This window comes from Salmo salar, chromosome ssa17, assembly GCF_905237065.1.
Source record: "Salmo salar chromosome ssa17, Ssal_v3.1, whole genome shotgun sequence".
NCBI classification, from domain to species: Eukaryota; Metazoa; Chordata; class Actinopteri; order Salmoniformes; family Salmonidae; genus Salmo; species Salmo salar.
The window spans coordinates 73,455,785-73,527,873 of record NC_059458.1 but is presented as its reverse complement, the minus strand read 5'-3'; the positions used below and the strand labels follow the sequence as shown (position 1 = coordinate 73,527,873).

At 43.3% G+C, this 72,089-nt stretch overlaps 1 protein-coding gene across 1 annotated transcript; it reads left to right on the top strand.

Moving 5' to 3' along the window:
• Positions 1 to 17,642: 17,642 nt before the first annotated feature.
• LOC106609680 (transcription factor E2F7) lies at positions 17,643 to 64,087 on the top strand. The gene is made up of 13 exons (XM_045700104.1): positions 17,643 to 17,891; positions 18,505 to 18,594; positions 32,785 to 33,075; positions 33,505 to 33,664; positions 34,598 to 34,846; positions 36,378 to 36,536; positions 36,903 to 37,040; positions 37,511 to 37,678; positions 38,724 to 38,811; positions 39,973 to 40,342; positions 59,967 to 60,168; positions 60,626 to 60,987; positions 61,977 to 64,087. The coding sequence occupies exons 2-13, from the start codon at positions 18,505 to 18,507 to the stop codon at positions 62,130 to 62,132; spliced, it is 2,433 nt and encodes an 810-aa protein (XP_045556060.1). The 5' UTR covers positions 17,643 to 17,891; the 3' UTR covers positions 62,133 to 64,087.
• Positions 64,088 to 72,089: the final 8,002 nt, after the last annotated feature.

Sequence of the window (72,089 nt, the reverse complement as noted above, 5' to 3'; positions counted from 1 at the left end):
TTAGTTTCCATCGCCGAGCAGCCATTCAGAAGCCTAAGATTACCATGCGCATTGCCAAGCGTCAGCTGGAGTGGTGTAAAGCTTGCCGCCATTGGACTCTGGAGCAGTGGAAACACGTTCTCTGGAGTGATGAATCCCGCTTCACCATCTGGCAGTCCGATGGATTCATCTGGGTTTGGCGGATGCCAGGAGAACGCTACCTGCCCAAATGCATAGTGCCAACTGTAAAGTTTGGTGGTTAACGAATAATGGTCTGGGCCTGTTTTTTGTGGTTCGTGGGTAGGCCCCCCTAGGTCATGTAGTGTATGTAAAGGTGTTGTGGATCATGGCTAGACTGCAATTAGCCCTGTATGCACACTGAAACAGTGTTTCAGGATGTGGTCTCAAGATTGTGGGTCATGATAAACAGCCTGTTGTGTGTTTGGTGTCTCAGGGGTTGGTTACTGTGACAAAAGATTCATACAATACAAACAAACACTGTTTATCCATGCAAAGTTGACCGCAGTCTCTTGTCTTTTTGCCAACCTAGTGTTTGTAGATTCATATCTGTCAACTTAATAGTGATGAAAAACAAAAGTGGTGTAGAGAGTTTTCCTCATTTAGTTTCCTTCTTCCACCTATAGGCAGAAAGTATCTTCGAGTTTAGAGTGTTGGGCCAATAACCGAAATGTTGCTGGTTTGAATACGAGTGTAAAAAGACGATTGATAGCAGCATTCGCACAAAACTGAAAGCACATACCACCGCATTTAATCATGGCAAGGCAACTGGGAATATGGCCGAATACAAACAGTGTAGTTATTCCCTCCATAAGGCAATCAAACAAGCAGAGTGTCAGTATAGAGACAAAGTGGAGTCGCAATTCAACGGCTCAAACACGAGACATATGTGGCAGGGTCTACAGATTGTTAACTTCCGGCGTCGACAAAGATGGCCGCCTCGCTTCGCGTTCCTAGGAAACTATGCAGTATTTAGCTTTTTATGTGTTATTTCTTACATTGTTACCCCAGGTAATCTTAGGTTTTACTACATACAGTCGGGAGGAACTATTGGATATAAGAGCAACGTCAATTCACCAACATTACGACCAGAAATACGACTTTCCCGAAGCGGATCCTCTGTTTGGCCTACCACCCAGGACAATGGATCTGGATCCCAGCAGGCGATCAAAAACAACGACGCCATAGAAGAAGGGGCAGACGGAGTGGTCTTCTGGTCAGGCCCCGTAGACGGGCACATCGCGCACCGCTCCCGAGCATACTACTCGCCAACGTCCAGTCTCTTGACAGCAAGGTAGACGAAATCCGAGCAAGGGTAGCATTCCAGAGAGACATCCGAGACTGTAACGTTCTTTGTTTCACGGAACCATGACTCACTCGAGACACGCTATCTGAGTCGGTACAGCCACCTGGTTTCTTCACGCATCGCGCCGACAGAAACAAGCATCTCTCTGGTAAGAAGAAGGGTGGGGGTGTATGCCTTATGATTAACGAGACGTGGTGTGATCATAACAACATACAGGAACTCAAGTCATTTTGTTTACCTGACTTAGAATTCCTCACAATCAAATGCCGACCGCATAATCTACCAAGAGAATTCTCTTCTATTATAATCACAGTCGTGTATATCCCCCCCCAAGCAGACACATCGACGGCCCTGAAAGAACTTCATTGGACTCTATGTAAACTGGAAACCACATATCCTGAGACTGCATTTATTGTAGCCGGGGATTTTAACAAGGCTAATCTGAAAACAAGGCTCCCCAAATTCTATCAGCATATCGGTTGTGCTACCAGGGCGGGCAAAACCCTAGACCACTGATATTCTAACTTCCGTGACGCATATAAGGCCCTCCCCCGCCCTCCCTTTGGAAAAGCTGACCACGACTCCATTTTGTTGCTCCCAGCCTATAGACAGAAACTAAAACAGGAAGCTCCCGCCCTCAGGTCTGTTCAACGCTGGTCCGACATATCGGATTCCACGCTTCAAGATTGTTTCGATCACGTGGACTGGGATATGTTCCGCATTGCTGCGAACAACAACATTGACGAATACGCTGACTCGGTGTGCGAGTTCATTAACAAGTGCATCGGCCAAAAAGATCACCAAGGACATCAAACACCCGAGCCCCTGCCTGTTCAGCTAGCTAACATAGCATCCCCCTCTGTTTGAGTCGGGTGTTTGAGTAGGCTAAACTAGCTAGTTGTATTCAGTAGCTAAGTAAGTGAAAGTGAAAAAAATACACAAAATGTAACTATATCTCTCTCTCTCTCGCTTCTCCTTCATTTTTTAAGAAATACATTTCTTCAAAACTGTTAAACTATTGTCTGTCTTTCTCTTTGAGTCAACTACCCACTACATTTTATGCACAGCAGTGCTAGTTAGCTGTAGCTTGTGCTTTCAGTACTAGATTCATTCTCTGGTCCTTTGACTGGGTTGACAACATCTCAGTTCATGCTGCAAAAGCTCTGATAGGTTGGAGGAAGTCCTCTGGAAGTCGTCATAACTACTGTGTTAATTATTATGGAAGGGGGAGAACAATGAGCCTCCTAGGTTTTGTATTGAAGTCAATGTACCTAGAGGAGGACGGAAGCTAGCTGTCCTCTGGCTACACCATTGTACTACCCTACAGAATGCTGTTGAGGCTACTGTGGACCTTCATTTAAAAACAGTGTATTGTAATACATTTTTTGGTGACGTGAGTATATTTTGTATAGTTTTATCTGACAAGGAGAGTCCAGGGTGTGTGTGTGTGTGTGTGTGTGTGTGTGTGTGTGTGTGTGTGTGTGTGTGTGTGTGTGTGTGTGTGTGTGTGTGTGTGTGTGTGTGTGTGTGTGTGTGTGCTGGTGGGTGCATACTGGTGGGTGCGTGCTGATGGGTTCCTTTAGCATAATGGGGTTGCTGGGGGAAAGCTCAATCGATCCTGAGAGAAAGGCCTGTACTCAGTGTGGAAATCACTGAAGCCTAAACTTAGCTTAAATGAGCTAGTATTGTCCATGAGTGAGGACCCCACCAGAGACCTAACTTGTCCTCATTTGCAGATATTACACAGCCATTACACACTGCTTCAGATCCCTGCAAAGAGTCTCACTAAGTTATGGGAGGTCACTGGCATGATTAATATGAATTATGCAAGTCATTCTGGAGAGTGTGGCAAGTACCATCTATGTCAATGTGGTTCTGGCCACTCAGCAAATGCATTCTGGTTATTAGCTTAATAAACTCTATATTAGTTTACTATATATACCCATGTCCTTTTCCTTCACCTTTCTGCTTCAGATTCCATCAGAACAACCTTCTGCAGTATGTTGAATTCTGAATACCCCGTTCTTACTGGCATACACACAAAATATCAAAAGCGGGGTCACTGTTTTTTAATTAACCTCCCCGCAACACGGTAGACTACAAACCTGCACCATAGCTACTGAACAAGATGAGGTGCTATTATTGTCATTTGCTGTGGGTGAAGGGCCATTAGAATGTTGGCTGTATGACGCACCAGTGCTCTGTGGGTACTTCTCTTATCCATAACACAACAACAACAACCCTATGGACCGGAGCAGAGCAGTCTACAGTAACAACAACCCTATGGACCGGAACAGAGCAGTCTACAGTAACAACAACCCTATGGACCGGAGCAGAGCAGTCTACAGTAACAACAACCCTATGGACCGGAGCAGAGCAGTCTACAGTAACAACAACCCTATGGACCGGAGCAGAGCAGTCTACAGTAACAACTACCCTATGGACCGGAGCAGAGCAGTCTACAGTAACAACAACCCTATGGACCGGAGCAGAGCAGTCTACAGTAACAACAACCCTATGGACCGGAGCAGAGCAGTCTACAGTAACAACAACCCTATGGACCGGAGCAGAGCAGTCTACAGTAACAACAACCCTATGGACCGGAGCAGAGCAGTCTACAGTAACAACAACCCTATGGACCGGAACAGAGCAGTCTACAGTAACAACAACCCTATGGACCGGAGCAGAGCAGTCTACAGTAACAACAACCCTATGGACTGGAGCAGAGCAGTCTACAGTAACAACAACCCTATGGACTGGAGCAGAGCAGTCTACAGTAACAACAACCCTATGGACCGGAGCAGAGCAGTCTACATTAACAACAACCCTATGGACTGGAGCAGAGCAGTCTACAGTAACAACAACCCTATGGACCAGAGCAGAGCAGTCTACAGTAACAACAACCCTATGGACCGGAGCAGAGCAGTCTACAGTAACAACAACCCTATGGACCGGAGCAGAGCAGTCTCAAAGACAGACAGTGTACCTACCATGGAGATCCTATAATCTTACAATTATAAACTTGGTGGTTTGAGGCCTGAATGCTGATTGGCTGGAAACTGTGGTATATCATAACGTATACCATGGGTATCACAACACTTTCTTTTTCACTGCTCTAATTATGTTGGTAACCAATTTATAACAGCAATAAAGCACCTTGGGGGTTTGTGGAATATGCCCAATTTACCAGCTAATGGCTGTATCCAGGCAATCTGTGTTGCATTGTGCATAAGAACAGCCCTAAGCCGTGGTATATTGGCCATACACCACACCTCCTCGGGCCTTATTGCTTAATTATACAGTAGGTGTTCTGTTTAATTCTGTGGTCTCAGCAGACTCCAAACCTGCGAAAGATCTTTGATTGATTCACAACTTACTGCAGTCAACTTAGCAGGGGACCTACCTAGAGAGAGAGAGAGATATCTATCTATCTATCTATATATATATATATATATATATATATATATATATATATATATATATATATATATATATATATTCACTGCGTGCACAATTATTAGGCAAATTGTATTCCTCGGGATTAATTTTATTGTTGAACAAACACAATGCTCTCAGTCAATCCAAAATGTTATTGAACCTCAAACCTGAATGTTTAACAAAGGAAAAGTGAGTTTTGTCTTTCTCAGGGAAATATATAAGTGTGCACAATTATTATGCAACTATTAGTGTGCACAATTATTAGGCAACTAAATTACAAAAATAATTTCTCTCAACTCACTTGTTTATTCTCCATTTTTAGAGTAAGTGTAACAGATAAGTAACACAAAATGACAATTATATAACATTTTTGGCCTTTCAAAAATATTCAGTGACCAATATAGCCACCCTTATTTTCAATAACTGCCATGAGCCTTCCATCCATGGAGTCTGTCAGTTTCTTGATCTGTTCATGATAAATTTTCACTGAAGCAGCAACCACAGCCTCCCAAATGCTGTTCAAAAAGGTGTATTGTCTTCCATCACTGTAAATCTCACGTTTGAGAAGGGCCCACAAGTTCTCAATAGGATTTAAGTCAGGTGAGGAAGGGGGCCAGGTCATTATTCAGGCATCTTTGAGGCCCTTGCTGGCTAGCCAAGCAGTGGAGTAGTTGGATGCATGTGATGAAGCATTGTCCTGCATGAAGATCATGGCCTTCTGGAATGCTGAGGACTTCTTCCTGTACCACTGTTTGACAAAAGAATCTTCCAGAAACTGGCAGTAGGTTTGGGAGTTGAGTTTCAGTCCATCTTCAACCCGAAAAGGTCCAACTACCTCATCCTCAATGATAGCAGCCCATACCAGTACCCCTCCTTCACCTCGCTGGCACCTGACTCAAAGTGGTGCCCTGTGTCCATTACTGATTCAGCCACGGGCGCATCCATTTGGTCCATCAAGAGTCACTTTCATTTCATCTGTCCATAAAACCTTTGAAAAATCTGTTTTCAGGTATTTCTTTGCCCAATCTTGACGCTTCAACTTGTGAATCTTATTCAGTGGTGGTCTTGTTTCAGACTTCTTGACCTTGGCCATGTCTCTGAGCACTTGACACCTTGTACTTCTGAACACTCCAGGTAGGTTTCAGTTCTGGAATACGGTGGCACTGGAGGATAATGGGTTCCTGGTAGTTTGACGTTTAATTCTTCTCAAGTCTTTTGCAGTTAATTTGCTCATTTTCTTCCCCATGCGTTTTTGCGCCCCAGTTGACTATTCGCAACAAAACGTTTGAATGTCCGGTGGTCACACCTCAATAGTTTAGCTATTTAAAGAGTGTCGCATCCGTCTGAAAGGCATTTTACATTTTTGGCTTTTCAGTGTCAGTTAAATTCATTTTTTGGCCCATTTTACCTGAGGTAATGAGGCTGCCTAATAATTATGCACACCTTGATATAAGGTGTTATTCACTTTCGCTACACCCTCCCTCGTTACACAAATACATATCACCTGAAAATGATTAAATCCAATAAGCATTCAAGTTTATATGGTTTGGAGTTCGAAAATGTGAATAGAAACAATGATAAGATTAGAATACTCACTTGCCTAATAATTGTGCACGCAGTGTATATATATATATATATATATATATATATATATATATATATATATATATATATAAGTATTCACATAAAGTGGCGCCAGCACATATGTATGCTGTAGGAGCGAACTGATAGCTTCTCAGAGTATTTTGAATTCAGTGCAGAAACTCTGTCTGGAGTTGGGGAAATCAGTGGTGAAATGGAGCCCAGGCCTTATGGACCATTACATCGTAGTGTTATCTTACATGCAGCGCTGGCTTTAAAGTGCCCTGACTGTGGGAGTAGTAGAGGCCCTGCCACAGGCAAGCTCTGATACATAATACAAATGTTTACCTTAACAGCCTACACAGGGTGACTGCAAATTCCAGCAAATTGTATCATTCTTGTTTTTGCTTCACCTGGCATTATGAGAAAACAAAAACATTGTGTATATGTACCTGAGTGTATGAAGGAATGGCCTGAAGCAAAGAACATCAGGGAAGAAAAGTGATGTGGCCATGGAAATGTGCAGCAGTGAATGAAGCAGGCCCCAACCACACTACTGCACTAGCAGTACACCTGGAGATTGGTGACCAAACAGAAACGGATAGGGCAGTCCGGACTAATGCCAGATGGGCTGCTCCATCTTTAGCCCATGCGATCATGTCTAAAGTCCTGTCTAAAGTCCTGTCTAAAGTCCTGTCTAAATTGGGGGTTTTGTGCAGAATTATAATTATAATTATTTGGCTAATGATGAAAAAAATGAAAAATACGTTAAAGAAATTGACCTGTCTGTTTCAAATGCCCGAAGTGATTTGTGGGCCCAGTCCATCTCTGTCCGAATACCATCAGGACATAGACACATGATAAATAATAAACAAAATGTCCAACATTGTAAACAAAGGATGTTGCTAGGATATTTTGTGGAATTCCCAGCCTTAGGATTGGGCTGGGGGCAGTGTTCTGTAGATAATAACATTTGGCTGTAAGGGATGAAATCACCAAGGCTTGGTCAGTGAAAATTACAGCCCTGTTTTATCACAGACCTAGGTAAAGTAATGAGGTAGATGAAGATGAAGAGGGGAGGTTGTTCTTTTTCTCTCCATCTCTCCACTTCCTTTCCCTTTCTTCTGCACTAATAGAAACTGGGGACATGTGTCATATGGGAGTCAGGGTAAGATGAAAACCTTGAGTACGCTGTAGCAGGAAATCCATAGGATCAATACTAATTCTCTCCATAACAACAACTCAGCTATACTCATCAGTTTTCCATTGTGGTTGATATGGATCAGTTATTGTACTGGTTCTCAAACTGTTCCATCAACTAAATGAGATCATGGAAAGTATTATTTTTGTGACTACAGAGTGATATGGTTGTGTCATAAATTAGTTTTGTAATTTCTATCAAAGCACAGTATACTAAAGTATATAATCAATTATGTATATAAACCCTGGATTGTTGATGCTATGTATTGGCTAATGAGAGGCTTTGAAGCCACCTGTCCGCCATATTGGCACTCCCCACACTCTTAGAAAAAAGGTGCTCTCTAGAATCTTAATGGGTTCTTCGGCTGTCCCCATAGGAGTACCCTTTATATAACCTTTTTTGGTTGCAGGTAGAACCCTTTGGGTTCCATATAGAACCCTTTCTACAGAGGGTTCTACATGGAACCCACAATAGTTATCCTATGGGGACAGCCGAAGAACCCTTTTAGAACCCTTTTTTCTAATACAGAAGAAGCAGTCCACCATAGGAATTAATGGAATTCTACAGTTGTTCATTTAAATGTTTCAAGGACAAAATTACATGCATTTAAGTATTTTTTAGTAACATTAGTACTTTCAAAAAAATGTACTTTAAGGAAAATGTTTAAATAGAAGTATATATTTGAATGTTTAGCTCACATAATATAATTTAAAAGAATGCATGAAGGTGTCTGTAATATAATAAAAGTGGTAAAAACAAATGTAGATATTAATAAATGCATTTCTATAGCTTCCAATGGTGGGGGAGTTCCAAGATGGAGGCATGGTGGCTTCAAAACAGCACCCCCTGGGACTCATCTAGTGTACATAGAAACCATTGGTATTAATCAATCAAATAAAAAGATTGTTTAACTAACCTTATCTCAGATAACTAATAATGATGGCTATTTCAGCCGCACGCAACAGCATATCACACTAGTCCATTACACAACTTCATCTCAAGTGGAGTAGCAGATCTGTGTGTGGACTCCAACAAGTGTAGCAATATGTTTGTCACGTCCTGACCAGCAGATGGAGCTAGTGTTTTAGTTTTGTTGTTGATTGGGACTTCCAATTGAAGGCAGGTGTGTTGAGTTGCCTTTGATTGGAAGTCCTATATAGGTGTGTGTGTTTTTCTTTGGGGTTGTGGGTGGTTGTCCTTGACCTGCGTTTTTGTATGCCTGTAAGACTGTCCCTGTTGTGTTTATTGTTTTTTCAGTGGATGCTTTACTACTTTTTTTGAAATTAAAATATGAGCATCCATATTCCCGCTGCGCCTTGGTCCTCCTTTCAACAGCACGAAGGATTTTGTGACAGAACCACCCACCAAACCAGGACCAAGCAGCGGAAGAGGAAGGAGCAGCGACAGGAGAGAAAAAGGGAGGAATGGACATGGGAGGATGTCCTGGACGGCAAGGGAGCCTACACCTGGGAAGAGATCCTGGCCGGAAGGGATCGCCTCCCATGGGAACAGGTGGAGGCACTCAGGAGAGTGGAGGCAGCTGGACAGAGGAACCATCGGGAACGTTATGCTGGAACACGGTTGGCTAGGAAACCCGAGAGGCAGCCCCAAGATTTTTTTGGGGGGGGGGCACACGGGTAGCTTGGCCAGGCCAGGGAAGAGCCGTAAGCCAGCTACCCGTGACTACAGGGAGGTGCGTATGAGGCGGAGGGCGCCATGTTATGCTGAGGTACGCACCATCTCGCCTATACGGACGCACAGCCCAGTCCGCCCGGTACTAGCCCCACGCATCAGGAGGCTATTGCATCAGCCCAGCCTCGCCAGGCGTGAGTCACCAGAGCTGCCCGCCAGTCAACAGTCACCAGAGCTGCCCGCCAGTCAACAGTCGCCAGAGCTGCCCGCCAGTCAACAGTCGCCAGAGCTGCCCGCCAGTCAACAGTCGCCAGAGCTGCCCGCCAGTCAACAGTCGCCAGAGCTGCCCGCCAGTCAACAGTCGCCAGAGCTGCCCGCCAGTCAACAGTCGCCAGAGCCGCCCGCCAGTCAACAGTCGCCAGAGCCGCCCGCCAGTCAACAGTCGCCAGAGCCGCCCGCCAGTCAACAGTCGCCAGAGCCGCCCGCCAGTAAACAGTCGCCAGAGCCGCCCGCCAGTCAACAGTCGCCAGAGCCGCCCGCCAGTCAACAGTCGCCAGAGCCGCCCGCCAGTCAGGAGTCGCCAGAGCCGCCCGCCAGTCAGGAGCCGCCAGAGCCGCCCGCCAGTCAGGAGCCGCCAGAGCCGCCCGCTAGTCAGGAGCCACCAGAGCCGCCCGCTAGTCAGGAGCCGCCAGAGTGGCCCGACCGCCCGGTTCTGCCAGAGTGGCCCGACCGCCCGGTTCTACCAGAGTGGCCCGACCGCCCGGTTCTGCCAGAGTGGCCCGACCGCCCGGTTCTGCCAGAGTGGCCCGACCGCCCGGTTCTGCCAGAGTGGCCCGACCGCCCGGTTCTGCCAGAGTGGCCCGACCGCCCTCCGGTCCAGCCCGAGTGGCCCTCCTGCCTTCCGGTCCAGCCCGAGTGGCCCTCCTTCCCTCCGGTCCAGCCCGAGTGGCCCTCCTGCCCTCCGGTCCAGCCCGAGTGGCCCTCCTGCCCTCCGGCCCAGCCCGAGTGGCCCTCCTGCCCTCCGGCCCAGCCCGAGTGGCCCTCCTGCCCTCCGGCCCAGCCCGAGGGGCCCTCCTGTCCCCCGGTCCAGCCCGAGTGGTCCGTCTGCCAGGGTCAGCCCGTCTGCCCGGCGCAGCTATCGGCGCCATCAAAGTGGGCGACGCCGAAGGTGGGTTGGGGAGGGTGTAGCACAGTGCCGTCGGTGACGGCAGCCACCCTCCCTTCCCTCCCTTATTGTTTATGGGTTTTTTGTTGGTGTTTTTCTGTTGGTAGGTGCATTCCGGGGTCTGCACCTTGAGGGGGGGGGGGTACTGTCACGTCCTGACCAGCAGATGGAGCTAGTGTTTTAGTTTTGGGGTCAGGACGTGGCATGTTTGTGTTGGGAATGTTTGTGTTGTTGATTGGGACTTCCAATTGAAGGCAGGTGTGTTGAGTTGCCTTTGATTGGAAGTCCTATATAGGTGTGTGTGTTTTTCTTTGGGGTTGTGGGTGGTTGTCCTTGCACTGCGTTTTTGTATGCCTGTAAGACTGTCCCTGTTGTGTTTATTGTTTTTTCAGTGGATGCTTTACGACTTTTTTTAAATTAAAATATGAGCATCCATATTCCCGCTGCGCCTTGGTCCTCCTTTCAACAGCACGAAGGATTTTGTGACAATGTTGAGCTGTGTACACATTATGCTGTTGGCTAACCTTAGCATATAACCTGCTACACAAGTTATTTGCTAAGGTTAGCCAACAGCATAATGTGTACACAGCTCAACATACTGCTACACTTGTTGGAGTCCACACACAGATCTGCTACTCCACTTGAGATGGTTTGCAATGAACCACTATTCATAAAACGTCTTGGAGTAAGAGTGCTGATCTATAATCAGTTTTACCTTGAGATCATAATTAATAAGATTATAAACGGGGAGGCTGATCCTGGGTCAGCACTACTTCTCTGAGAAGCTTAATTAATACAGTCCTACAGCTTTGATAGGGTCTAAATCTCAGTCAATTCCTCTTTCATTTGAAAAGGACAAATGGTAACACTTCATTAATTTTATGCTTACAGTCTGATAACTCCTTAAAATAAATCCTGCTCCCTATGGGGTCATAAAAATTATTCATACCTCATATTTGGTAACACTTCACGAAGTGGCAGGTAGCTAGTGGTTAGAGTCTTGGGCCAGTAACTGAAAGGTTGCTAGGTCGAATCCCTCAGCTGACAAGATAAAAATCTGTTGTTCTTCCCCTGGACAAGGCAGTTAACCCGCTGTCATTGCAAATAAGAATTTATTCTTAACTGACTTGCCTAGTAAAATATAATAATGTTGAGCAGCTGCCTGACAACATCCATCAATTATATTCTACAGTATATGAAGCATATTCAACCATCTTTTTATTTAAATTCGATTGGATTTGATATACTTTTCTGCTGGATGCATGCCGTTGGTACTCCTAACATTCCATACAGGCCAAATCTAGGTCTCAAATGTTATAACTTCAAAATCCTATTGTCACCATTGGTTGGTTGATTGAGGGGGAGAGAGAGAGAGAAAGAGAAGAGGGGGGAGTGGGTAAGAGAGGGAGAGAGAAAGAGAGGAGGAGAGAGGGGGAGGGAGTGAGAGGGGGAGAGAAAGAGAGGAGGAGGGAGTAAGAGAGGGGGAGAGAAAGAGAGGAGGAGGAGAGAGGGAGAGAGAAAGAGAGGGAGGGAGTGAGAGAGGGAGGGAGAGAGAGAGAAAGAGAGGAGGGAGTAAGAGAGGGGGAGAGAAAGAGAGGAGGAGGGAGTAAGAGAGGGGGAGAGAAAGAGAGGAGGAGGGAGGAGAGAGGGAGAGAGAAAGAGAGGAGGGAGGGAGTTAGAGAGAGAGGGAGAGAGAAAGAGAGGGAGGGAGGGAGTGAGAGAGGGAGAGAGAGAGAAAGAGAGGAGGAGGGAGTAAGAGGGGGGAGAGAAAGAGAGGAGGAGGAGAGAGGGAGAGCGATCGAGAGGAGGGAGGGAGTTAGAGAGAGAGAAAGGGAGGGAGTGAGAGAGGGAGAGAGAGAAAGAGAGGAGGAGTGAGTAAGAGTGGGGGAGAGAAAGAGAGGAGGAGGGAGGGAGGGAGTAAGAGAGGGGGTGAAAGAGAGGAGGGAATGAGTAAGAGATGGGGAGAGAAAGAGAAGAGGAGTGAATAAGAGAGGGGGAGAGAAAGTGATGGAATGTAGTTGAGAGGATATCAAAACACCATCACACCAGCCCTTAAGAGCCATATTGATCTCTTGTGTGGTGAGAAAGTGCTAGTGAGAGAGGCAAACGATTAAGTGTGCCATTCATCATCAGTGGGCTGGGACTACCAAGACTCTGATCAAACGGGGTCCCAAGGGCATAAATTGACTGGATAGGGTCCTAGCGCCAGCCCCAGTGATTAAAGACGTCCCCCTTTACAGTGTGTGTGCCAGAGCCTGGTCAAAAGTAGTGCACTACAAAGAGAATAGGGTGCCATTTGGGACGCCGCCTATATAATGTGCAGCCTGCATAGCATCTGTTGGATTACGACTGAGAAGCGTTCGCCTGAGGTTCGCCAAAATGTCCAAGTAACGTTGATAGGGACTGAAGTGCCTAAATGGATTTATGCAGGTTTCTATTAAAGGCTCGGAAAAACAGGTGGTTGATTTTATTAGCTCATCAATTTGGCAATATTGTTGCAATTGGACAAATTGAAAAGACATCAATGATTTGATTTGGTTAAGAATTCTAATGATGAACTGAGTGTCATAAAACCCCTCAAATAATGATAAGAAAGAGACGTTGGTCATTTCCAACGAACTAGTCAACAACACATTGGTTGTGGTTCTTGGATTTTGTAAGAGAAAGGCTGACAGGGTGATTTTTATCTGTGTTGTTCAAATGGTGGACCGAATGGCTGGTACTGATATAGTGAAACAGATGGAATGCTGGCTCAAGGCATCTATCTCTGTCAGGTTGTTTGTCCACTCGCAGGTTGAAGGTGACCTGGATCGTGTTCATAACGCCACACAATGGAAAAAGAAAATGACCGTTTCTTAAATCCAGGTTGTCCCTCCCTGTTTCAGTTAATTTTCTTATGTATGGTGCCTAAAGAACATGACTCAGATCTTTAAATCTGAGGTAGGAGAGATTATTCACCACATGCTTTGGGGTCACCCCACCCAGTACCCTACACCAAGATAAGAAAACAGGGAGTGAAGTCTGCTCCGGGGTGAAGTTTCCTGTAGGTACAGATCCACCTCATCTATTGTTTTATCTGTCATCATGGGAGATTTTTTTTAACCATAACATCTCTGCTTGTTTCCCCCAAACCTAACCTTAACCATTAGTAAGGAAAATGCTAAACTGACCCAAAATCAGTGTCTAGGAATGTTACCTTGCGCCCATCTGTGGATGACCTTTTGACCTGTCAGGAGTAATGTACACTGCCATGTCATTAGCTGGCCAGTGGGTGGTGATCTTCCCTCAACCACAGATACAGAGAAGTCAGCCAACCGTGTAGATTATAAACCCAAACAGAAGTCCAGTGGAGCATCTGTCAGGAAGATGGGCAAGTCTCAGCTTGTCCCTGGCAACAAGATCCTGTCGGGGGGTTATGTGTGAGGGCAATAGACAGCTCCCCAAACAACAGTGCTTGACTGACTGAGGAGCCACGTTATTCCCTACATCAGGGATGGGCAACTCCAGTCCTCGATGGCCTGATTGGTGTTACACTTTTGCCCCATCCTCAGCCAACACACCGGACTCCAATAATCAACTAATCTTGAACTTCAGTTTAGAATGCAATTAGTTTAATCAGCTGTGTTTGCTAGGGATGGGGAAAATGTGTGACACCATTCCAAGGACTGGAGTTGCCCTCCCTGATATAGGGAATAGGGTGCTATTTGGGAAGCATACCCTGTAATTGCCTTGATGCCTTAGGAGGAGTACAAGAAACCTGAGGTTGTCACATGACAAAAGGTAATAGATGAAAGTGGAACCAGAACAACAATAGGATTGTGTTCATTGGGGCAAGCAACGTTATAAAACGTTTTGCAACGGAAAATAAAAATGAATGTTTCTTACTGGACAGTCCATTTCCTTCAGTTTGATCCTAATCTGCTTTTAATGCTGTTTCTCAACAGGCCTATGATGATCTCCCATCGAAAGCTGTCCAGAGAGCCCACTGACCAAACACTTTTAGCGTCATGCTAATGCACGCACTCATGAAATGCCATCCCTTCAGTTAAGATCGATCTGTGTCCCAGGCCGCTGGGCTTTTAGCAGTTCACTAACAATGTTATAAATGGAGATGGTCAACTCAAGCTTGCTGTTTATTATGAATTACTGTGATGAGATGTGGTGAATCTATTCCCTGTTCACATCAGACAGATACTTTTTCTGAATCACTCTGATGCATGTGAAGGTTTGTGTTTACCAACTAAACAGCTATTCAGGGAGTATACCGTTTTTAATATCAACCCCAAGCCAAAGTTTCTATCAACCAATGCATTTTATAATACACACACACACACACACACACACACACACACACACACACACACACACACACACACACACACACACACACACACACACACACACACACACACACACACACACACACACACACACACACACACACAAAGGTATAATATTTAAGACTGTTGGACAAGACATATGCGACTGTATATTGGTGGTTAAGAGGTAATCATTCACAGAGCCAATGGCAGATGGAACACTTGTTTGTCTCTCAAGCATGCTGTGTTTAGCAGACAGCTGTTGTGGTCCATGAAACCCCTTCTCTATGTTTGTTCCATCTGTGTTGCCATGGACACATGAAAACCAACGCTGTCACCAGGGGACAGCTAAGCCATAGTCCAGGGTACTCCAACTCTGGGCTTGGAGAGCTACTGGGTGTGCAGGCTGTCCTTCCAGCCCTGCAGTAGAACACCTGATTCAGCTAATTATGGTCCCGATTGACGACTTTGATAAGTTGCCTTGGTCATGTCAGTCAACCTAGAGTTAAGAACACTCAGGAATACATAAAAAATTCACCCTTCCTTGTTTCCTTGAGAGGGAAGCACAGATCTATAAGTGATAGGATTGGTGTACAAGGTTACCACTCAATTACTTTCACCAATCCAACCACCAATTTACATCTGTGAAGGTAGGAGGCAGACAGGATTATTTCTGGAGTATTCCAACAGGGCCCAAACCAGAGGTGCTACAACATTCATATTCCTGTCTTTGTGTGTTGGAAGAAGTGTCTGAATGCAACTCCCTCCTGTATAAGACCTATAGTGCTATCATACAGGGCAGATGAAGCTGCAAGCTGAATGAATGTCTAGCTGGTCACCCCAACGTTGCCACAATGATAGTTAGCAGGGAGATAAAATCACCTTTTCTGATTCCATTCAAATCCTAGTGCTGTGCCCAGAGAAAATGACAGCCTGCAGTCCAAATGGCACCCTTGCAGCCCAAATGACACCCTATTCCCATGGCCCCTGGGGTCCTGCCACAGTACTCTGCCATTCGGCCAGGCTTCTCCTCTATGCTCAAGACTTCATTTCTATCATGGGCATGGTGCTGCTGTAATAGGAGGCTACTACTGGGTTTCCATACCAATGGTATGCAAACTGGATAGTAGCATCCTATTATAGCAGCACAATGCCCATTGTGCTGTGGTTTATTAGGAATATTTCCCACCTATACCGGAATAACGTAAAAAAGCTGACGAGCAGAGATGCATAGTAACAGCAGTCCAGATACGAAACATTACAGTAAAGTTTTTATTTATTTTTTAAATGGAGCCCATCCAAAATGTCAGCAGTTGGAAGACATTTTGAGTCGTTTAAAGGACTGCAAATATTGGCTAACGCTCTTCAGACTAATACACATTGATTTTCCACAATTCCCAGGGACCTGTTAAGAAAATGTCAGGGTGGCATTCTGAGGCAATTAGATTGGGAGGCTGGATGCAGCCGGAAGTGCAACTGCTCACTATTCCACCGTGTCAAACATAATGTGACTGACCAGTTAATGCCTTTGGAGTTCAATCTGAATGTTATTTTAGAATGTATCAAAGATGCTAGAACAATTTGTGGCTTCTAATATTGGTACAGAGGGGAAATCTGATGTGACATTTAATGGATAACATTTATGAGCATCTGAATGATCTATACCCAAAGAGGTGGGCAATAACTCTTGTTGCCAGTAAACAAACTCTCTCCCTAAGTAAGCTTCATATAATAAGATGAAAGTAATGATGACTTCACAGAGGACATTGAATATGAGGCTTCACACAAAGTAATCCTACGGTTTTTCTTTTAAACAAAAGGCAATGTCACAACACTGCCTTGGTGAGACAGACAGACACACTTGTGACTACTAAGAATGGGCTATCTACTGTAATGGATCCAGTGACATAGCCTACGATCAGCTCTTTGAGTGACAAATAGAGCTTGACAGAGAGAGAGAACAACAGTCAGGTTTCAAATCCACATTGTTGTTGAAAGCATATTGCCATCCATCCTGTTCATGCAGAGAATGCAACACTGCACATTTGACATATTAGTGCTTCAGCAGACACTCTTATCCAGAGTGACTTACAGTTAGTGCATTCATCTTAAGATAGCTAGGTGGGACAACCACATATCACAGTCATAGTAAGTACACTTTCCCTCAGTAAAGTAGCTATAAGCAAAGCCAGAGCTAGAAGGGGGGGGTTCAAGAGCAAGTGTTTCTTCAGGAAAGTTTTTTTTTGGGGGGGGGGGGGGTGAGGTGAGGGTTTATTTTAAATACTCTTTGAAGAGGCAGGGTTTCAGGTGCTTTGGGAAGGTGCTATCTCTCTGAAAGCAGAGATATAGCATAGGCAACCAGGACCAATCAATAGCCAATTGTTCTCCATTGCTAATTTTGCACTGTTTACATTTACAATTCAATAATTGCTAATATATTAAATATGCCTATCTGAAAAACATTTAGTTTTTTGCAAATAAATCAAGAATATGAATTCTATATTATTTTTGTAAACCTACATTTTTCAAAGTAAACCGTCCTGAAATATTGGGCGGGGATGATGTGATAACCTGCTCGAGGGACAGGGAAAGCCTGAGGGCGGGACCCTGGGTATTGGGCTACTCAGTTTCCAACTTTTCGCGCGGTGTCACAGGTAGAATGAGCGCCACCCACTCCTGTCCCATCTGTTTCCCTGAACCATGCAAGCTAATTAGATGGAACCGCAGTGTGTCTGTAGTCGATACATGCAACAACAACTCCTCTATGATTAAGGTTATTAATAGGGTTTCTAACTGCGCTGCTATGCCACTCAAACACCATGAACAGCAGCAGTCAAACTGAACAGCACGAGTCCCAGTGAAGACCGCGCGGACTGCCCCGCCAAGAAATCTTTAGAGGCGTGGTTGTTGCCCCTTGCCTATTGGATAAATCAATTGTACGCGTCACAACATCAGGATGCTGATTGGCTCGACTGAGTGAAACGCATGAGAGCGCCAGAAAAAAATGCTTTAGCGGGTGTTTTTGGTTGCAGCTATTCCTGTTCAGTAATGCAATTCCAACACAAGTAACTTTAGCGGGACAGGAGAAGCTTTACAGCTGGATATTAGAAGAAAGCCCGCTTATTTAAGAAATGAAAATTATGTTGATTTGAGTTAAACAACGTACCACCAATAAGTCTGTGCAATTGGAGATACTGTACGTTGGTATTGACAACTTTATCTTCTTACGTTACGTAGGAAACGCTGAAGAAGGTGAGTAAATAATAATCACTAACGTTAGCTAGCCTAGCTACAGTAAGTTAGATGACAGCCAGCAGGTAAATAATGTAGCTAGGTATTTATGTATTAAGTAAATAGACACATATGTTTTGTTTATTGATTAACAGTGTAATTATACTTTTTGTCTTGCAACCTGTTAGCTTTTAGCTAGTTAAGTGTCACGTTGAATGGATCAGTATTAATACTCAATTTGCCCAAAGAAAATTCTTCCCAAGATTGCATCCTTTTTTTGCAAAGTGTTTCCATTGTGTACTATAGCTACAATTTAGCTATTTATTGTGTATTCGTCTTGCCATCAGGACTTTTACAGTAGCAATATTCAGTATTGAACGTGTCAGAGTTAGATGCGATAGTAGATAGCTAGGTAGTTAACTAGCTAGAGTCATCAGCTAACGTTAGGTGGGCTAAGGTCTTTGCGCCAAAATCTTCTGACCACTGGTATCTTATGGCCCTGTAATAGATCGATCTATTTGCTGCATTTGGCTATAGCAAAGTAGTGACTGAAATATAACTGTATGAAACTAAATAATGACCTTTCTGCACAGTTCAGAGACAAATTAATATGATATGGCTAATTGTTTTTCAGATGGAAGTTGAATGTCTAGCTTTGAGAGATCTCATAAGTCCAAAGAAGAGCAAAGTAGACATGGAAGTTGGAGGCAGAAATGATCAGAAGGTATGTTTTGATTCCAAGTCAAATGAACCCTTCAATTCCTTATTATTTATTATTCCTTATTGAAGAGACACTCAGAAACAATCTTCAGAGTCAATTCCTCCTTTCGTGAATTTGTAGCACTGTTATATGACCTGCCTGGAGTGTCTTGAAATAAAATTATTTCTCACATGAACTAAATCAATCAATCAAATTGATTTATAAAGCCCTTTTTTTACATCAGCCGATGTCACAAAGTGCTGTACAGAAACCCAGCCTAAAACCCCAAACAGCAAGGAATGCAAATGTAGAAGCACGGTGGCTAGGAAAAACTCCCTAGGCCAGAACCTAGGAAGAAACCTTGAACCAGGCTCTGAGGGGTGGCCAGTCCTCTGCTGGCTGTGCCAGGTGGAGATTATAACAGAACATGGCCAAGATGTTCATAGATGACCAGCAGGGTCAGATAATAATATTCACAGTGGTTGTAGAGGGTGCAACAGGTCAGCACCTCAGGAGTAAATGTCAGTTGGCTTTTCATAGCCAATCATTCAGAGTTAGAGACAGCAGGTGCGGTAAGCTGAGTCCAAAACAGCAGGTCTGGGACAAGGTAGCACGTCCAGTGAACAGGTCAGGGTTCCATAGCCGCAGGCAGAACAGTTGAAACTGGAGCAGCAGCATGGCCAGGTGGACTGGGGACAGCAAGGAGTCTTCAGGCCAGGTAATCCTGAGGCATGGTCCTAGGGCTCAGGTCCTCCGAGAGAAGAGAGAGAGAGACAGAATTAGAGGGAGCATACTTAAATTCACACAGGACACCGGATAAGACATGAAAACTCCAGATATAACAGACTGACCCTAGCCCCCCGACACAAACTATTGCAGCAGAAATACTGGAGGCTGAGACAGGAGGGGTCGGGAGACACTGTGGCCCTGTCCGACGATACTCCCGGACAGGGCCAAACAGGCAGGATATAACCCCACCCACTTTGCCAAGGCACAGCCCCCACACCACTAGAGGGATATCTTCAACCTACTACCCTGAGACAAGGCCGAGTATAGCCCACGAAGATCTCCCCCACGGCACAAGGGGGGCGCCAACCCGGACAGGAAGATCACGTCAGTGACTCAAGTGATGCACCCTTCCTAGGGACGGCACGGAAGAGCACCAATAAGCCAGTGACTCAGCCCCCGTAATAGGGTTAAAGGCAGAGAATCACAGTGGAGAGGGAGGAACCGGCTAGGCAGAGACACCAAGGGCGGTTCATCGCTCCAGAACCTTTCCGTTCACCTTCACACCCCTGGGCCAGACTACACTCAATAATAGGACCTACTGAACAGATGAGTCTTCAATAAAGACTTAAAGGTCGAGACCGAGTCTGCGTCTCTCACATGGGTAGGCAGACCATTCCATAAAAATGGAGCTCTATAGGAGAAACCCCGGCCTCCAGCTGTTTGCTTAGAAATTCTAGGGCCTGCGTCTTGTGACCGTAGCGTACGTGTAGGTATGTACGGCAGGACCACATCGGAAAGATAGGTAGGAGCAAGCCCATGTAATGCTTTGTAGGTTAGCAGTAAAACCTTGAAATCAGCCCGAGCCTTAACAGGAAGCCAGTGTAGAGAGGCTAGCACTGGAGTAATATGATAAAAAAAATGTGGTTCTAGTCAAGATTCTAGCAGCCATGTTTAGCACTAACTGAAGTTTATGTAGTGCTTTATCCAGGTAGCTGGAAAGTAGAGCATTGCAGCAGTCTTAATCTAGAAGTGACAAAAGCATGTGTAGCGTGGTTCGTTCTGCGTTGTGTACTTTTAATCAGGACACTGCCACAACTGGAATTATGATGGTTGAATCATGTTTATTGGTCCTGCACACGAAGAGACAACACACAATATGTTAGCCCTCGGTGCAGTCACAGCTCTCGGGCACCTTGCTAGCTGAAGGTCCGGCCAAAAGAGCAGGAACTGCATACATACATTCAGTGCCCAACAGCACACTATACAATACAATTAAAATTATATACAACATATTCGGAACAAAATAAAAGACATACCTGCACACGAAGAGACAACACACAATATGTTAGCCCTCGGTGCAGTCACAGCTCTCGGGCACCTGCGTGAGCACATAGCAACTCACTCAAACACGGTCCCAAATACTCCCGAGTTACAATAGGTACCCTAATTAGCGAGCTTGGTGAAAGTTAACATAAATCTTTATAATTGTTCACATTGTAACAAAACATATAATTGCGTAACAGCACTTTATGTAACTTTACCACAGTTTTATATTGCCAAATTACGGCGCCAAGGACAACATACCTTGCTAGCTGAAGGTCCGGCAAAAGAGAACGATAAAAGGGTCTGTAAGTACGGATAACCCGCGATGGACCAAACCAAAATATACAAACTTTTACAATTAGGTGTATTTACAATATAGATATCAAAAAATGTTTGTACACCGAAAAATAACATTAACTATGCTGCTGTAATTAAATAAAGAAAACACATTGAATTATTATTATTGTTATTAACTTATTAACATCCCCTCTTGACCTGGCCTACTTGAACTGTCCTTGCGTGCAACTTGGTGCATAATCTAGGGGAACAACATCACTCTACTACATTCACCCCCAATGTCATGGCTTCTCTCAGATCCTCACCCAAAGACTGGACATACTTATCCACATCGACCGTGTCCCCATCCAACAGCACACTTTCAAACATAACATCTACTGGCAGCCTAGGGGTGCGTCCAAACATCAAGAAGAAGGGCGGAAACCCAGTAGTCTCGTGAACAGTGCAGTTATAGGAGAATGTCAATGTGTTCAACATCTGAGGCCATTTAGCCTTGGACCTAGCTGGCAGAGCTCTAATCATCCCACCCAGCGTGCGATTTAGACGTTCTGCTTGACTGTTCCCCATGGGATGATAAGGTGTGGTGTGGGACTTTCCAACACCAGATAACTGAAGTAATTCTGCAATAAGTGAACTTTCAAAGTTAGCACCCCTGTCAGAATGAATACAATCAGCGAACCCATAAACGCAGAAGAAATTATTCCAGAGAACACGAGCCACAGTCTTAGCAGACTGGTTTGGACACGGATACGCACATGCCAGCTTAGTAAAGTGATCAGTCACTACTAACACATCAATAGACTTGTTGTTTGAATCTTCTGCAGTCCAGAAATCAATACACACAAGTTCCAAAGGTGCCGTTGTCACAATGGAGACAAGTGGAGCTCTTGCTTCAGGCTCAGGTGCTTTACTCAACACGCATCTCTTACAGTGGGCCACGTATTCCTTGACATCCTTTTCCATAGAGTCCCAGTAAAACCGCTGTCTCGTAAGCCACAATGTGCGCTGCTGACCCTGATGACCAGCATCATCATGAACTCCCTTCAACACAAGGCCTCTCAAAGACACAGGTACAACATACTGGAATATTTTCTTCTTACTCACTGGGTGTTTTGAGACACGATACAGAATCCCTAACCGTGTGGTGAGTTTTCCCCACTGTCTTAGAGTATAAACTGTTTCATTAGCTTCAAGGACTCGCTCTCTCCTAGATGGGCGCCGGCCTCTATCTACAAAGAACATGACTCTGCTGATGACAGGATCCAGTGACTGGTTATCATACAGCTCCTTGTGTGTAAAGACAGGTAAAGGGCTCTGACCCATGGACATCAACTTCTCAAGGTGCTGCGCATGTGAAATGGCCCTCACCGTGGCACCATCATCCCATCGGCGGTGAGCATGGAGGACAGCAGACACCTCTTCACAGGAAACCAACCCACTGACATTGTCTCCAGCTCTACTTAACTCACTCCCAGGAGCCATAGACGTTCCACAGCCAGCCTCGGGCTGTTCACAGGAGAGGCGGAACATGTCTTGAACATCACCCACTCGAAGACCTCTGGCTTCCTCCAGCAGGACATCATATGGGATTCTTGTCAGTCGGTGCAAAACTGTGGAGCGAACAAATGGCTCTCTGCTCAAGGCATCAGCAACGACATTCTTGGGACCTGGTATGTACTGGATATCAAAGTCAAAGGGTGCCAGCTTTGCGACCCATCTCTGCTCGCATGCATCAAGTCTCGGCTTTGTAAGAATATATTTGAGTGGATTGTTGTCGGTCCACACAGTAAACTTATGCCCTCGCAGCCAATGGCTGAATTTATCATGAATGGCCCATTTCATGGCTAGAAATTCCAGCCGGTGAGCAGGATACTTGGATTGTGCATGATTAAGAGATTTACTAGCAAAAGCTATTGGCCTGGCTATTGCCATCCCATCTTGCACTTGGGATAGTACAGCTCCCAAACCACTAGTAGATGCATCCACAGAAAGTAAAAATGGCTGAGAAAAATCTGGATGAGCCAGCAGTGCCTGGTCAACTAGTGCTGATTTCAAAACTTCAAAAGCGAGTTGACATTCGGCAGTCCAGTCTGCAGCAGTGAGCCTGCGAGAGGGACCAGGCCTCCTCCTACCCTTGCCTCCCCTAGGCTTCTTCTGACCTGTAGTTAGCTGAAACAACGGCCTAGCAACCATGGAACAATTCTCAATGTAGTGTTGATAGTATACTACCATACCAAGAAAATAACGGATTTTGCTAGGAGACGGAGTGACACCATCAGCTTCCATCATCTCGCTCTCAGTCACGTTCAAAATAGTTTGAACTTTAGCAGGGTCAGTGGCTACACCCTCCTGAGAAATGATGTGACCCAAAAACTTAACAGACCTCCTCAAAAACTTGCACTTAGACGGAGACAGTTTAAGATTGTGCTCCTGCAACCGCTGAAAAACCATCTCAAGTCTCTGCAGACTCTCTTCCTCAGTCTTAGCAAAAACCATCAGATCATCCAAATAACAAAGGAGACTTAGAAAGTTTTGGTCACCAAAGATGGTCAGCATCATTCTCATAAACGTAGCCGGGCTGTTGCATAGGCCCTGAGGCAACCGATTGTACTCGTGCAGACCTAAAGGAGAGGAAAAGGCAGTGTATTTCTTATCCTCTTCATGCAGTGGCACGTTATAATACCCTGACGTCAAGTCCATTGTGCTGAAGAAGGCATTACCTCCCAGCGCGGCCAGTACATCAGCCTGATGAGGCAGGGGATGAGCGTCCTTTACAGTGCGTGCATTTAACCACCTAAAGTCAGTACATAGGCGCAAGTCCCCATTCTTTTTCCATACCAGCACCAAAGGTGAGGCATACTCACTGCTGGATTTTCTGACGATTTCCTTTTCCTCCATATCATCCAGTGTTTCCCTGAGATTTTGGTAATGAGCTGGAGAAAGCCTACGATAAGGTAATCGAAATGGGCGGTCACCAGTCAGCCGTATGCGATGGCAGAACCCCTTTGCCTCACCACAATCTAGGCTATGTCTAGAGAACACTGTGTCATACTTCCCAATTAAATTGACAAGTTTATCCTTCCAGAACTGTGAAACTGGACACTCCTCAACAGACAGGCCTTGAAGTCCAAGATTGCTCAGTGTACTGTTGCCATGAACTACACTGCCACCAACTGAACTCTTAGCTGTCAGACTGCCGTGTGAGCTGTCACATTGAACTTTAGCCACGTTCTGGTAAGCTGCTTGCTGCTTGACATCATCAAAATCCTCTAATGCAATGCAAGGATACACATCCGCCACTTTAGCATTTCGTCTCAGGGTAACTGGTGATGTTGTTGGATTCACTATCTTCACAGGTAGCCATCCATCCCCCCACAGAGGCGTAACTACTCTCCCCACTAGTATGTGTCGATTCACACAACGAGACGTGCTGGGCTCGACAACAACAGTACTGCCCACAGAAAGTTTTGTCTTTGGGGGTAGGCGGCCCCACACCAGATGCTCACTCATGGGTTGGAGCGTTACTGCTCTCTTCAACTTAATGGTGCCTACTTTATCTGGGATGGAGTCTCCTCTCCATCTCTCCAGATTTGACAGAAGACGCAGGAAGTGGCTGTCATCGCACTGGCTAGAGGAACCTGGTGTACCCACCACCCGCCAGTAGCTGTCATTTGATTTGAACTGTCTAATCAAAGACTTCAACACATTAGTGCCCACAATGAGTTCATCAACCTGCCCATCTACAATAAGCACTGGGACTACATAGCTGAAACCATAAAGCTGAATTTTTAAATCACACATGCCCACTGGGCTAGTTTGCTTCCCACCACAACCCACCAGGATGATGTCTGAAGGAGCTAGAAAGTTCCCCTCTACCACTCCTGCCTCCTTCAACCGAGGTACAATATCTGCGCGCAGAGTAGTAGCCATGGACCCACTATCTAACATCCCCTTCAGCTCAACTTTATCCTGTACTAGCACGGAGGTGTAAAACAAACTGTCATTCTGCGTAATTCTCATTGTGTTCTGAAAAATGACTGTGTTGTTCTTGGGTACTGACTCACAAAAGTAAGAATAAACAGATTGGATATCATCATCAGTGGAGGAAAAATAAGACTGCCCCACATTGCCCTCCTCAGAATGGAGGCATTCTAGTTTTCCTGAGACCTGCCAGTCTGTCCACATCCAGGGCTCTGTCGCTGCCCAGCCTCACTACAGTCAAAGCTAATGTGGCCCGGAGAGAAGCACTTGAAGCACAGCTGGTGCATCTGACAGTGAGCTTTGGTCCAGTGATTAGTGCTTCCACAGACGGCGCACTCACGCTGACGTTTGTGGAACTGTTTACGGGGCCCTCTGTTCACAGACTGAGTATTGCTGACCAGAGCCTTCTCTAACAAAGTCAAAACCTTCTCTAATGTCTCACCCTCAGATATAGATGGTGCCTGGTCTGGTTCACTGTACCTCACTGGCTGTCCAGTCACGAAGGGGTTTGCTCTTGAACACTTGGGCCAACTCTTTATCAGGACAGTTGCGTACAAACATGACTGCCAACTCTGAGCACTCATTGGGTAGGGTCCTGCCCTCACTCACAAGGTACTGTTTGGCTGCCTCTGCAGCTTTGTTAAGCCTAATCCAGAAATCTATTGGACCCTCATTAGCATATGGTTTGATTGAATAGAAATCAGCTAATGGCATACCTGAGCAGACAGTATCCCCAAAGTGTTGCTTGAGAACACTGAACACCGGCTTAACATCTGTGACAACAGGGTTGTTACGCATCCAGACTTTGGTCACATCCCGTGCCCTCCCCATGAGCCTAGACATCACCTCCCCAACATTCTCAGACCCAGTGTAACCCCTCTTCTCTAAGTAGACTCCCATTAACTCCTCCCACTCCAGGACAGAGTACTTATCTGAGCCATCACCCCTAAAGAAAGGTGGAGGACTAACATCGGACTTCACAACCAGATTCAGCTTGGACGCATCAATAAAGGTTGACCCACACTGCTCAGGCAGGGGAAATTGCTGGGGTTGGTGAGGGGGACAGGCAGGAGCAAGACTTGAAACCCCAGACTGCAGTAAACTCGCTCTGATAGGTGAATCTATCTCTGAACCAATCTGCTTAATAATGTCACTAAGCTGACTCGGAGGCGTCCCATTATCACTGAGGACTGTGGATGACGGTACATCAATAGACAGAGGTGGGATACCCTGGTCAGGTGGAACAAACAGCCTACCCCTCCCAGCGCTTGCAAACTCAGGACTAGCAAACGCTCTACTCCCAGGAGCTGACTGTACAAGTGGTGTAAATGCAAGGACACCCCTCCCTCTACCCACACTAAAATCCCCAGCATAACTAAATTTGTGGACTTGAGAGTCTTCCATGGCTCAACAGAGCACTAAAATACAATGTAATTTACTGCATACAAATACAAAAAAAAATTGCAATAAACAAATTCATCAAAAACATACAAATAAGCACGAATACCTGTATCTAATGAGTATGCTACACTCACATTCACTGTTTACAGTTTATATTAGTTTACAGCAAACCATCAACAAATGCGCATGCGCAGGTCGTGCACCTCAGCCACATGCACAGCTCCCGGGGGTCGGCTTGAGCTGACCAGTCGGCAGGTCACGGCACCAGTTTGTAGCGTGGTTCGTTCTGCGTTGTGTACTTTTAATCAGGACACTGCCACAACTGGAATTCTGATGGTTGAATCATGTTTATTGGTCCTGCACACGAAGAGACAACATGCAATATGTTAGCCCTCGGTGCAGTCACAGCTCTCGGGCACCTTGCTAGCTGAAGGTCCGGCCAAAAGAGCGGGAACTGCATACATACATTCAGTGCCCAACAGCACACTATACAATACAATTAAAATTATATACAACATATTCGGAACAAAATAAAAGACATACCTGCACACGAAGAGACAACACACAATATGTTAGCCCTCGGTGCAGTCACAGCTCTCGGGCACCTGCGTGAGCACATAGCAACTCACTCAAACACGGTCCCAAATACTCCCGAGTTACAATAGGTACCCTAATTAGCGAGCTTGGTGAAAGTTAACATAAATCTTTATAATTGTTCACATTGTAACAAAACATATAATTGCGTAACAGCACTTTATGTAACTTTACCACAGTTTTATATTGCCAAATTACGGCGCCAAGGACAACATACCTTGCTAGCTGAAGGTCCGGCAAAAGAGAACGATAAAAGGGTCTGTAAGTACGGATAACCCGCGATGGACCAAACCAAAATATACAAACTTTTACAATTAGGTGTATTTACAATATAGATATAAAAAAAAATGTGTACACCAAAAAATAACATTAACTATGCTGCTGTAATTAAATAAAGAAAACACATTGAATTATTGTTATTAACTTATTAACATCCCCTCTTGACCTGGCCTACTTGAACTGTCCTTGCGTGCAACTTGGTGCATAATCTAGGGGAACAACATCACTCTACTACACATGGATACTTTTTTCTGCATCGTTTTTGGACAGAAAGTTTCTGATTTTTACAATGTTACGTAGATGGAAGAAAGCTGTCCTTGAAATATTCTTGATATGTTCGTCAAAATAGAGATCAGGGTCCAGGTTAACACCGAGGTCCTTCACAGTTTTATTTGAGATGACTGTGCAACCATCAAGATTAATTGTCAGATCCAACATAAGATCTATTTGTTTCTTGGGACCTAGAACAAGCATCTCTGTTTTGTCCGAGTTTAAAAGTAAAACATTTGCCACCATCCACTTCCTTATGTCTGAAACACAGGCTTCCACTGAGGGCAATTTTGGGGCTTCACCATGTTTCATCGAAATGTACAGCTGTGTGTCGTCCGCATAGCAGTGAACGTTAACATTATGTTTCCCGAATGACATCACCAAGAGGTAAAATATATAGTGAACCTTGAGGAACACCGAAATTTACAGTTGATTTGTCAGAAGACAAAGCATCCACTTTAGAGGTCGACCGATTTATGATTTTTTCAACGCCGATACCGATTATTGGAGGGCCAAAAAAAGCCGATACAGATTAATCGGCCAATTTTATATATATATATTTTTTTTATTTATATATTGTAATAATGAAAATTGCAACAATACTGAATGAACAATGAACACTTTTATTTTAACTTAATATAATACATCAATAAAATCAATTTAGTCTCAAATAAATAATGAAACATGTTCAATTTAGTTTAAATAATGCAAAAACAAAGTGTTGGAGAAGAAAGTAAAAGTGCAATATGTGCCATGTAAAAAAGTTAATGTTTAAGTTCCTTGCTCAGAATAGGAGAACATATGAAAGCTGGTGGTTCCTTTTAACATGAGACTTCAATATATTAGTGATTATGTTAAGATAGATTTTTTTGTTTTTTATAAGATAAGTTTAATGCTAGCTAGCACCTTACCTTGGCTCCTTGCTGCACTCGCATAACAGGTAGTCAGCCTGCCACGCAGTCTCCTCGTGGAGTGCAATGTAATCGGCCAAAATCGGTGCCCAAAAATGCCGATACTGATTGTTATGAAAACTTGAAATCGGCCCTAATTAATCGGCCATTCCGATTAATCGGTCGACCTCTCATCCACAAAGACAAACTGATATCTTTCCAACAGATAAGATCTAAACCAGGCCAGAACTTGTCCTTGTAGACCAATTTGGGTTTCCAAATCTCCAAAAGAATGGTGATCGATGGTATCAAAAGCAGCACTAAGGTCTAGGAGCACGAGGACAGATGCAGAGCCTTGGTCTGACGCCATTAAAAGGTCATTTACCACCTTCACGAGTGCAGTCTCAGTGCTATGATGGGGTATGAACCAGACTGAAGCGTTTTGTATACATTGTCTTCAGGAAGGCAGTGAGTTGCTGCGCAACAGCTTCTTAAACATTTTTTGGGAGGAATGGGAGATTTGATATAAGCCAATATTTTTTTTTTTAATATATATATTTTCCGGGTCAAGGTTCGGCTTTTTCAAGAGAGGCTTTATTACTGCCACTTTTAGTGAGTTTGGTACACATCCAGTGGAAAGGGAGCCGTTTATTATATTCAACATAGGAAGGCCAAGCACAGGAAGCAGCTCTTTCAGTAGTTTAGTTGGAATAGGGTCCAGTATGCAGCTTGAAGGTTTAGAGGCTCAGACTATTTTCATCAATGTGTCAAGAGATATAGTATCAAAAAACTTGAGTGTCTCCCTTGATCCTATGTCTTGGCAGTGTTGCGCAGACTCAGGACAACTGAGCTTTGGAGAAATACGCAGATTTAAAGAGGAGTCCATAATTTGCTTTCTAATGATCATTATCTTTTTGTCGAAGAAGTTAATGAAATTATCACTCCTGAAGTGAAAGCCATCCTCTCTTGGGGAATGCTGCTTTTTAGTTAGCTTTGCGACAGTATTAAAAAAATACATTTTGGATTGTTCTTCTCCTCAATTAAGTTGGAAAAATAGGATGAACGAGCAGCAGTGAGGGCTCTTCGATACTGCTCGGTACTGTTTTTCCAAGCTAGTCGGAAGACTTCCAGTTTGGTGTAGCACCATTTCCGTTCCAATTTTCTGGAAGCTTGCTTCAGGGCTCAGGTATTTTCAGTATACCAGGGAGCTAGTTTCTTATGACAAATGTTTTTTGTTTTTAGGGGTGCGACTGCATCTAGGGTATTACGCAAGATTACATTTAGTCCCTCAGTTAAGTGGTTAACCGATTTTGTATACTCTGACGTCCTTGGGTAGGTGGAGGGAGTCTGGAAGGGCATCTAGGAATCTTTGGGTTGTCTGAGAATTTATAGCAGGGCTTTTGATGATCCTTGGTTGGGGTCTGAGCAGATTATTTGTTACAATTGCAAACGGAATAAAATGGTGGTCCGATAGTCCAGGATTATGAGGAAAAACATTAAGATCCACAATATTTATTCCACGGGACAAAACTAGGTCCAGAGTATGACTGTGGCAGTGAGTAGGTCCAGAGACATGTTGGACAAAACCCATTGAGTTGATGATGGCTCCGAAAGCCTTTTGGAGTGGGTCTGTGGACTTTTCCATGCGAATATTAAAGTCACCAAAAATTTGAATATTATCTGCCGTGATTACAAGGTCCGATAGGAACTCAGTGAGGAACGCTGTATATGGCCCAGGAGGCCTATAAACAGTAGCTGTAAAAAGTGATTGAGTAGGCTGCATAGATTTCATGACTAGAAGCTCAAAGGATGAAAACTCAGTCATTTTTTTTTTTTTGTAAATTGAAATTTGCTCTCGTAAATGTTAGCAACACCTCCGCCTTTGCGGGATGCACGGGGGATATGGTCACTAGTGTAACCAGGAGGTGAGGCCTCATTTAACACAGTAAATTCATCAGGCTTAAGCCATGTTTCAGTCAGGCCAATCACATCAAGATTATCATCAGTGATTAGTTCATTGACTATAACTGCCTTGGAAGTGAGGGATCTAACATTAAGTAACCCAATTTTGAGATGTGAGGTATCACGATCTCTTTCAATAATGGCAGGAATGGAGGAGGTCTTTATTCCAGTGAGGTTGCTAAGGCGAACACCGCCATGTTAAGTTCTGCCCAACCTAGATCAAGACACAGACACAGTCTCAGTGGGCATAGCTGAGCTGACTACACTGACTATGCTAGTGGCAGACTCCACTAAGCTGGCAGGCTGGCTAACAGCCTGCTGCCTGGCCTGCACCCCATCTCATTGTGGAGCTACAGGAGTTAGAGCCCTGTCTATGTTCATAGATGAGATGAGAGCACCCCTCCAGCTAGGATGGAGTCTGTCACTCCTCAGCAGGCCAGGCTTGGTCCTGTTTGTGGGTGAGTCCCAGAAAGAGGGCCAATTATCTACAAATTCTATCTTTTGGGAGGGGCAGAAAACAGTTTTCAACCAGCGATTGAGTTGTGAGCCTCTGCTGTAGAGCTCATCACTCCCCCTAACTGGGAGGAGGCCAGAGACTCTCTGCTGTAGAGCTCATCACTCCCCCTAACTGGGAGGAGGCCAGAGACTCTCTGCTGTAGAGCTCATCACTCCCCCTAACTGGGAGGAGGCCAGAGACTCTGCTGTAGAGCTCATCACTCCCCCTAACTGGGAGGAGGCCAGAGACTCTGCTGTAGAGCTCATCACTCCCTCTAACTGGGAGGAGGCCAGAGACTCTCTGCTGTAGAGCTCATCCCTCCCCCTAACTGGGAGGAGGCCAGAGACTCTCTGCTGTAGAGCTCATCACTCCCCCTAACTGGGAGGAGGCCAGAGACTCTCTGCTGTAGAGCTCATCACTCCCCCTAACTGGGAGGAGGCCAGAGACTCTCTGCTGTAGAGCGCATCACTCCCCCTAACTGGGAGGAGGCCAGAGACTCTCTGCTGTAGAGCTCATCACTCCCTCTAACTGGGAGGAGGCCAGAGACTCTCTGCTGTAGAGCTCATCCCTCCCCCTAACTGGGAGGAGGCCAGAGACTCTCTGCTGTAGAGCTCATCACTCCCCCTAACTGGGAGGAGGCCAGAGACTCTCTGCTGTAGAGCTCATCACTCCCCCTAACTGGGAGGAGGCCAGAGACTCTCTGCTGTAGAGCTCATCACTCCCCCTAACTGGGAGGAGGCCAGAGACTCTCTGCTGTAGAGCTCATCACTCCCCCTAACTGGGAGGAGGCCAGAGACTCTCTGCTGTAGAGCTCATCACTCCCCCTAACTGGGAGGGGGCCAGAGACTCTCTGCTGTAGAGCTCATCCCTCCCCCTAACTGGGAGGGGGCCAGAGACTCTCTGCTGTAGAGCTCATCCCTCCCCCTAACTGGGAGGAGGCCAGAGACTCTCTGCTGTAGAGCTCATCACTCCCCCTAACTGGGAGGAGGCCAGAGACTCTCTGCTGTAGAGCTCATCACTCCCCCTAACTGGGAGGAGGCCAGAGACTCTCTGCTGTAGAGCTCATCACTCCCCCTAACTGGGAGGGGGCCAGAGACAATTAATCGATGCCGACACATCTTTCTAGCTGATTTACACGCTGAAGCTATGCTGCGCTTGGTGACCTCTGACTGTTTCATCCTAACATCGTTGGTGCCGACGTGGATAACAATATCTCTATACTCTACACTCGCCAGTTTTAGCTTTAGCCAGCACCATCTTCAGATTAGCCTTAACGTCGGTAGCCCTGACCCCTGGTAAACAGTGTATGATCGCTGGAAGTCTAATACTACAGAAAATTTAGTCGCCATTGACTAGGGTGTTCAATCTGTCAGAGCTAATGATGGGAGGCTTCGGCGTCTCAGACCCCGTAACGGGTTGAGGAGAGACCAGAGAAGACTCGGACTCCGACTCGTTGCTTAATGGGGAGAACCGGTTGAGCTTTCCTACAGCATTTCCTTCCAGAAGCCATGAGAAAATTGTTCGGCTGCGGGGACTGTGCGAGGGGATTTATATTACTATCTGTACTTACTGGTGACACAGACACTTTCATCCTTTCCAACACTTAAATGACCCTTGCCCAACGATTGCATCTGAAGCTGGGCTTGCAGCATGGCTATCCTCACCATAAGGTGATTGTTCTCCTGTATATTATGAGAACAGCAACTGCAATTAGAAGGCATCATGTTAATGTTACTACTTAGCTTCGGGGTGGAGGTCCTGTAGAACCATGTCCAGATAAAGCGTCCGGGGTGGAAAAAGTTGAATGAAAATGTCGAGCGAGGGGGCGGGAATGTGTGTGTGTGTGTGTGTATTATAAACGGTAATTAAAAAGTAAAAACTGTAGATAGTAAAAACGTTATTTAAATTAAGTAGATCTGCCTACAAATGCACCACATTTCATATCACTCCGCCCCACTTAATCAAAGTTCATAACATTGTGCTCCTTCACAGGAGAACAGATGTGTAGAGCGAAGAAGAACCACCCCTCACAAGATAGACACCACTGCCACCATGCTGCTGTATGGCAGTAAGCCTCCTACCCCGGAACACCTCCATAGCACCCCTGTTAAGCCTTCTGAGCGGGGGGCACCTCCCCATGCGGACCCCTGGACCCCCACTGCCAACCTCAGGATGCTCATCAGTGCTGCCAGCCCTGACATCCGCGACAGAGAGATGAAGAAGGTGCTGTTTAGGCCCATTGAGAATGAGAGAGCAGTGGAGGAGGTGGATGGCCCGTGCCAGGTACCCTTTGACCACTCACCAACTGCACCCCAAATGGCACCCTGTTCCCTTTATAGTGCACCACTTTTAACCATGGTTTACAGGGCTCTGGTCAACACTAGTCACCTGTATAGGGAATAGGATGCCATTTGGGACACTGTCACTGACCTCCTATACTGAATTGATGGTGATGGCCGCCTTTGGGCAAGCATTTAGTATTGTGTTATGGGTAATTTGTATGGATTGAGATTAGCAAAGGTTATGCCAGAAACTGCTGGTAGTAAATGTTATCTTGAATATACAGTGACATTATCATCATACTGTTGGATTTTATTATCATCTTCCAACTAATGGATTTATAGATGCTGAAATCTTAAGTATCATGCTGTATTAAATTCTACAATTCTAGACTCAATTACTTTCTTGACAATGCTTTGTCTCTCTGATCAGTTTGATGTGGTGGACGAGGAGGAGGAAGAGGGGGAAAGGAAGCCCAGCAGGAAGCAGAAGAGCCTGGGCCTGCTGTGCCAGAAGTTCCTGGCCCTGTATCCGGACTATCCAACCTCTGACACCATCAGTATCTCATTGGATGAGGTGTCTACCAGCCTGGGTAAGAGCCAATGACTCCAGAGAGGGAGATTACAGCTACACCTGGGTCATGTTCATCAGGGCAAGCGATGTAAAATGTTTCAACAGTCCCTCCCTGTTTCAGTCCGTCAATAATAAATGCCATTTGGCAGACGCTTTTATCCGAAGCAACTTAGTCATGCATGCTGACATTATAGATATGGGCAGTACCGAGAATCGATCCCACTACCCTTGTGTTATAAGCATCATGCTCTCTCAACTCAGCTACAAATGACCCGTTGTCTTCCGTTTTATGACTAATGAACACGACCCGGCTCAGGGAGGCTGCCATAATTGGTAACCGCACAGAAAGGAAGACAATAATGGAAATAGCTCATAAAACAGATATTACATTAGCTATGTGAAATATCACGCACTATTGGATTTTGGAAACGGTTGCTATGGATACCTTCACGCAGAGCCCTCGTATCCCACTGTACCTTCCAGAATAGCACCAGGTTGTAGTATAAACCACTGTACCTTCCAGAATAGCACCAGGTTGTAGTATAAACCACTGTACCTTCCAGAATAGCACCAGGTTGTAGTATAAACCACTGTACCTTCCAGAATAGCACCAGGTTGTAGTATAAACCACTGTACCTTCCAGAATAGCACCAGGTTGTAGTATAAACCACTGTACCTTCCAGAATAGCACCAGGTTGTAGTATAAACCACTGTACCTTCCAGAATAGCACCAGGTTGTAGTATAAACCAAGCCATGTCTGAGACTATGAGGAAAGTCAAGATGCAGCCAGACATGATCTACTGCATCATTAAATCCTGTTGAGGTACCTTAGTTAGAGCTTTGTTAGTTAGAGCTTTGTTCTATAATCAGCTCACATAACAGAACACTGAAATCATGTTGCTGACCCCAGTCTGACCTGTCCCCGGTGTCTGTCTGTCTGTCTGTCTTTAGGGGTGGAGCGGCGGCGGATCTACGACATCGTAAACGTCCTGGAGTCTCTGATGATCGTGGGGCGCGTGGCTAAGAACCAGTACGTGTGGTACGGGCGGCGGCGCCTGGGGTCCACCCTGGCCGAGCTGCAGGGGATGGGCAGGCAGCAGCGCTACCACCTGCACATGGAGCAGGCCGGGGAGGGCGGTCACAGAGAGGGAGCCACCACACACCCCCCAGAGGAGGGAGGGGAAGGAGACTCCAGCTGTGGTGAGAGCAGAGTAGGGGGAAATTGCCCCTAGACGCTGACCTTGGGTTAGTTTTACGTTGTCCTAAAGGGACAATCTGCGATTGCTACATCAGGGGCGGCTGATGGACACAGCAGGGTTGAATTATAATTTGGGATGTGTGACTGAAGCTAGAAGTTTGGTGTCAATTCTGCATGTATGTCAATGGGAGATTTGGAGTGCCTTCAATGCTCCGTGTGCAACTGAAGTTTGGATTTGTTTGGATGTGCAGGGTGTGTGTTTGACAAAATTATTTTGTCCGATTTTCTGTCTAAAATACAGGAAATGTGATTACTGAAGGTTAGGTAAACTGTAACAAGATACTTTCTAGACCGCAATGTATTCTGGTCAACCGTCTCCATGATAGGAGAAGGGTGAAGTTGCCCCTAGACACTGATCTTGGTTCAGTGTTGCATTTTCCGCACTAATGGTTAAGGTTAGGATTGGGGGGGAGCTTCTCACAACAGGTAACGGATCACTTCTACCCTGTGTCGTTATTAGTCAAACAGTCTGGTTAATTAACTTCAGCGGGTGTTTGGAGATTACTAGTTAATATGTGCCACATCAGAAGCTCAGCCGCCAAGCTTCGCTTCTGTCGCCATTCCTCTGCTGTCATCTCCCAGTTGTATTAGTGATCCATCACATTGACGAGGAGCGCTTGGTCATCACACACATTAACACAAAGAATCCCATCAGCCTTGATAAACCCGTGAGGCCCTGCCCCCTACCCTCGTCTCCATGACGATGAGGAATGCTTTCATCGACTTGGGCTTAAAGGCAAATCATTTGTATTTTTTATTTAACCATTATTTAACTAGGCAAGTCAGTTAAGAACAAATTATTATTTACAATGATGGCTACCCCGGCCAAACCCTAACCCGGACAACACTGGGCTGTGTGTTTCAACGTGGCTAATTACCTAACTAGGTAGCTGCATGTAGCTAGCTAACAGAATCCAAAGCTACTGTTCCCTAGAGAGGCAGTGGTTGCCATGGATCTGGCGTCCCCTCCTGCAGAACACTAGGCCTGCCACTTCCCGTCATAACGTGTCCCTTTGGTGTCACCCCCAGGGAGAGGAGGGCAGAGTCACTTTCTCTCACTGAATAAGGAATGTTGTCGTTCGTATTATGGTTCTGTTTGACAAGACCACCTGTTTGACAGGTAACTCAGGTCTTGAATCAAATTTCCATCGTTCTCTGTAACATGGACCATAAAGTAGTATTATTATTATTATTATTATTACTATAGGAGGAGCGTGTGACATGCTGTAGGTCAGATTCAAACCCATGCTGACACTGGTATGTAACTGCTGTCGGCAGCACTAGCCACTAGACCATACAAGCCACTGCAACGTCCTATTCATTAGTGCACACCATCGCAAAACGTTTTGCAACGGAAAAGCGAAAACAAGTTCAGGTAGTTCCCTCCCTGTTTCTGTCCATTTTCTTCCGTTTGCCACTTAGTGAATAGGACCCAGTATTCCCTTTAGCTTTGTTCTGCTTGTCTGTTTGCAGCGGCCGCCAGCACGAGGAAAGACAAGTCCCTACGCATCATGAGTCAGAAGTTTGTCATGCTCTTCCTGGTGTCCAGGACCCAGACGGTCACTCTGGACGTGGCCGCCAAAATCCTCATCGAGGAAAGCCAGGACCCCGCCAGCCACAGCAAGTACAAAAGTAAGCATCCTATTTACCTACATAGTGCACGACTTTTGACCGTGCAGTCAAAGAGCCTCTGACACAACATCAAGTCCAGGTAGCCCCTACCTGTTTCAGTCAGTTTCTTCCCTTTGGGGCCTAATGATCACAACCCAGCCACCAAATAGCTGCAGGTTGAGTTTCCCCTAGTACAATCCTAGGATCAGCTTTTCCTCTAATAATCCTAACCTTAAACATTAGTGGGGAAGATGCAAAACTGACCCAAGATCAGCGTCTAGGGGCAACGTCACTGTACACCACAGATACCCCCAGACATCCCTCCCATTGGCCTTTTTACTGTGGTGTTAGATTCTAATCAGATGAATCATTTTGATCTGTCTTCAGCTAAGGTTCGGCGGCTGTATGACATCGCCAACGTCCTGACGAGTCTGGGATTGATCAAGAAGGTCCACGTCCGGGAGGAGAGGGGGAGGAAGCCTGCGTTCAAATGGATCGGCCCGGCAGACTTCCACAGCAGCCGTGGTAAGATTGAATTGAAATGATTTGGGTAGTGAATAATACAGCCAGATGTGGATCCCCAGAGGACAGCACTTAAAAGCATTCATTAAAACACCTTTCACAGTGGTCCTCGGTGGTAAAACAAATAACATCACTCCCATATTGGTTCAGAAGGGCATCAGCTCAGTACTTCATAGGGAGACTATCTATTAAACAATATTACAGTAAATGGAAATGGATTCATTATACATTTATAATGGAACTCTCTTCACTACTACTAAAACGAATCATTAACCTGTCTACTGACCAAGACTAACACGCTCTGGGATGAATTTCTCCTAGGCACAGATCTAGGATCAGCTTCCTCTCCTCCTATCCTAGCCTTAACTATTAGTGTGGAAAATGTTAAACTGACCCAAGATCAGTGTCGAGGGGAAACTTCACCCTACTCCTACTGACACACAGAACTCACTGACCACTCTGTTTTTCAACAGAGGACTCTGAGGCTGTGGCGGCCATCGCTCTTCCGGAAGCCATCGCTCTTCCGGGCGGCAGGAAACAGAGGCTGGCACGCCATGCCTCCTTCAGTGTGGTGCCCACCTCCGTGGCCAGCCAACGCCGCGTCAACTCGGCGCCCAGCAGCCCACGCAGAGAGGTCACGGGTAAGGAGTCAGGACAGACAGCTCACATCACAACTGGTTCCCAATGACTCAGTGGGTTAGAGCACATAGCTGTCAACTGTCAACCAACTACTAATCTGTTGATATACTAGGGTTACAGGTAGGGTTCAGACTTAGGATAAGGTTAGGGTTACAGGTAGGGTTCAGACTTAGGATAAGGTTAGGGTTACAGGTAGGGTTCAGACTTAGGATAAGGTTAGGGTTACAGGTAGGGTTCAGACTTAGGGTAAGGTTAGGGTTACAGGTAGGGTTCAGACTTAGGATAAGGTTAGGGTTACAGGTAGGGTTCAGACTTAGGATAAGGTTAGGGTTACAGGTAGGGTTCAGACTTAGGATAAGGTTAGGGTTACAGGTAGGGTTCAGACTTAGGATAAGGTTAGGGTTACAGGTCGGGTTCAGACTTAGGATAAGGTTAGGGTTACAGGTAGTGTTCAGACTTAGGATAAGGTTAGGGTTACAGGTCGGGTTCAGACTTAGGATAAGGTTAGGGTTACAGGTCGGGTTCAGACTTAGGATAAGGTTAGGGTTACAGGTAGGGTTCAGACTTAGGATAAGGTTAGGGTTACAGGTCGGGTTCAGACTTAGGATAAGGTTAGGGTTACAGGTCGGGTTCAGACTTAGGATAAGGTTAGGGTTACAGGTCGGGTTCAGACTTAGGATAAGGTTAGGGTTACAGGTAGGGTTCAGACTTAGGATAAGGTTAGGGTTACAGGTAGGGTTCAGACTTAGGATAAGGTTAGGGTTACAGGTCGGGTTCAGACTTAGGATAAGGTTAGGGTTACAGGTCGGGTTCAGACTTAGGATAAGGTTAGGGTTACAGGTCGGGTTCAGACTTAGGATAAGGTTAGGGTTACAGGTCGGGTTCAGACTTAGGATAAGGTTAGGGTTACAGGTCGGGTTCAGACTTAGGATAAGGTTAGGGTTACAGCTAGTTAGCTGAACATCTACCAACCGTCTATTTGGGACCATTCAAATAAAGTAATACTTATAAATGTAATTAACTCACGTCTCCCTCGGTTCTGTCCAGGTCTGCTTCCCCAGTCAGTGGACTATTCCAGAAGGTGTGTGAGCAACAGCGCGGTGTGCCGGCTGCAGTTTGGAACCACTGTTACAGGGTAAGTAGAACACACACGGAAGGAGGCTCGCTCACACACACACACCAAACCCCCCAGGCTGCTACAAATCCTGTTCCTAATCACGCCATCACTTTTCATACGCCATCCAGTGGTAATAACCTTAGATTTACTGCAAACAATCTACAACTTCTGTGTTGCATTTCATGATCTATTACACTGATGGCCAGCCGGTTGCCAAGGACTAGCTTGTTGGTTGAATGTAATGACACATCAGGTCCACTGGTATACTACAGGGCTGCCATGTGAATAAAATACTTTTGACCAGAGCCCTATGGGAGCCCTATGTGCCCTGGTCAAAAGTAGTGCACTATATAGTGAATAGGAGGCCATTTGAGACACGTCCTATGTGGTGATTTAGTTGGAGCTCAGGAACAGGAAACTGGGCCCTTAGAGGAAGTGATGCGTGCAAATGACCAGCCCCAGAGGCTCCGACTTGGAGTTGTTAATAGGCCTGGCTGAAACTCTCCGCAAACTGTTATTGGTCCACGTCTCACAGTTCATTTCATTTCTAAAAGGTGGTTTTCGTAATGGTTCGCTTTCTGTTTTTACTCTTACCCTGGTGTTTGTTTAGGCTGGGTTTGACATGTTTTACATGAGTTGGCTGCAGTGTCTCCTGGTCCTCTCGGTTTCTGACCATTTCTACTAGGGATGTGGTGGCTATTTCACCGGTGGCCAAGCCACAGCCGTCTCAAGGCTGTTGCTGCTCTAAGTGTTTTTGGAGTGGGGGTGGAGGAGGGGAGGAGACGAGTAAAGGTTGCTGGTTCCAAACTGCTGAGAGGGAGGGGTTTGTTGGTGTATTTTTTACAATTGAAATCTTGTCTGGCTAATGCACCGTCACCACTGTCTTGTGTTTCTGGCAAAAATATCATTTAAGGATTTTACTACTATATGTTTCTACATTCTAATGTCCCGTCTTTTTTTATAAACAGTATAATGCAGGGGTGTGAAACTCAGTTCTTCGAGGACCATGTCCGTTTAAGACCTAGAGAGTTCCTAACTAATTCATATCATTCATTGGAGCGAAGACCTGCAGATACTGGGCCCCTCCAGGAAATGAATTTGACAGCCCTGCTACAGAGCATTTGCTTGGAGAGAATGACAGAAACATATGTCTAAGTTGGTTCCTCTCTGTCTTTGCAGTGTCTCCCACCCCAGCGGCAGACTTCAGAGCCCCACCCACAGTGACGGCAACTCCCTGCTCTGCTCCCCGGGCCTAGCCCCCCTGGCCGTGCCCGTCCACCCAGAGGGTTCATACGTGGGACCCCTGTCCCCACAACCCCCAGCATTCTCCCCCCATCCCCACCACATGGCCTATCTACCCAGCCTGTCCCAGGCCTCGGTGGTCATGCTGTACGGAGGTCCGGCGGTGCAGGATGGGCTTGACCGCTTGACCACGGAAGTTCAAAGGTCACCGGGGTCAGGGTCCAGAGAGAGCATCCTGGGCAAGAGGAAGAAGGATGAAGGAGTGGAAGAGAAGAGGGAGTCGCCTGAGACGGAGCTATCTGAAAAGGTGAGTTTGTGGAGAAAACGTGAAATCCACAGATGTACTGTGGATCTCTGATTGACAATAAGCCTGACACGCTTCAGGTAGTCAAATTTCAAATCAAATCAAATTTATTTTTATATAGCCCTTCGTACATCAGCTGATATTCTCAAAGTGCTGTACAGAAACCCAGCCTAAAACCCCAAACAGCAAGCAAAGCATGTGAAAGAAGCACGGTGGCTAGGAAAAACTCCCTAGGAAAAACTCCCTAGAAAGGCCAAAAACCTAGGAAGAAACCTAGAGAGGAACCAGGCTATGAGGGGTGGCCAGTCCTCTTCTGGCTGTGCAGGGTGGATATTAAAACAGAACATGGTCAAAATGTTAAAATGTTAAAATGTTCATAAATGACCAGCATGGTCAAATAATAATAATCATAGTAGTTGTCGAGGGTGCAACAAGCACGTCCGGTGAACAGGTCAGGGTTCCATAGCCGCAGGCAGAACAGTTGAAACTGGAGCAGCAGCACGACCAGGTGGACTGGGGACAGCAAGGAGTCATCATACCAGGTAGTCCTGAGGCATGGTCCTAGGGCTCAGGTCCTCCGAGAGAAAGACAGAAAGAGAGAATTAGAGAGAGCATATTTAAATACACACAGGACACCGGATAAGACAAGAGAAATACTCCAGATGTAACAGACTGACCCTAGCCCCCCGACACATAAACTACTGCAGCATAAATACTGGAGGCTGAGACAGGAGGGATCAGAAGACACTGTGGCCCCATCCGATGATACCCCGGACAGGGCCAAACAGGCAGGATATAACCCCACCCACTTTGCCAAAGCACAGCCCCCACACCACTAGAGGGATGTCTCCAACCACCAACTTACCGTCCTAAGACAAGGCCGAGTATAGCCCACAACGATCTCCGCCATGGCACAACCCAAGGGGGGGGCGCCAACCCAGACAGGAAGACCACGTCAGTGACTCAACCCACTCAAGTGACGCACCCCTCCCATGGACGGCATGGAAGAACACCAGTAGGCCAGTGACTCAGCCTCTGTAAAAGGGTTAGAGGCAGAGAATCCCAGTGGAAAGAGGGGAACCGGCAAGGCAGAGACAGCAAGGGCGGTTCGTTGCTCCAGCCTTTCCGTTCACCTTCACACTCCTGGGCCAGACTATACTTAATCATAGGACCTACTGAAGAGATAAGTCTTCAGTAAAGACTTAAAGGTTGAGACTGAGTCTGCGTCTCTCACATTGGTAGGCAGACCATTCCATAAAAATGGAGCTCTATAGGAGAAAGCCCTACCTCCAGCCGTTTGCTTAGAAATTCTAGGGACAATTAGGAGGCCTGCGTCTTGTGACCGTAGCGTACGTGTAGGTATGTACGGCAGGACCAAATCGGAAAGATAGGTAGGAGCAAGCCCATGTAATGCTTTGTAGGTTAGCAGTAAAACCTTGAAATCAGCCCTTGCCTTAACCTCTATGTGACCGGCGGGACGAATTCGTCCCACCTACGTAACATCCACTGCCAGCCTGTGGCGCGATTTTCAAAATCTTCAAAATCCTATTACTTCAATTTCTCAAACATATGACTATTTTACAGCCATTTAAAGATAAGACTCTCGTTAATCTAACCACACTGTCCGATTTCAAAAAGGCTTTACAACGAAAGCAAAACATTAGATTATGTCAGCAGAGTACCAAGCCAGAAATAATCAGACACCCATTTTTCAAGCCAGCATATAATGTCACCAAAACCCAGAAGACAGCTAAATGCAGCACTCACCTTTGATGATCTTCATCAGATGACAACCCTAGGACATTATGTTATACAATACATGCATGTTTTGTTCAATCAAGTTCATATTTATATCAAAAACCAGCTTTTTACATTAGCATGTGACGTTCAGAACTAGCATACCCCCGCAAACTTACGGGGAATTCGCTAACATTTTACTAAATTACTCACGATAAACGTTCACAAAAAGCATAACAATTATTTTAAGAATTATAGATACAGACCTCCTCTATGCACTCGATATGTCCGATTTTAAAATAGCTTTTGGTGAAAGCACATTTTGCAATATTCTAAGTATATAGCCCAGGCATCACGGGCTCGCTATTTAGACACCCGGCAAGTTTAGCACTCACCATAATCATATTTACTATTATAAAAATGTCATTACCTTTTGTTGTCTTCGTCAGAATGCACACCCAGGACGTCTACTTCAATAACAAATGTTGGTTTGGTCCAAAATAATCCATCGTTATATCCGAATAGCGGCGTTTTGTTCGATGCGTTCCAGACACTATCCGAAATAGTAAAGAAGTGTCGCGCTTGGCGCAATTCCTGACAATAAAATTCAAAGTATTCAATTGCCGTACGTCGAAGCATGTCAACCGCTGTTTAAAATCAATTTTTACGTCATTTTTCTCGTAGAAAAGCGGTAAAATTCCGACAGGGAATCTCCTTTTCGGCAAACAGAGGAAAAAATCCCAAAGGCGGGGGCGGTCGGGGTCACGCGCATAAGCTAGTGTCTCTTGATGGGCCACTTGAGAAAGGCGATAATGTGTTTCAGCCTGGGGCTGGAATGACGACATTCTCTTTTTTCCCGGGCTATGAGAGCCTATGGACGACGTGGGAAGTGTCACGTTAGAGCAGAGATCCTTAGTAAATGATAGAGATGGCAAAGAAGTTCCAGAAATGGTCAGACAGGCCACTTCCTGTAAAGGAATCTCTCAGGTTTTGACCTGCCATTTGAGTTCTGTTATACTCACAGACACCATTCAAACAGTTTTAGAAAATTTAGGGTGTTTTCTATCCATATGTAATAAGTATATGCATATTCTAGTTACTGAGTAGGAGTGGTAACCAGATTAAATCGGGTATGTTTTTTATCCAGCCGTGTCAATGCTGCCCCCTAGCCCAGGAAGCCAGTGTAGGGAGGCTAACACTGGAGTAATATGATCAAATTTTTTGGTTCTAGTCGTTATCCATGTTTCCACACTGTACCTAGGATCAACTCTGACCTTAGATCACTGTAGATCATCCTCCTGCTAGACCAATCACAGTAATGTATGATCCATATTTAAAGGGGAAGTTCAGTGTTTTACTACTTAACGATAGAGGGTTCCTCACCCCGAAAGTTGTGAAAAACTAAACTTCCCCTTTTAATTAGAAGCGTGGTGATTTGACAACCGACAAGACAGGTCAGGGAGAGCGACGCTTCATACTGTAATGTCTCAGGCCTAGATTCAATCAGATCAAGCGTTAACCGGCGATAGTGGACTCCCTCATAGCTGATGTTTTGGCGGTGTCGGAGGTGGAACTGCGACACCGCGTCCCACTCACGTTAAAGTTCAGAAGGAGAAAGTGTAGGCTACATCGACATAATGACGAGTTCTATCAGTGTTCAATCTTGTAAACGAGGCTGCATGGGATTCTCATAATGCGACTCCGTGCAGCCAATGGCAATGTCCGCTTTAGGTATAGTGATGTGAGCTGCTTGTGGATTTGACAGCTCTAACGCAGTTCCACCTCAGACACCGCCAAAACAATCTCTATGCCAATGTCACATAAAGCAGATCTGATTGAATAGAACCCTCAGTCTTAATAACACACTGGTTTCCAAGGTGACCAGTACACTCTATGCATTGTTAATAATGAGCTTCCCAATGATGCCCTTTTGTTATTTATAAGAGTGACTCACACACTGATACGACTGCTGGGAAGTCACACACACACAGAACTGCCTGTCTGGCTGGACACTCCAGTTAGACACACTCTAAAGATCACAGTCACAGTACATAACCTTGTCCTCTGTTGGTTTCATTCAACATGTGTACTGGAAGTATCTGTGTCGCTTCCTATATGGAACCCTATTTGCTATATAGTGCACTACTTTAGACCAGGGTCTATAGGGTAGTGCACTATGAAGCGAATAGGGTGCCACTTGGGACTCAGGCCTGAACAAACAAATGGTTTGTTTATGTACGGGAATGTTTTCTCCAAGGAGGGGAGTTTCATTTTCCTCCACGGTTGTGTCCCAAATGACACCCTGTTCCCTATGGGCCCTGACCAAAAGTAGTGCACTATATAGGGAATAGGGTGCCATTTGAGAAGCAGCCCATGATTTTGTGAGGTTCATTACATGTGAAGGTGAAAGACATAACTCAGAAGAATGTGCTGTTTATGTTCAGAGATCTCTTCATAATGAAAAGAGGTTTCCTCCAAAGTTGCTTAGCAACATTATACTGATTGATTAGAGAATCGAGAGCTTCTGATGATGATATGAAGACATTGAAGTAGTAGAGGACATTATGATATGAAGACATTGAAGTAGTAGAGGACAGTATGAAGACATTGAAGTAGTAGAGGACAGTATGAAGACATTGAAGTAGTAGAGGACATGATGATATGAAGACATTGAAGTAGTAGAGGACATGATGATATGAAGACATTGAAGTAGTAGAGGACAGTATGAAGACATTGAAGTAGTAGAGGACAGTATGAAGACATTGAAGTAGTAGAGGACATGATGATATGAAGACATTGAAGTAGTAGAGGACATGATGATATGAAGACATTGAAGTAATAGAGGACATGATGATATGAAGACATTGAAGTAATAGAGGACATGATGATATGAAGACATTGAAGTAATAGAGGACATGATGATATGAAGACATTGAAGTAATAGAGGACATGATGATATGAAGACATTGAAGTAGTAGAGGACAGTATGAAGACATTGAAGTAGTAGAGGACATGATGATATGAAGACATTGAAGTAGTAGAGGACATGATGATATGAAGACATTGAAGTAGTAGAGGACATGATGATGATATGAAGACATTGAAGTAGTAGAGGACATGATGATGATATGAATACATTGAAGTAATAGAGGACATGATGATGATATGAAGACATTGAAGTAATAGAGGACATGATGATGATATGAAGACATTGAAGTAGTAGAGGACATGATGATGATATGAAGACATTGAAGTAATAGAGGACATGATGATGATATGAAGACATTGAAGTAATAGAGGACATGATGATGTGAAGACATTGAAGTAGTAGAGGACAGTATGAAGACATTGAAGTAGTAGAGGACAGTATGAAGACATTGAAGTAGTAGAGGACATTATGATGATATGAAGACATTGAAGTAGTAGAGGACAGTATGAAGACATTGAAGTAGTAGAGGACATGATGATGATATGAAGACATTGAAGTAATAGAGGACATGATGATATGAAGACATTGAAGTAATAGAGGACATGATGATATGAAGACATTGAAGTAGTAGAGGACATGATGATGATATGAAGACATTGAAGTAGTAGAGGACATGATGATGATATGAAGACATTGAAGTAGTAGAGGGCCTGATGATGATGATATGAAGACATTGAAGTAGTAGAGGACATGATGATGATATGAAGACATTGAAGTAGTTGAGGACATGATGATGATATGAAGACATTGAAGTAGTAGAGGACATGATGATGATATGAAGACATTGAGTAATAGAGGACATGATGATATGAAGACATTGAAGTAGTAGAGGACATGATGATGATATGAAGACATTGAAGTAGTAGAGGACATGATGATGATATGAAGACATTGAAGTAGTAGAGGACATGATGATGATATGAAGACATTGAAGTAATAGAGGACATGATGATATGAAGACATTGAAGTAATAGAGGACATGATGATATGAAGACATTGAAGTAGTAGAGGACAGTATGAAGACATTGAAGTAGTAGAGGACATGATGATATGAAGACATTGAAGTAGTAGAGGACATGATGATGATATGAAGACATTGAAGTAATAGAGGACATGATGATATGAAGACATTGAAGTAGTAGAGGACATGATGATGATATGAAGACATTGAAGTAATAGAGGACATGATGATATGAAGACATTGAAGTAGTAGAGGACAGTATGAAGACATTGAAGTAGTAGAGGACAGTATGATGATATGAAGACATTGAAGTAGTAGAGGACATGATGATATGAAGACATTGAAGTAGTAGAGGACATGATGATGATATGAAGACATTGAAGTAGTAGAGGACATGATGATATGAAGACATTGAAGTAGTAGAGGACATGATGATGATATGAAGACATTGAAGTAGTAGAGGACATGATGATGATATGAATACATTGAAGTAATAGAGGACATGATGATGATATGAAGACATTGAAGTAATAGAGGACATGATGATGATATGAAGACATTGAAGTAATAGAGGACATGATGATGTGAAGACATTGAAGTAGTAGAGGACAGTATGAAGACATTGAAGTAGTAGAGGACAGTATGAAGACATTGAAGTAGTAGAGGACATTATGATGATATGAAGACATTGAAGTAGTAGAGGACATGATGATATGAAGACATTGAAGTAGTAGAGGACATGATGATATGAAGACATTGAAGTAGTAGAGGACAGTATGAAGACATTGAAGTAGTAGAGGACATGATGATGATATGAAGACATTGAAGTAATAGAGGACATGATGATATGAAGACATTGAAGTAATAGAGGACATGATGATATGAAGACATTGAAGTAGTAGAGGACATGATGATGATATGAAGACATTGAAGTAGTAGAGGGCCTGATGATGATGATATGAAGACATTGAAGTAGTAGAGGACATGATGATGATATGAAGACATTGAAGTAGTAGAGGACATGATGATGATATGAAGACATTGAAGTAGTTGAGGACATGATGATGATATGAAGACATTGAAGTAGTAGAGGACATGATGATGATATGAAGACATTGAGTAATAGAGGACATGATGATATGAAGACATTGAAGTAGTAGAGGACATGATGATGATATGAAGACATTGAAGTAGTAGAGGACATGATGATGATATGAAGACATTGAAGTAGTAGAGGACATGATGATGATATGAAGACATTGAAGTAATAGAGGACATGATGATATGAAGACATTGAAGTAATAGAGGACATGATGATATGAAGACATTGAAGTAGTAGAGGACAGTATGAAGACATTGAAGTAGTAGAGGACATGATGATATGAAGACATTGAAGTAGTAGAGGACATGATGATGATATGAAGACATTGAAGTAATAGAGGACATGATGATATGAAGACATTGAAGTAGTAGAGGACATGATGATGATATAAAGACATTGAAGTAATAGAGGACATGATGATGATATGAAGACATTGAAGTAGTAGAGGACAAGATGATTATATGAAGACATTGAAGTAGTAGAGGACATGATGATGATATGAAGACATTGAAGTAGTAGAGGACTTGATGATGATATGAAGACATTGAAGTAATAGAGGACATTATGATTATATGAAGACATTGAAGTAGTAGAGGACATGATGATATGAAGACATTGAAGTAATAGAGGACATGATGATGATATGAAGACATTGAAGTAGTAGAGGACATGATGATGATATGAAGACATTGAAGTAGTAGATGACATGATGATGATATGAAGACATTGAAGTAATAGAGGACATGATGATGATATGAAGACATTGAAGTAGTAGAGGACATGATGATGATATGAAGACATTGAAGTAGTAGAGGACATGATGATATGAAGACATTGAAGTAGTAGAGGACATGATGATGATATGAAGACATTGAAGTAATAGAGGACATGATGATATGAAGACATTGAAGTAGTAGAGGACAGTATGAAGACATTGAAGTAGTAGAGGACATTATGATGATATGAAGACATTGAAGTAATAGAGGACATGATGATATGAAGACATTGAAGTAGTAGAGGACATGATGATATGAAGACATTGAAGTAGTAGAGGACATGATGATATGAAGACATTGAAGTAATAGAGGACATGATGATATGAAGACATTGAAGTAGTAGAGGACATGATGATATGAAGACATTGAAGTAGTAGAGGACATGATGATATGAAGACATTGAAGTAATAGAGGACATGATGATATGAAGACATTGAAGTAGTAGAGGACATGATGATGATATGAAGACATTGAAGTAGTAGAGGACATGATGATATATGAAGACATTGAAGTAGTAGAGGACATGATGATGATATGAAGACATTGAAGTAGTAGAGGACATGATGATGATATGAAGACATTGAAGTAGTAGAGGACATGATGATGATATGAAGACATTGAAGTAATAGAGGACATGATGATATGAAGACATTGAAGTAGTAAAGGACATGATGATGATATGAAGACATTGAAGTAGTAGAGGACATGATGATGATATGAAGACATTGAAGTAATAGAGGACATGATGATGATATGAAGACATTGAATTAGTAGAGGACATGATGATGATATGAAGACATTGAAGTAGTAGAGGACATGATGATGATATGAAGACATTGAAGTAATAGAGGACATGATGATGATATGAAGACATTGAAGTAGTAGAGGACATGATGATGATATGAAGACATTGAAGTAGTAGAGGACATGATGATGATATGAAGACATTGAAGTAATAGAGGACATGATGATGATATGAAGACATTGAAGTAGTAGAGGACAAGATGATTATATGAAGACATTGAAGTAGTAGAGGACATGATGATGATATGAAGACATTGAAGTAGTAGAGGACTTGATGATGATATGAAGACATTGAAGTAATAGAGGACATTATGATTATATGAAGACATTGAAGTAGTAGAGGACATGATGATATGAAGACATTGAAGTAATAGAGGACATGATGATGATATGAAGACATTGAAGTAGTAGAGGACATGATGATGATATGAAGACATTGAAGTAGTAGATGACATGATGATGATATGAAGACATTGAAGTAATAGAGGACATGATGATGATATGAAGACATTGAAGTAGTAGAGGACATGATGATGATATGAAGACATTGAAGTAGTAGAGGACATGATGATATGAAGACATTGAAGTAGTAGAGGACATGATGATGATATGAAGACATTGAAGTAATAGAGGACATGATGATATGAAGACATTGAAGTAGTAGAGGACAGTATGAAGACATTGAAGTAGTAGAGGACATTATGATGATATGAAGACATTGAAGTAATAGAGGACATGATGATATGAAGACATTGAAGTAGTAGAGGACATGATGATATGAAGACATTGAAGTAGTAGAGGACATGATGATATGAAGACATTGAAGTAATAGAGGACATGATGATATGAAGACATTGAAGTAGTAGAGGACATGATGATATGAAGACATTGAAGTAGTAGAGGACATGATGATATGAAGACATTGAAGTAATAGAGGACATGATGATATGAAGACATTGAAGTAGTAGAGGACATGATGATGATATGAAGACATTGAAGTAGTAGAGGACATGATGATATATGAAGACATTGAAGTAGTAGAGGACATGATGATGATATGAAGACATTGAAGTAGTAGAGGACATGATGATGATATGAAGACATTGAAGTAGTAGAGGACATGATGATGATATGAAGACATTGAAGTAATAGAGGACATGATGATATGAAGACATTGAAGTAGTAAAGGACATGATGATGATATGAAGACATTGAAGTAGTAGAGGACATGATGATGATATGAAGACATTGAAGTAATAGAGGACATGATGATGATATGAAGACATTGAATTAGTAGAGGACATGATGATGATATGAAGACATTGAAGTAGTAGAGGACATGATGATGATATGAAGACATTGAAGTAATAGAGGACATGATGATGATATGAAGACATTGAAGTAGTAGAGGACATGATGATGATATGAAGACATTGAAGTAGTAGAGGACATGATGATGATATGAAGACATTGAAGTAGTAGAGGACATGATGATGATATGAAGACATTGAAGTAATAGAGGACATTATAATTATATGAAGACATTGAAGTAGTAGAGGACATGATGATATGAAGACATTGAAGTAATAGAGGACATGATGATGATATGAAGACATTGAAGTAGTAGAGGACATGATGATGATATGAAGACATTGAAGTAGTAGAGGACACGATGATGATATGAAGACATTGAAGTAATAGAGGACATGATGATGATATGAAGACATTGAAGTAGTAGAGGACATGATGATGATATGAAGACATTGTAGTAGTAGAGGACATTATGATGATATGAAGACATTGAAGTAATAGAGGACATGATGATATGAAGATATTGAAGTAGTAGAGGACATGATGATATGAAGACATTGAAGTAGTAGAGGACAGTATGAGGACATTGAAGTAGTAGAGGACAGTTTGAAGACATTGAAGTAGTAGAGGACATGATGATATGAAGACATTGAAGTAGTAGAGGACATGATGATATGAAGACATTGAAGTAGTAGAGGACATGATGATGATATGAAGACATTGAAGTAGTAGAGGACATGATGATGATATGAAGACATTGAAGTAATAGAGGACATGATGATATGAAGACATTGAAGTAGTAGAGGACAGTATGAAGACATTGAAGTAGTAGAGGACATTATGATGATATGAAGACATTGAAGTAATAGAGGACATGATGATATGAAGACATTGAAGTAGTAGAGGACATGATGATATGAAGACATTGAAGTAGTAGAGGACATGATGATATGAAGACATTGAAGTAATAGAGGACATGATGATATGAAGACATTGAAGTAGTAGAGGACATGATGATATGAAGACATTGAAGTAGTAGAGGACATGATGATATGAAGACATTGAAGTAATAGAGGACATGATGATATGAAGACATTGAAGTAGTAGAGGACAGTATGAAGACATTGAAGTAGTAGAGGACAGTATGAAGACATTGAAGTAGTAGAGGACATGATGATGATATGAAGACATTGAAGTAGTAGAGGACATGATGATGATATGAAGACATTGAAGTAATAGAGGACATGATGATATGAAGACATTTAAGTAGTAGAGGACATGATGATGATATGAAGACATTGAAGTAGTAGAGGACATGATGATGATATGAAGACATTGAAGTAGTAGAGGACATGATGATGATATGAAGACATTGAAGTAATAGAGGACATGATGATGATATGAAGACATTCTAGTAGTAGAGGACATTATGATGATATGAAGACATTGAAGTAATAGAGGACATGATGATATGAAGATATTGAAGTAGTAGAGGACATGATGATATGAAGACATTGAAGTAGTAGAGGACAGTATGAGGACATTGAAGTAGTAGAGGACAGTATGAAGACATTGAAGTAGTAGAGGACATGATGATATGAAGACATTGAAGTAGTAGAGGACATGATGATATGAAGACATTGAAGTAGTAGAGGACATGATTATATGAAGACATTGAAGTAGTGGAGGACATGATGATGATATGAAGACATTGAAGTAGTAGAGGACATGATGATGATATGAAGACATTGAAGTAATAGAGGACGTGATGATATGAAGACATTGAAGTAGTAGAGGACAGTATGATATGAAGACATTGAAGTAGTAGAGGACATGATGATGATATGAAGTCCTTGAAGTAGTAGAGGACATGATGATGATATGAAGACATTGAAGTAGTAGAGGACATGATGATGATATGAAGACATTGAAGTAGTAGAGGACATGATGATGATATGAAGACATTGAAGTAATAGAGGACATGATGATATGAAGACATTGAAGTAGTAGAGGACATGATGATGATATGAAGACATTGAAGTAGTAGAGGACATGATGATGATATGAAGACATTGAAGTAATAGGGGACATGATGATGATATGAAGACATTGAAGTAGTAGAGGACAGTATGAAGACATTGAAGTAGTAGAGGACATGATGATGATATGAAGACATTGAAGTAGTAGAGGACATGATGATATGAAGACATTGTAGTAGAGGACAGTATGAAGACATTGAAGTAGTAGAGGACATGATGATGATATGAAGACATTGAAGTAGTAGAGGACATGATGATATGAAGACATTGAAGTAGTAGAGGACATGATGATGATATGAAGACATTGAAGTAGTAGAGGACATGATGATGATATGAAGACATTGAAGTAGTAGAGGACATGATGATGATATGAAGACATTGAAGTAATAGAGGACATGATGATATGAAGACATTGAAGTAGTAGAGGACATGATGATGATATGAAGACATTGAAGTAGTAGAGGACATGATGATGATATGAAGACATTGAAGTAATAGGGGACATGATGATGATATGAAGACATTGAAGTAGTAGAGGACAGTATGAAGACATTGAAGTAGTAGAGGACATGATGATGATATGAAGACATTGAAGTAGTAGAGGACATGATGATATGAAGACATTGTAGTAGAGGACAGTATGAAGACATTGAAGTAGTAGAGGACATGATGATGATATGAAGACATTGAAGTAGTAGAGGACATGATGATATGAAGACATTGAAGTAGTAGAGGACATGATGATGATATGAAGACATTGAAGTAGTAGAGGACATGATGATGATATGAAGACATTGAAGTAGTAGAGGACATGATGATGATATGAAGACATTGAAGTAGTAGAGGACATGATGATATGAAGACATTGAAGTAGTAGAGGACATGATGATATGAAGACATTGAAGTAGTAGAGGACATGATGATATGAAGACATTGAAGTAGTAGAGGACATGATGATGATATGAAGACATTGAAGTAGTAGAGGACATGATGATGATATGAATACATTGAAGTAATAGAGGACATGATGATGATATGAAGACATTGAAGTAATAGAGGACATGATGATGATATGAAGACATTGAAGTAATAGAGGACATGATGATGTGAAGACATTGAAGTAGTAGAGGACAGTATGAAGACATTGAAGTAGTAGAGGACAGTATGAAGACATTGAAGTAGTAGAGGACATTATGATGATATGAAGACATTGAAGTAGTAGAGGACATGATGATATGAAGACATTGAAGTAGTAGAGGACAGTATGAAGACATTGAAGTAGTAGAGGACATGATGATGATATGAAGACATTGAAGTAGTAGAGGACATGATGATATGAAGACATTGAAGTAATAGAGGACATGATGATATGAAGACATTGAAGTAATAGAGGACATGATGATATGAAGACATTGAAGTAGTAGAGGACATGATGATGATATGAAGACATTGAAGTAGTAGAGGACATGATGATGATATGAAGACATTGAAGTAGTAGAGGGCCTGATGATGATGATATGAAGACATTGAAGTAGTAGAGGACATGATGATGATATGAAGACATTGAAGTAGTAGAGGACATGATGATGATATGAAGACATTGAAGTAGTAGAGGACATGATGATGATATGAAGACATTGAGTAATAGAGGACATGATGATATGAAGACATTGAAGTAGTAGAGGACATGATGATGATATGAAGACATTGAAGTAGTAGAGGACATGATGATGATATGAAGACATTGAAGTAGTAGAGGACATGATGATGATATGAAGACATTGAAGTAATAGAGGACATGATGATATGAAGACATTGAAGTAATAGAGGACATGATGATATGAAGACATTGAAGTAGTAGAGGACAGTATGAAGACATTGAAGTAGTAGAGGACATGATGATATGAAGACATTGAAGTAGTAGAGGACATGATGATGATATGAAGACATTGAAGTAATAGAGGACATGATGATATGAAGACATTGAAGTAGTAGAGGACATGATGATGATATGAAGACATTGAAGTAATAGAGGACATGATGATATGAAGACATTGAAGTAGTAGAGGACAGTATGAAGACATTGAAGTAGTAGAGGACAGTATGATGATATGAAGACATTGAAGTAGTAGAGGACATGATGATATGAAGACATTGAAGTAGTAGAGGACATGATGATGATATGAAGACATTGAAGTAGTAGAGGACATGATGATATGAAGACATTGAAGTAGTAGAGGACATGATGATGATATGAAGACATTGAAGTAGTAGAGGACATGATGATGATATGAAGACATTGAAGTAGTAGAGGACATGATGATATGAAGACATTGAAGTAGTAGAGGACATGATGATATGAAGACATTGAAGTAGTAGTGGACAGTATGAAGACCTTGAAGTAGTAGAGGACATGATGATGATATGAAGACATTGAAGTAATAGAGGACATGATGATGATATGAAGACATTGAAGTAGTAGAGGACATGATGATATGAAGACATTGAAGTAGTAGAGGACAGTATGATGATATGAAGACATTGAAGTAATAGAGGACATGATGATGATATGAAGACATTGAAGTAGTAGAGGACATGATGATATGAAGACATTGAAGTAGTAGAGGACATGATGATATGAAGACATTGAAGTAATAGAGGACATTATGATGATATGAAGACATTGAAGTAGTAGAGGACATGATGATATGAAGACATTGAAGTAGTATAGGACATGATGATGATATGAAGACATTGAAGTAGTAGAGGACATGATGATATGAAGACATTGGAGTAATAGAGGACATGATGATATGAATACATTGAAGTAGTAGAGGACATGATGATGAAGACATTGAAGTAGTAGAGGACAGTATGAAGACATTGAAGTAGTAGAGGACATTATGATGATATGAAGACATTGAAGTAGTAGAGGACATGATGATGACATGAAGACATTGAAGTAATAGAGGACATGATGATATGAAGACATTGAAGTAGTAGAGGACATGATGATGATATGAAGACATTGAAGTAGTAAAGGACATTATGATGATATGAAGACATTGTAGTAGTAGAGGACATTATGATGATATGAAGACATTGTAGTAGTAGAGGACAGTATGAAGACATTGAAGTAGTAGAGGACATGATGATGATATGAAGACATTGAAGTAGTAGAGGACATGATGATGATATGAAGACATTGAAGTAGTAGAGGACATTATGAAGACATTGAAGTAGTAGAGGACATGATGATATGAAGACATTGAAGTAATAGAGGACATGATGATATGAAGACATTGAAGTAGTAGAGGACATGATGATGATATGAAGACATTGAAGTAGTAGAGGACATGATGATATGAAGACATTGAAGTAGTAGAGGACAGTATGAAGACATTGAAGTAGTAGAGGACATGATGATGATATGAAGACATTGAAGTAATAGAGGACATGATGATATGAAGACATTGAAGTAGTAGAGGACATGATGATATGAAGACATTGAAGTAGTAGAGGACATGATGATATGAAGACATTGAAGTAGTAGAGGACATGATGATGATATGAAGACATTGAAGTATTAGAGGACATGATGATATGAAGACATTGAAGTAGTAGAGGACATGATGATATGAAGACATTGAAGTAGTAGAGGACAGTATGAAGACATTGAAGTAGTAGAGGACATTATGATGATATGAAGACATTGAAGTAATAGAGGACATGATGATATGAAGACATTGAAGTAGTAGAGGACATGATGATATGAAGACATTGAAGTAGTAGAGGACAGTATGAAGACATTGAAGTAGTAGAGGACAGTATGAAGACATTGAAGTAGTAGAGGACATGATGATGATATGAAGACATTGAAGTAATAGAGGACATGATGATGATATGAAGACATTGAAGTAATAGAGGACATTATGATGATATGAAGACATTGAAGTTGTAGAGGACATTATGATGATATGAAGACATTGAAGTAGTAGAGGACATGATGATGATATGAAGACATTGAAGTAATAGAGGACATGATGATATGAAGACATTGAAGTAGTAGAGGACAGTATGAAGACATTGAAGTAGTAGAGGACAGTATGATGATATGAAGACATTGAAGTAGTAGAGGACATGATGATATGAAGACATTGAAGTAGTAGAGGACATGATGATGATATGAAGACATTGAAGTAGTAGAGGACATGATGATATGAAGACATTGAAGTAGTAGAGGACATGATGATGATATGAAGACATTGAAGTAGTAGAGGACATGATGATGATATGAAGACATTGAAGTAGTAGAGGACATGATGATATGAAGACATTGAAGTAGTAGAGGACATGATGATATGAAGACATTGAAGTAGTAGTGGACAGTATGAAGACCTTGAAGTAGTAGAGGACATGATGATGATATGAAGACATTGAAGTAATAGAGGACATGATGATGATATGAAGACATTGAAGTAGTAGAGGACATGATGATATGAAGACATTGAAGTAGTAGAGGACATGATGATATGAAGACATTGAAGTAATAGAGGACATTATGATGATATGAAGACATTGAAGTAGTAGAGGACATGATGATATGAAGACATTGAAGTAGTATAGGACATGATGATGATATGAAGACATTGAAGTAGTAGAGGACATGATGATATGAAGACATTGGAGTAATAGAGGACATGATGATATGAATACATTGAAGTAGTAGAGGACATGATGATGAAGACATTGAAGTAGTAGAGGACAGTATGAAGACATTGAAGTAGTAGAGGACATTATGATGATATGAAGACATTGAAGTAGTAGAGGACATGATGATGACATGAAGACATTGAAGTAATAGAGGACATGATGATATGAAGACATTGAAGTAGTAGAGGACATGATGATGATATGAAGACATTGAAGTAGTAAAGGACATTATGATGATATGAAGACATTGTAGTAGTAGAGGACATTATGATGATATGAAGACATTGTAGTAGTAGAGGACAGTATGAAGACATTGAAGTAGTAGAGGACATGATGATGATATGAAGACATTGAAGTAGTAGAGGACATGATGATGATATGAAGACATTGAAGTAGTAGAGGACATTATGAAGACATTGAAGTAGTAGAGGACATGATGATATGAAGACATTGAAGTAATAGAGGACATGATGATATGAAGACATTGAAGTAGTAGAGGACATGATGATGATATGAAGACATTGAAGTAGTAGAGGACATGATGATATGAAGACATTGAAGTAGTAGAGGACAGTATGAAGACATTGAAGTAGTAGAGGACATGATGATGATATGAAGACATTGAAGTAATAGAGGACATGATGATATGAAGACATTGAAGTAGTAGAGGACATGATGATATGAAGACATTGAAGTAGTAGAGGACATGATGATATGAAGACATTGAAGTAGTAGAGGACATGATGATGATATGAAGACATTGAAGTATTAGAGGACATGATGATATGAAGACATTGAAGTAGTAGAGGACATGATGATATGAAGACATTGAAGTAGTAGAGGACAGTATGAAGACATTGAAGTAGTAGAGGACATTATGATGATATGAAGACATTGAAGTAATAGAGGACATGATGATATGAAGACATTGAAGTAGTAGAGGACATGATGATATGAAGACATTGAAGTAGTAGAGGACAGTATGAAGACATTGAAGTAGTAGAGGACAGTATGAAGACATTGAAGTAGTAGAGGACATGATGATGATATGAAGACATTGAAGTAATAGAGGACATGATGATGATATGAAGACATTGAAGTAATAGAGGACATTATGATGATATGAAGACATTGAAGTTGTAGAGGACATTATGATGATATGAAGACATTGAAGTAGTAGAGGACATGATGATGATATGAAGACATTGAAGTAATAGAGGACATGATGATATGAAGACATTGAAGTAGTAGAGGACAGTATGAAGACATTGAAGTAGTAGAGGACAGTATGATGATATGAAGACATTGAAATAGTAGAGGACATGATGATGATATGAAGATATTGAAGTAGTAGAGGACATGATGATGATATGAAGACATTGAAGTAATAGAGGACATGATGATGATTAGAGGACATTATGATGATATGAAGACATTGAAGTAGTAGAGGACATTATGATGATATGAAGACATTGAAGTAATAGAAGACATTATGAAGACATTGAAGTAGTAGAGGACAAAATGTATTTCAGTACATTTCATCATCATACATTCTGTGATTTAATTCAGAAAATCTTGTTAATGATTCCCGAAAGCGAAGCATTAAATTAAAATCTGAATCACTGCATGCTCACTGACTTGGATAAAAGTATTCCAAGTTGTAATTAAACACAATGGCATTATTGTTTTGTTGATGTATGGGATATTTGTACAAAACCCCAGACTATTAATCTCAGCCTCTCACTTCTATTCAAATTGAGGAGCTAGATAAGTCATGGTAGGTGTGCTCAAATCCACACAGTATTTCTTACCTACCAGTAGTCTAGTACATTCACCTGAAGCAGTCACAAAATCCTCTGCAGAGTAAGCATAGAAGTTCACATTTCTTGTGCTTGGAAAATTAGCAAAACAGAGCCATCATTTTTGTAGATGAGCCATGCAATTTCATGGCTCATTATTTGAGAAGGAAATATGATCAAAGCTCATCGTAAATTAATTATGGGATGCACCAGGGAGCGCTGCAGCATTGGGCTGTGGGAGGGTCATATTAAAAACTGAAGAATAGGAGCTGATTGTGGACTACAGGAAAAGGCGGGCCGAACAGGCCCCCATTAACTGTAGTGTAGTGGGTCAAGAGCTTCAAGTGCCTTGGTGTCCACATCACCAACAAACTATCATGGTCCGAACACACCAAGACAGTCGTGAAGACCTTTTCCTCCTCAGGAGACTGAAAAGATTTGGCATGGGTCCCCAGATCGTCAAAAGGTTCTACAGCTGCACCATTGAGAGCATCCTGACCGGTTGCATCACCTCCTGGTATGGCAACTGTTCGGCCTCTGACCGTAAGGTGCTACAGAGGGTAGTGTGAACGGCCCAGTACATCACTGGGGCCAAGCTTCCTGCCATCCAGGACCTCTATACTAGGCGGTGTCAGAGGAAAGCCCAAAAAATTGTCAGAGACTCCAGTCACCAAGTCATAGACTGTTTTCTCTGCTACCGCACGGCAAGCGGTACCGCAGCACCAAGTATAGGACCAAAAGGCTCCTTAACAGCTTCTACCCCCAAGCCATAAGACTGCTCAACAATTAATACAATTGCATTGCCCCCAACCCCCCTTGCTGCTACTTGCTGTTTGTTATCTATGCATAGTCACTTCACCCCCACCTACATGTACAAATTACCTCGGCTAACCTGTACCCCCGGACATTGACTAAGGAACCGGGACCCCCTGTATATAGCCTCGTTATTGTTATTTTATTCTTCTTCTTGGACTGCACTGTTGATTAAGGGCTTGTAAGTAAGCATTTCACAGTAAGGTCTACACTTGTTGTACTTGACGCATGTGACATAAAGTTTGATTTGATCTTCCTTTTCACACGCATCAGGCTCCAGGGGGAAGTTTCCCTACACTCTTAGAAAAAAAGGTGCCATCTAGAACCTTATAGGGTTCTTCGGGCTATACCCGTACAGAGAGTTCTACCGGGAACAAAAAAGGGTTCTCCTATGGGGACAGCTGAAGAACCCTTTTGGAACCCTTTTTTCTACAAGTGTAGGTACATTTCTAGGATCAGCTTCCCCTCCCTCAATCCTAACCTTAATTATTAGTGGGGAAAATACAAAACTGACCCAAGATCAGCGTCTAGGGGAAACTTCACCCTACTCCTCTCAACATGTCCCTTGTTTTTATTTTCCTAGAGGAGTGTGGAGGGAAGGAGTATGGAGGGAAACAGCTTGCAGATGACCACCAGCCTAAGGACCAGCTCCCTAGAGCACCCAGGGGGACTAGCCAGGGAAGAGGCCCCATTGAGAGTCCTCCGAGACGGGGAGGTGGGCAGACAGAGCCCCCACAACAACCTGGTCCAGCCTTCACACTACCTCTATGTGCCTAACTCTGCAGGTATGCTATGTTAAAAACAACTCGGTGCCAGTCAGTCAGTGTTGCAGTGTTGCTCAGTTAATGTCTCTCATTATCCACACTACCATCATTTTTTTTCTATGTGTGTCTGAAACATGACCTTCGACTCTGTGCCAGGATGGATATTGGACTGTACAGGTAGTGCTGATAGACTTGTTGTAAGGTCTACTTAGGACCAGTGTCCTTAACGTAGTGACCTCAGTCCCATGTAGGGATTTGTAGTCTTTCAAGGATAAAAGCATTGTGAGTGATGATCACACCTATTTTTCTAGATGTTCTTGTGATTTTTGGCTGCACCTCGTCTCCTGTTGGTTGAAGTGATGTCCATTCCCCCTCCTCATGGTTCCATAGGGCGCTGGTCAAAAGTAGTGCACTAAATAGGGAATAGGGTGCCATTTTTCACAGATGACTCGTCCTCACTCACCCCTCTCCCCTCCAGGTCTCAACGGTCTCAACTTCCTCCTCTCTGCTGGTCAGACAACAGGCGGCCTGACTCTACCTGCTGGCACCCTGCCCTATGTCCTCGTGTCCTCCTCCACCCTCTCCCCCTACCCGCGCATGGCCAACAGGGGCGATGCCAATCTCAATTTCAACATGTCCGCCATGATGTCCCCCGCCTGCTTCGTGGTGGGATCCGCCGGGCCCTACGCAGTGGCTGGAGCCCCGGAGTTCAATGGGGTGGCAGTGGCGCCGGCCCTCTCCTGTCCAGAGCAGCACAGGCTGTTCGGGTCGGGACCCATACCTCCACATTTTCCCTTGGAGTCCAGACCGCCTCTGACCTTCATCCAGACAGAGACACAGGTGAGACAGGCAGGAAGACAGGCAGGCAGGCAGGAAGACGGGCAGGCAGGCAGGAAGACGGGCAGGATGATAGGAAGACAGACAGACAGACAGACCATTTCACATGGATCAGATTATAGTTGGAAAGCAGTTAAATCCAGTCACATGATGTATGACCTTTTGTGTAGCAGACAAACACTGGAAATGCCACCGTCAAACTCCATTTATCATGTTTAACTACTCCACAGTAGTTCAGCTTTTGTTTGTTTTAAAAAGATTATCCCCGAAAATGAAAATATAGCTTTTTCCACCTCGGTAGAGTTCATGAATCTTTTGGTCGTTAAAAGACAATTAAACTCCCCAACATAGCTCTGATGACGTCGTCGCTCTGATGACGTCGTCGCTCTGTGCCTCGAGAAGACACTTCTCAGACTTCGGGTGTATCCCAAATTGGACTCTATTCCCTATAACTATAACTCACTACTTTTGACCAGAGCCCATAGGACTGTTGTCTAAAGTAGTGCATTATGTAGGGAATAGGGTACCATTTGGGACACAGTCTCCCTCCTTAGACTTTCTGCGCCAAATGAAGGGACATTATTAATGATTGGACGAGCCAACGTGTACATCCATAACAAATGAATCAGCCATGTACACGGTCTCCCATTCCTGCTATGCACTCCCTCTCCTAACATTGATGGAATGAAGACTGATACAAGTGGTCCGTTTCCAAATTGAGGTTGTTCTCTTGCTCTGCTTAGAAATGCATCGCTGTGTTTCGCAGTGGCCCCGTTCAAGCTGAAATGTATCCTTGTTGTTTCTTAGAATTGAATTGAGTGGTATTTTATAAGGCTGGTATTTGGAAGAGGGGTGAGGGGTAGATGGAATACTGTCACAGTGATACTCTACTGCCAGAGTTTATTATTCATCTGGAGTGAGATGCTCGGCAGATGCAGCGTTCCTTAAACTGTGTGGTTTCAGGGCCTCCCTCTCTTGTCTCTCCTCCACAGACACCACAGACTCCCAAGGAGGCGACAGCTGGCGGTGGCTCCAAGGCCTTCTTCCAGACGCCGGGGACCCTGGGAACGGCCACCACAAACCCCGTGGCCCGCCGACGAGGCTCCGTCCAGAGGAGGCTGGACATCGGCCAACCACTGACCAATTAGAAGTCTGGGGACCTTTTAAAGTGGGCCTGGCTGTTAGTTATAACCTGAAAGGCTGCCTATTGGCCCGAGAGGAATGGACAAATGTTGCTCTCCGGCTAAACGTGCTCTGACTGCGCTAGCTTTGGCTTTACTCCCCACGCACTGACTCTCAGGGTATCTTTTCTGTATGACCTAACTGTTGCTTTCATACCACTGGTGCTTCGCCTTATTACTAGTGAATGAATGCTAGTCTATACGATACCTCCTTTAAGTGCCTCATCATGTAGGGTGAAGTTGCCCCTAGACTCTGATTTTGGGCCAGTTTGCATTTACCCCACTAATGGTTAAGGTTAGGATTGGGGGAAGGGAAGCTGATCGTAGGGGAAACTTCACCCTCGAGTTCCTCATGATTGGACTGTAGGACACCGATAACTATCAGAGGACTCAGGGAAGCAGTGTTGTCTTTTGTTTTAGTGCCCTCCTGTGGTGGGAGTTACATACCACTCATATTTATTTTTGTAGTCCATCTTCCATAGAAAGATTGAGCTACCTTGGTAATCGCTCCACCCATGACTTTATTATATCCCAACGTTATTTATATATTAGCTAATATATCTGTTGAGTATTGGGACTGTTGAGTAACAATTCTGATGATGTTACTCTACTTTTAGCACTAAGAATATACGTCTGATTTTTGAGAGTTTCGCTGGCTCCGTAGGGATTCGGTAAAAACGGTATCCGTAGGAAAAGGGAAAACAGTTGATCATAGGTGAATGATATCTGTGGAAAGGTTTCCCATGAGGACACATTTCAGAAACTGGTGTTGGTAATAAGTCACGATGTGGAAGAGATATCGATACGTTTACGGCTTCTCGGTTGCACTTCTAGCGTGTAACTGACCTGGCTCTAAGAGGTTTAAAAAACACTGGTTTTCACTGTGCAAATTAGGTCTTAACTTAAAGGAAACTTCACCCAAAAACTATCTTTTGCTATATGTTTCATTAGTCCATTGTTGATGTAGTCCAAAAATGTTTTGGGTGGAGTTTTCCTTTAAGCAGTCACAGCAACACATTGGTGAGCTTAAGGCCTACAAAATGGCTGCCAGGGTTTTTGGTACAAAGACTGGCATCTTGGCCACGCCAAAGGGTTATGTATTTTTACAACACTAATGTGGTTTACAGGTTTCCAGTTGTTGGGCTTTAAGGATGACACCAAATACCAGCATAGCTCTCTGTCAATGTGCTTACGCCACCGCATGCAAGGTGAAAACGAAATGTGAAATGATTTGATGATGTTACGAGATACTTGAATTACTTAGTTATCCAGGGGTATATACTGGAGACTAGAGTGAAATATCGAAGTACTGTATTTAATGCATTAAATGACGTGCATTAGAGTTTGGCCCCTGGAATATTTTTTGGGGGGCGTAATTGAGGAAAAGTTACATTACACCGAAGGGTGCTGATCATCTACTTGAACTGTAGAACACAGGAGGTTGGTGGCACCTTAATTAAAGAGGACGGGCTCATGGTAATGACGAGTGGAATCAGTGGAATGGTATCAAATACATCACACATGGTTTCCAGGTGTTTGATACCATTCCATTTGCTCTGTTCTGGTCATTATTATGAGCCGTCCTCCCCTCAGCAGCCCCCGCTGCTGTAGATGTGTTGTTCAGGTACAGAAATCTTTCTTTTTTTTAACCAGTAATTATTTTTGTATATTGTATTCATATGTTTTTAATTATTACTTCAAAACCTTGAAATGTTTAATTTAATGCTGCTTCTTATCATAAAATAATAATTGCACTGCTAGTTTCTGTAGTTATCCGTCCGCTGCTTTGTAGGAAACCTTTTGTAACATTACAACACATTGTTATTTTCACGGTGCTTACTACTAGCTGTATGTATGTTATGGGACAAACAGTTTCTTTCTCTAGACATCCACAACCTTTGTAATAAAAAAGTGAAAATGTCCAGCTGCGTTTTGTGTTGTCTTCATAGAAATGCAAGTGATATGAGCAACTCGTTGTATTTCTCACAAATAGATTTTGCACAGGTAAATCTAGCGTTGTATATCTAGCTCTGAGCAATGACACTTTGTTCTGTCAAATTACATCATATTTAGCCACAGGTAGTTGTACTACACAATATAGTGAATAAGGCATTGGCACTTGGCTGCCATTGAAGGAACTGACCAATAGATGGCAGTAGATTACTCAAAGAAATGGCGTGCTACCATATCGTATAAAGGCCCTGAATGAATACCTGCATCCTTCCTTCTTCCTTTCTCTGAAGTATTCACTAGTCTGACATGGACATGCCTGGACTGGTCATCTATCAGATCACGTTAATTATTCTAACAGTATTCAAACAGGGCCAATGACCTCTCTAAATCCAATCAAAGCTGTCCTAATAATAGAGGTCAGGCAAACACATCCTGTCAGTGTGACTGCAGACCAATCCGGTATTTTATTACAGGTGTAATAAACCTGGTGGGTTGCTGCCCATGGGCTCGGTTCGGGCTTAGGCCTTGTATGTATTTACGACATCACAAACATCTGTAGATGAATCAACGGCATAAGCTGGTAGTGTCCAGGCATTAAAAAATAAATATTTAACAGCCAATGACGTCCAGTTAAGTATAACGTACTGGTATTCTCCCCCTGAAGGTACTAAACCATACACAAATACACAATTCTTCAACTGGGAGAACAGAGTAGACTGTCATGTCTGGGCTCTTATTTCATTCATAATTGATATTAGAGAATGCTGAGTGAATTGCTCAGCCTTAGACAAACATGAAACAAAAGTCTCTGTTTAGACTTCAGATAACCATATTGATATCTGTGGTGTTTGATATGAAAAATGTATTACAATATCAGTCCTGAAGTCATCTTTCTCCATCCAAGAAGATCATGGTTGCGTCACAATGACGTGTTCTGCTATAGTTGGAATAGCTGCAAAAGAGTAGCAGGCCAGCATCTGTCTGGAGGAAACAAGCAACATACATGACTTCTAGCCAAGTTACACGGGCCTCAGCTAACACTTTATTTAGTCATACTGGGACATTTTCAACTACATGGCCAACAATTATGCAGTTCTTTGGAAGACAAGAAGAATGAATTTGTTCTAGTGATTGTGGACAGAATTGTTTTTTTTCTCTGTTTTGTTTGCAATGTAAAAATAGAAACGGTACAATAGTGATTGTGATATATAAAAGGAAGAGCACTATTGATTTTGTTTTCATTGATTTTGTTAACTTGTACAAGAAACAAAGAACAAAAACAAGAATCAGTGATTCTAGTTCTATGGTGATGTAATGTGATTCTAGTTCTATGGTGATGTAATGGGATTCTAGTTCTATGGTGATGTGATTCTAGTTCTATGGTGATGTAATGTGATTCTAGTTCTATGGTGATGTAATGTGATTCTAGTTCTATGGTGATGTAATGGGATTCTAGTTCTATGGTGATGTGATTCTAGTTCTATGGTGATGTAATGTGATTCTAGTTCTATGGTGATGTAATGTGATTCTAGTTCTATGGTGATGTAATGGGATTCTAGTTCTATGGTGATGTGATTCTAGTTCTATGGTGATGTAATGTGATTCTAGTTCTATGGTGTTGTAATGGGATTCTAGTTCTATGGTGATGTGATTCTAGTTCTATGGTGATGTAATGTGATTCTAGTTCTATGGTGATGTAATGTGATTCTAGTTCTATGGTGATGTAATGGGATTCTAGTTCTATGGTGATGTGATTCTAGTTCTATGGTGATGTAATGTGATTCGAGTTCTATGGTGATGTAATGTGATTCTAGTTCTATGGTGATGTAATGGGATTCTAGTTCTATGGTGATGTGATTCTAGTTCTATGGTGATGTAATGTGATTCTAGTTCTATGGTGATGTAATGTGATTCGAGTTCTATGGTGATGTAATGTGATTCTAGTTCTATGGTGATGTAATGGGATTCTAGTTCTATGGTGATGTAATGGGATTCTAGTTCTATGGTGATGTAATGGGATTCTAGTTCTATGGTGATGTAATGGGATTCTAGTTCTATGGTGATGTAATGTGATTCTAGTTCTATGGTGATGTAATGTGATTCTAGTTCTATGGTGATGTAATGGGATTCTAGTTCTATGGTGATGTAATGTGATTCTAGTTCTATGGTGATGTAATGGGATTCTAGTTCTATGGTGTGGGCTGCTAGCGGCTGCAGGTGTTACTGGTGATAACAGGTGTTTCCTCATCAAAGCAGCTGCTGCAGCTGAACACCACTTAGGCTCCCCAACATCACCTGTTGTTAACATCATAGAGACGTTAAACAAGCAGGACTCCCTGTGGACAGTAAGAAACATGAGTAGAGCTCAGGGGGTCATTATAATTGCACACTAATGCCAATCATGTGAATGTGTTGTTTTTCTCAACGGTTACCTTGGGAGAGGTCAAAAACATCTACAGACAGGACTCCCGAGTGGGTCAGCGGTCTAAGGTGAAGGTCGAGAACCATGCGTCCTCCACAACACGACCCCGCCAAGCTGCACTGCTTCTTGACACAATGCTCGCTTAACCCGGAAGCCAGCCGCAGCAATGTGTCGGTAGAAACACCGTCCAGCTAGCCACCGAAGTCAGTGTGCATGTGCCCAGGCCCGCCACAAGAAATCACTAGAGTGCGATTTCTGAATTACATTTCATATTATTTGCATTCCAGCTGAAAAGCCTTGGCCTGAGCAGTGCCAATATAGGCATAACAGGTTAGGCCCATGAGCCCACTCTCTGCCCACTCCTTCCAGGATTTCTATATTTGAAACTGATTGTTTGCACCCAAACATAGTTCCAAATCTAATCCTTTGGCAGAGACTAGAAAAAGGAAGTAAAAGTAGGTCAGTATGAAGAGGTTAAGCCCGAGGACAGGGTAGGAGTGCTGATCTCTGCTGCCAATGACTGGAACGAACTACAAAAATCTCTGAAACTGGAAACACTTTTCTCCCTCACTAGCTTTAAGCACCAGCTATCAGAGCAGCTCCCAGATCACTGCACCTGTACATAGCCCATCTATAATTTAGCCCAAACTACTACCTCTTCCCCTACTGTATTTATTTATTTTATTTATTTTGCTCCTTTGTACCATCTTATTTATATTTTAACTTTGACTTTCTTCAAATAACAAATCTACCATTCCAGTGTTTTACTTGCTATACTTTATTTACTTTGCCACCATGGCCTTTTTTGCCTTTACCTCCCTTATCTCACATCATTTGCTCACATTTTATATAGTCTTATTTTTTTTCTATCATTGATTGTATGTTGTTTTACTCCATGTGTAACTCTGTGTTTTTGTATGTTGTCGAACTGCTTTGCTTTATCTTGGCCAGGTCGCAATTGTCAATGAGAACTTGTTCTCAACTTGCCTACCTGGTTAAATAAAGGTGAAATAAAATAACAAAATAAAAATCTAGGATATTCTTTTAAATATTATGATCTCAAAGGCAAATCTGATCCTAAATCAGCACTCCTACGTTTGATGCATATGGCCCCAGATGTGATGTGACTCTACTGTAGGCTCCATTATGTTCCATTCAATAGGTTAACATGATACACATTACACATAATGATTTGTGAAACTCTTCTACTAATTCACTAGAAAGCACCACCAGAGGCTTACCAAATGGTGTGCCATAGACATTACATCTGGTTCGGGTATGATACTGGACATTAAGATCAGATCCTCCTCTCCACCCTCTCCAAGTTGGGCATCTCCGGCGCGGCTCACTCTTGGATTGCGTCCTACCTGACAGGTCGCTCCTACCAGGTGGCGTGGTGAGAATCCGTCTCCGCACCACGTGCTCTCACCACTGGTGTCCCCCAGGGCTCAGTTCTAGGCCCTCTCCTATTCTCGCTATACACCAAGTCACTTGGCTCTGTCATATCCTCACATGGTCTCTCCTATTATTGCTACGCAGACGACACACAATTAATCTTCTCCTTTCCCCCTTCTGATAACCGGGTGGCGAATCGCATCTCTGCATGTCTGGCAGACATATCAGTGTGGATGACGGATCACCACCTCAAGCTGAACCTCGGCAAGACGGAGCTGCTCTTCCTCCCGGGGAAGGACTGCCCGTTCCATGATCTCGCCATCACGGTTGACAACTCCATTGTGTCCTCCTCCCAGAGTGCTAAGAGCCTTGGCGTGACCCTGGACAACACCCTGTCGTTCTCCATTAACATCAAGGCGGTGACCCGATCCTGTAGGTTCATGCTCTACAACATTCGCAGAGTACGAACCTGCCTTACACAGGAAGCGGCGCAGGTCCTAATCCAGGCACTTGTCATCTCCCGTCTGGATTACTGCAACTCGCTGTTGGCGGGGCTCCCTGCCTGTGCCATTAAACCCATGACACTAAACATTACATCTGGTTCAGGCTGGGCATGATACTGAACATTACATCTGGTTCATGCTGGGCATGACACTAAACATTACATCTGGTTCAGGCTGGGCATGATACTGAACATTACATCTGGTTCATGCTGGGCATGATACTGGACATTACATCTGGTTCATGCTGGGCATGATACTGAACATTACATCTGGTTCGGGCATGACACTGAACATTACATCTGGTTCAGGCTGGGCATGACACTGAACATTACATCTGGTTCAGGCTGGGCATGACACTGAACATTACATCTGGTTCAGGCTGGGCATGATTCTGAACATTACATCTGGTTCAGGCTGGGCATGATACTGAACATTACATCTGGTTCAGGCTGGGCATGATACTGGACATTACATCTGGTTCGGGTATGATACTGGACATTACATCTGCTTCAGGCTGGGCATGATACTGGACATTACATCTGGTTCGGGCTGGGCATGATACTGGACATTACATCTGGTTCGGGCTGGGCATGACACTGAACATTACATCTGGTTCAGGCTGGGCGTGATACCGGACATTACATCTGGTTCATGCTGGGCATGATACTGGACATTACATCTGGTTCATGCTGGGCATGATACTGAACATTACATCTGGTTCAGGCTGGGCATGATACTGGACATTACATCTGGTTCAGGCTGGGCATGATACTGAACATTACATCTGGTTCATGCTAGGCATGATACTGAACATTACATCTGGTTCAGGCTGGGCATGATACTGAACATTACATCTGGTTCGGGCTGGGCATGATACTGGACATTACATCTGGTTCGGGCATGAAACTGGACATTACATCTGGTTCGGGCATGATACTGGACATTACATCTGGTTCGGGCATGATACTGGACATTACATCTGGTTCGGGCATGAAACTGGACATTACATCTGGTTCGGGCATGATACTGGACATTACATCTGGTTCGGGCATGATACTGGACATTACATCTGGTTCGGGCATGATACTGAACATTACATCTGGTTCGGGCTGGGCATGATACTGGACATTACATCTGGTTCGGGCTGGGCATGATACTGGACATTACATCTGGTTCGGACATGATACTGGACATTACATCTGGTTCATGCTGGGCATGATACTGGACATTACATCTGGTTCATGCTAGGCATGTTACTGGACATTACATCTGGTTCGGGCATGATACTGGACATTACATCTGGTTCGGGCATGATACTGGACATTACATCTGGTTCAGGCTGGGCATGATACTGGACAATACATCTGGTTCGGGCTGGGCATGATACTGGACATTACATCTGGTTCGGGCTGGGCATGATACTGGACATTACACCTGGTTCATGCTGGGCATGACACTAAACATTACATCTGGTTCATGCTGGGCATGATACTGGACATTACATCTGGTTCATGCTGGGCATGATACTGAACATTACATCTGGTTCGGGCATGACACTGAACATTACATCTGGTTCAGGCTGGGCATGATACTGAACATTACATCTGGTTCAGGCTGGGCATGACACTGAACATTACATCTGGTTCAGGCTGGGCATGATACTGAACATTACATCTGGTTCAGGCTGGGCATGATACTGGACATTACATCTGGTTCATGCTGGGCATGATACTGAACATTACATCTGGTTCGGGCTGGGCATGATACTGAACATTACATCTGGTTCAGGCTGGGCAGGATACTGAACATTACATCTGGTTCAGGCTGGGCATGATACTGGACATTACATCTGGTTCAGGCTGGGCATGATACTGGACATTACATCTGGTTCAGGCTGGGCATGATACTGGACATTACATCTGCTTCAGGCTGGGCATGATACTGGACATTACATCTGCTTCAGGCTGGGCATGATACTGGACATTACATCTGCTTCAGGCTGGGCATGATACTGGACATTACATCTGGTTCAGGCTGGGCATGATACTGGACATTACATCTGATTTGGGCTGGGCATGATACTGGACATTACATCTGGTTCCTGCTGGGCATGATACTGAGCATTACATCTGGTTCGGGCTGGGCATGATACTGAACATTACATCTGGTTCGGGCATGATACTGAACATTACATCTGGTTCAGGCTGGGCATGATACTGGACATTACATCTGGTTCGGGCTGGGCATGATACTGGACAATACATCTGGTTCGGGCTGAACATGATACTGGACATTACATCTGGTTCGGGCTGGGCATGATACTGGACATTACATCTGGTTCGGGCATGATACTGGACATTACATCAGGTTCAGGCTGGGCATGATACTGGACATTACGTCTGGTTAATGCTGGGCATGACACTAAACATTACATCTGGTTCAGGCTGGGCATGATACTGGACATTACATCTGGTTCAGGCTGGGCGTGTTTCTGGACATTACATCTGGTTCATGCTGGGCATGATACTGGACATTACATCTGGTTCATGCTAGGCATGACACTGAACATTACATCTGGTTCAGGCTGGGCATGACACTGAACATTACATCTGGTTCAGGCTGGGCATGATACTGAACATTACATCTGGTTCAGGCTGGGCATGATACTGAACATTACATCTGGTTCAGGCTGGGCATGATACTGAACATTACATCTGGTTCAGGCTGGGCATGATACTGGACATTACATCTGGTTCCTGCTGGGCATGATACTGGACATTACATCTGGTTCATGCTAGGCATGACACTGAACATTACATCTGGTTCAGGCTGGGCATGACACTGAACATTACATCTGGTTCAGGCTGGGCATGATACTGAACATTACATCTGGTTCAGGCTGGGCATGATACTGAACATTACATCTGGTTCAGGCTGGGCATGATACTGGACATTACATCTGGTTCCTGCTGGGCATGATACTGGACATTACATCTGGTTCATGCTGGGCATGATACTGGACTTTACATCTGGTTCAGGCATGATACTGAACATTACATCTGGTTCGGGCTGGGCATGATACTGAACATTACATCTGGTTCAGGCTGGGCATGATACTGAACATTACATCTCGTTCAGGCTGGGCATGATACTGGACATTACATCTGGTTCATGCTGGGCATGATACTGGACATTACATCTGGTTCAGGCATGATACTGAACATTACATCTGGTTCGGGCTGGGCATGATACTGAACATTACATCTGGTTCGGGCTGGGCATGATACTGAACATTACATCTGGTTCAGGATGGGCATGATACTGGACATTACATCTGGTTCATGCTGGGCATGATACTGAACATTACATCTGGTTCGGGCTGGGCATGATACTGAACATTACATCTGGTTCAGGCTGGGCATGATACTGGACATTACATCTGGTTCAGGCTGGGCATGATACTGGACATTACATCTGGTTCAGGCTGGGCATGATACTGGACATTACATCTGGTTCAGGCTGGGCATGATACTGGACATTACATCTGCTTCAGGCTGGGCATGATACTGGACATTACATCTGCTTCAGGCTGGGCATGATACTGGACATTACATCTGGTTCAGGCTGGGCATGATACTGGACATTACATCT

Coding starts and splice junctions, on each gene's coding strand:
- LOC106609680 (XM_045700104.1), top strand. CDS start 18,505: ATGGAAGTTGAATGTCTAGCTTTGAGAGATCTCATAAGTCCAAAGAAG. Junction 18,595..32,784: donor GAGGCAGAAATGATCAGAAG/GTATGTTTTGAT, acceptor GCTCCTTCACAG/GAGAACAGATGTGTAGAGCG. Junction 60,988..61,976: donor TCATCCAGACAGAGACACAG/GTGAGACAGGCA, acceptor TCTCCTCCACAG/ACACCACAGACTCCCAAGGA.